Source organism: Gopherus flavomarginatus, chromosome 3 (assembly GCF_025201925.1).
Source record: "Gopherus flavomarginatus isolate rGopFla2 chromosome 3, rGopFla2.mat.asm, whole genome shotgun sequence".
NCBI classification, from domain to species: domain Eukaryota; kingdom Metazoa; phylum Chordata; order Testudines; family Testudinidae; genus Gopherus; species Gopherus flavomarginatus.
Genome location: NC_066619.1, coordinates 103836882 through 103908970, shown reverse-complemented (window position 1 = coordinate 103908970; position 72089 = coordinate 103836882).

The following is a 72089-nucleotide window of genomic DNA, read 5'->3' as shown; positions in this document are numbered from 1 at the left end:
AAAGGAGCTATGACCGCTACAAGCAATTTTAAGTCAGCCTTCAGATAGAGGGATGCACAGGCAGCACACTTCAGCCTGCTGCATTTCAATTCAAAGGTCAATTTTATATTGTTTTAGCTTTTGTGCAGCTTTTGAAAAATTTTGTTCAGTGTTAGAATGGGCAGTGGTCAGGGAATCTGAACTTTGCAGAGTTACCTGCTTTCTTGTTAGCTTTCTTTTTGTAGAGCTATCAGGGACAGACAAATGCCCACACTTCAGACTATGACCAGGAGCCTGGGAGTCCCATCAGGTGGGGGGACAGAAGACCTGAGTGACTGATTGGTATGTGTGGGGATTGAACTAGATACTCTGGTAGGTGTTTCTCGTCCCTCGTTTTAAAAATTAGTGAGTTTTCCACTGTAATGAAGGTCAAGAAAGTTTGTTTCAGACAGTGACCACTGGCCATCTGCATTTTGCTTGCAGGGTGGAGGCTTCTGGTTGTGCCTGTATTGCATGGTTGGCAGAAGTCAGGACTTGGCCTTACCACTGTTAGGGTGAGCAGCAAGATGAGAGAGGACCTAAAGGTTTGGGACATGTTATTGTCAGAATATAATGGGCTATCTCGTAGCATGAAGAGTGGTTGTGGTTGCTAGATGCCAATTTGCAGGTCCACTCAGACATGGCAGGTGGCTTGGAATTCGGAGTATACTTCCAAGGACAGTGGTGTGTGCTCAGGGCTGGAGGAATAGAACATGAAGGGCATTACCAGAGGCGTCACATTTCTGGAATTTTTCTGTGTTCTAATAGCTGACACTATTTGGGGTACAAGGTGCTAGGATAAGCAGGTTTGCTTCCGGAGTGACAGCACAATAGTGGTGCAGACTGTAAGTTATTCATACTGCAGAGCCTTCAGGTGGATCAATATCAGGAACCAGTATCACAAACCAAAAAAAGGATCCAACATTGATGCTTCAAGCCATGTGATCAAGATTTCCCACTTGGGCTGATGGAAAATTCTTTTGCACCACAGGTGTTCTGAACTAACACAGCAGGTATTCAGATATGTGTGTTTCCTTGCTTCCATGGCTGCATCAGTAAACATCAAACCATGCTGAATAGTGATGGGCTTAAGAGCTGGATCCTGGCCTTAAAAGAGTGTTTTTTGGATTGTAGACCAGGGACAATCACTTGTGCAGAGAGCCCTTCCTGGTGGTCTGCAGAATGTAATATTTGAGAATCAAGCAAGAATGGGAGATAGGAGCCAAGGAAAGTCCATGAGAAGATTTTTCTTTTATGAAGCAGTTAAAGGAATTAATCCTCTTCTCTAGTACATTTCCTCATCCAATCAACTTCAGGGAGTCTTAATAACAGTTGTCAGTTAATTAACTTATACATTTTTGTTTATAAACTGGTGTGTGGGGTGTGTGTGTTTCTGTTTATATCTATGTTCATTCTATACAAAGTATATAAGTGTGTGTGTGCAGGGAATATTTGGCATACTTATGATCTAGTTACTGTACCTAAATGACCTTGCTTTGAATATGCCATGAATGTGTTCCAATCCCAGGTTAATTTAAATAATACCATAGTTTTGGAAAAGGAATTGAGTTCCATGAGATTTTCTTTATCAGTGTTTCCCATCTGGCTTGCTGTTACAAGCATTTAATCCTGTGTTTGCTGCCAATGTTTCCCAGAAAGCATGATAATTGCTTGGAATTTGTATGAACAGTTCCAGTCTGGTGCACAATTAGGGATGCACTATAAAATTTTCATTGCTCAATTTAGGTGAAGTTGTAAGATGGATGGGGAACAATAATGACCATAGTTGTAGCCTATAAAAATGACTACTAGAAATTTGTGAGAGAAAGAGAACTTAATGTTAGCTATTTTTTTTTACCCCAAAATACCCCCATAGTAAGAGATTTTTTTAAACTGTGGCTGGCATTTTTTGACTTTCATGCCCCTTTTTCCTCCTCTGGAGTTTGTACATCTGAATCTGGATGCTTGTGTGTGTGTCTATCCACTGGAGGAAAGGGAATGGTGTTTTGAGCCTCTGAAAACATGGAATATCTCTTTTCCCCCTTTCAAAAAAAATGGTTCATGGTCTCATTCTGTCGACCCATGCACCAGTGGCCCAGGGAGGGCATATGTCCATTAATGATTGGCATCTAGCATAAATATCCTATTAAGACTGGCAGATTAATCAATGGGAAATCGCTTGCACATGAGTGGCAGATCTGTCTTTCTAATGAACCACATATGTTTCTTGCCACAGAGAGGACTGGTACTCCTGCTTCTTCTCTTATTTGCTTGTTTGGCCTCTATGGTTTAACAAAATTGAATGGGATTAACACACATTTGCCACTAAAGTGAAAAGGAATTGTAATAGTAAATACTATAGAACTTGGAGAATTTACAGCTTTCTAATGAACTTACTTATTTTTAATTTATAGGCAAAATTACTACCTTGCTGGAGGACTTGAGTATGCACAGAGCTTTAATGGTTGAGCAAAAGTGTGTTGAAAATTTCACCTGCCTTTTGGAAGGAGTAGTGTGTGCTTCCCCTAGCAGCTGCTGACATATGAATAGGGATGCTGAAGTATGGAAGACATTTCGGATATGGCATTTGGTTTGTGGAGTGCTGTGTGGCACCCTAGATAACCCCATAGTCTAACAATTAAGGGAGCTCTATGCTGGTATTGTGTTTGACTCGTGTATGGGAGTGCATGTGGCTTGAGATGGGGAAGGCTCCCTGTACCCATTCCCTCGCAGAACGCAGTCCAGTATAGCCATGCAGGAGCAACCCAAATCGGTCCTGTATATCTGAAACCACTCTGGCATCTGCGAGTGTGAACAAAACTTCAGGGCCAGAAAGTAGATGCAAACATGTGATCAATACAGACAAGTGAAAGTAAGTCAGCCTGCTGTTGCAGCTGCAGTCGTGATAAGAGTTGGGATTCCTGTTGCAGCCTGTGCCAGTGTTAGGCCTTTTATGCCTCTTGCTCTGTAATGTAGAAAAGTGAGGTCTCTTTTCATGTAGTTACATACAAGATACAGATTTGGTGCTCGTTATGTAAATAATTTACCCATTAAACTATAGTAATAAAGATCTGTCTTTTGGGCAATAAGGGGTGTATATTTTACATTTCTTCTGAGTGCTAAATGAGTGTGCAATATGCTCCTAAGGAAGTTATTAAACTTAAATAATTGAATAAAACTGGTGCTCTTTTACAGTCAACAAAAGTTAATGTTTGTTACCTAATGCATATTTCCATTGACAACATTCTCTCCTAACATGAATAAACGCTATCAAAGGATCCTTCCTTATTCAAATAATTTTGAAAATATGTGTCCATTAAGTGTAACCTTTCCCTTGAAAGAATAATAAATAAATCAGCTCTTTGTCTGGACACCTGCACATTCACTTTCTCTGAAGAATCAGTTTGTGCTGATGATTTTCAACTGGGCTAAGTAGCAGGGAGAGGTTGAGACTTGGGAAATGCAGGGCTAAATTCTTGTATTATTGGTCATCCTAGACATTCAGTTTATATTTTCCCCAGTTTATATTCTGGGTCTGGGTCCATTCCTTTGTGCCTCTCTGTGGGAATCTTCAGATTGAGGGAAATACTGTACAGCCTAGAGCTGGCTCTATAACCCCCTCCATTTCTCCCAGCAGGCACAAGGCGCATTCCTGAGCTGTCCAGGAGATATGGGATAGAGCTGGAGTGTGCTGGAGTCATCTTTTGTTGTATTTTAGCAATTGTGGCTCATCCAGACCCAGAAACCTAGCTCTGAATTCCTTTATCCACACAACCAGTAGAGCAGGGCAAACTTCATCACAAGGCCCCATCAGTGGACCCAAAATACGATCTAAATTGCCTTATAGCATTCGGCCAGTAGGTGGCATTGTGTGTAACATACCTTTTTTAAGCTAACCTTACTCATACCTGGCAAAGTATTAAAGAATATTACGGAAGATGCATCTCTGCTATATCATTCTGAGAAGGAAGCTCTGCAGACAGTCCTTATCTAATACAGAAGCCTGACTTGCTTGTAGGAGCCCTGCAACCTACTATGTTCAAAGGAGTATATGACAATGGATGACGTCTAGGGGTCAGAGAGTAGGTCTTACTCTATGCCTGGAGTTTATGGCCTTTTCCTTAGGGTTGCTAGTGACAATATCAAGCAGTGCCAATTCTGTAGGAAGTTTTCTGTCTTTAGTGAAAGTTTTGCCTGAGTAAAGAGTGCAGGACACACTCTGAAAGGATTTGGATGGTTTTAATAACCAAAAAGACTTAAGAATGTAATTCTATATTAACGTATGCACTTATAGTAAAGAGTATCACAGGGCATGGCAAAGGAGTGTTCACACTTGGCAAGTAACATAATTAAGGACAAATTCAACTTGGAATTAGAAAACATGTGATGGTTAGGATAACAGGGAGTGGGAGAGTTTGGCTATTGAAATAGTTAAGGCATTCCACTCCACAGATTTGGCATTGATAATGATCTTACATTTACATGAGCTTTTCATCATAAAGGATCCCAAAGCATTTTGCAGACTTTATAAACTGATACACAGAGTGTGTGCAGAGATAGTCCCATCCACCACTGAAAGGCAATGAATTGTAATATGGAGGGAAATGTGGTAAATCTTTAACAGCACACAGCAACACCACACTGTGTTTTAGAACAGGATGTAAATAATCTCTTTTCCAAGTTGAGTTGTAGTTAAAGAGAATGTAATTCATTTACAAGTAATTTAATGACCCTTCCTTCTTGGAAAAGCACCATGAGAAATTTAATGCCCTGCAGAGCAAGTGAGACCTCAGTGTTTAAGTTCTCTTCCAAGGCCAACACAGAGAGAACTTCCTAGAATCAAATTCATCATCTGTCAGAAGATAAAGGGCTGATTGGATGCTACTGGATTTGAAACTTTGGTACCAGAGGGGCAGAGGTGGGAGGAAGAGGAGAAGCTGCAGAGCTGGGCAAGGTGAGAGGGGCTTTTAAGTGATGCAGTGTGGTGGGATTTGCTCCATCTGACCCACTTACAATGTGCTAGAAACTGAATCTAAGCATGGGACGTTGAATATATAGCGTTATGGCTGAATTCTCTGGTTTCTAAGGGCACTTTGTGTCACATAAGCAGTGCAAAGGGACTTGAAAATAGCTGGAGATAGCCAGTGGAAAGGGGCATTCTATGAGTAGAAGGGAATGTGGTGAAATAAGCCTGATTCTCCATTAACATAAAGTCTGTGATGTATATTACTCCAAAGGTACAGGTTGGAGTTAGCTTCTGCTGCTTTAACTTCCACTGGGGACAGTTGACTTAGGATGGGGAGCAGCAGTTGGCCATCTGCAGCTGCCTCTCTGCTATGTCTGGTCATTGTTTGAAGGTAGTGGCAAATTGGCTTCTTAATCTGAACAGGGTTTGGGGCCATTCAGTGTATTGATCCAACTCTGATGGTAGTTAAAACTGAATGGCAGAGTAGTTTACTAAATAAAATCATGTTACAAAGCTTCAGTAAGATATGCCCAGCACCCTAGGATCTTGTTATTAAAGTTGTTTGTTATGGAAAGTTGTCTCTTCTGCCAATCATATATGGGGTATGTTCATGCAGCTCACTTGAATATTGCTGGGGAATTACCTACTCCCGTTCCAGAAGCTGGAATAAGGAAGACCAATTTTTGTAAATTGGACTTTGCAGTAGACATTAGAGAATAAACTGTCTTTCTAGTTTGTGTTCAATCACTTCCCATTTTTTAAATGACAATTTATCCACTCTCAATTTGCAGAGAGAAGACCCTAGTACTCTTTTCATTTTGTAATTGTCCAGGAAGCCCATAGTATTGTATGAATATGTGGGACATTGAATATACTGGCTATTTAGAGCAATACAAAAAGTTGGTACCGATGTAGCTCCTTCAAACATATATATGTGTACCCAAGTAAGTGCACATGCAAAATGTTCAGTTAGGTGCACAATGCCAGTAGCTGCATGTACAAATAGCTATTTGTGCATGTTATTAGCTGGATGATTAATGCAAGGGGATATATTGTGCTGGCTCATTACTGCATTTGTTGCAGTTCTGTGTTAGTGCAATACCATTGAAATCAACAACATTACATTGGGGCAAAACTAGAGTAATGCAATGATCATTCAGGCCCTTTGCACACTTAGATGTGGGTGCAGTTTAATGTGTATTTTCACAGAAACATTTCTGGATGCAGATGTTTTCCCTTTATCCCCTGTAGAAACAGCTACAAGTAAAGAATTTTTTTTAAATGTTTTTTCTTTAGCCGATGGCTTATTGCATGTTATTTCATTTTCCCCCGGGGTATTCAAAATGAAGAATAGAAATGGGTTTAAATACAGGCATATTTTATGTTGTTTTATATGTAAACTCCTTAATGTGTATGAGGAAAATCAAATGGATAAAGAAGTATTAGAGGTCAGTGTTATTTAACCCACTTTAAATTAGTTCGATCCTTTGGAGAAATGTTGATGACAAGCATCAGATTAACTTAGGCAGTTCTTTTGATGTTGAAGCCTCCTTATGGGCTTTTAGGATAAAGGGAAATTCACTGGTTTCCTACTTTGGTGTAATCCTGAGCTAGTCATACTTGAACTTTTGTGTTACAAGAGAATGTAATCATGAATTTAAAGCAAGAGCCTTATTCTGAAATTCATGGATACTTCACTTATAAGTACATGGACACAATATTCCATCATTGTGTTATGGACATTTAGGACTAAAACGTCAGTTCTTGAAACGTGGATGTATAGGATGGCATTAAGGAAGATGGGATTTATCGAAATGTGTGGGGCAAACAGTGCAGCCTTCATATTAGCGAAGGCTATAAATCTTTGCAAGCCATATTCTAAAGTTAGCCCAGTTCTACACTAGAAACCTGTGCTGGTATAGCAATAATAATTAGGGTTGTTACAAACGCTGTTACACTGGCATTAAAGTACTGTTGCTTGCAGAGCTTATTTTGTTCACCCAGCTGGTATAAGCCAACAAAAGCACACTTTTGCCAGCATAACCTGCCTTTATGGTGGGAGGATTTGCCACCATATCTGCTATAGAAGAAGAGTAGTCCAGTGGTTAAGGGCTAGCCTAGGATTTGGGAGACCCCGATTCAATTCTCTGCTCTGCCACAGACTTCTTGTGTCACCCTGGACAAGTCATTTAGCCTTTTTTGTGCCTCAGTTGCCCATCTATGAAATGGGGATAATAGTATTGTCTACCTTACAGGGGCATTGAGGATAAATACATGAGAGATTGAGAACTATGGAAGAAAAGCACTATAGAAGAGCTAGCTATGATTATACAGGTATAACTTTATCAGCAAACCTTTTATAGTGTAAACTGGGCCTTAATCAACTTCAGCTGTCTCTGCTATGTAGTAGCCCAGCAGAGTGTAGTTCTCAGTAGTGCTCCGTACACAATACCACTTGCAATCATACTGCATATTCTGTTAGTGTTTTTCCATCATCTAACAATATCAGTCCCTCAAAATAATTAAATACTAGACAATAATTAGGAGTAGCGAAAGGGCCATATTAACGAATGGACAGTAAGGATTAGGGTATCACAGTTTGGGGAAGGTGATAACATAGTTTTAGCATAAAAATAATAGAAAGGTGAGCTGTTTCTTCAATGATTTGTTTAAAAAATGCAGGGAGGGAGGGTGGAGGTTGCTGGGAATTTTCTTCAAAGAGGAAGGGTGTTGAGGCATGCATAAGTAGCTGCACGAGCCAGTCTAGTGAAAGAGCTATAGTTAACCATTCATAATGGAAGATTAGCATGCCAAGGGCACAGAGCAGGGTTCTGGGTGGGAGAAGGAACTGCAGAGCCAATAGGGTGACCAGGTGTTCAGTTTTCGACCGGAACACCCGGTTGAAAAGGGACCCTGGCAGCTCTGGTCAGCACTGCTAACTAGGTCGTTTAAAGTCTGGTTGGTGGTGCTGTGGCACTAAGGCAGGCTAATCTCTACCTGCCCTGGCTCACACCATGCTGCACCTTGGAAGTGGCCAGCAGGTCCGGCTCCTAAACGGGGGGAGTGGGAGCCTGCCCCAAGCACCGGCTCTGCACTCTCATTGGCCAGGAACTGGCCAATGGAAACTGGGGGGTGGGGGCGATGCCTGTGGGCAAGAGTGGACCGTGGAGTCCCCTGGTCCCCCGGCCTAGGACCTGGTCCTGCTGGCTATTACCGGGGCGTGAACAGCACAATGCCAGGACCCGCAGGCAGCCTGCCTGAGCCCCACTGCACTACTGACCAGGAGCTACCCAAGGTAAGCCCACACCCCAGCCCTGAGCACCCTCAAAACCCAGAGCAACCTCTCACACCCCAACCCCCTGCCTCAATCCGCAGCTTTGTCCTGCACTCCAAATCCCTTGGCCCCTTCCCCCAGCCCGGAGCCCCCTCCTGCACCCCAAGCCTCTCCCCCCAGCTGGAGCCTTCACCACCTCCCACACCCCAACTCCCTGCCCCAGTCCAGTGAACGTGAGTGAGGGTGAGGGAGAGTGAGCCACCAAGGGAGGGGGAATGTAGTGAGCAGGAGGTGGGGCTAGGGTGTTTGGTTTTGTGGGACTAGAAAGTTGGCAATCCTAAGAATCAAGTGAGTAAAGACAGATTTGCAGTCCAGTGGGCGTGCTGCTGGAGCCCTTTGATCTTTGAGCTATTCATGAGGTGTGCAACTTTAATATCATGTCGGGACTTATGGTTTAAGAATCTATGGGAGGTGTAGGCTCACCGTTTTGAGGGCCTATGGGAGCTTGCTGGTATGGTATGACCCTGTTAATGATTGATAGTACTAAGTAACACACAGAATGTTGACACAGATAATACAAATAAAAAATCTTTACCATCAACCTGATATTTCTAAGATTCTTATCACTTTGGTAAATAAGTATAATATTAATCCTACTAAATTCTCTTTATGTTTAGGATTTCCAATTGAGTTTAAAATTAGAGACACTTTCCAGGATACTGAAATAAAGTCAGTTTATTGCAGCACTTTCTGGAACTTTGTTCCCCAGTAGTCATGTGAACCATGAGCCCACTTCTGCCCTCTTTTTTGCATGCAGCTCTCATTAAATTCACTCGGAGTTGCATGTGTGTATCTGTGCACAGAGGTGCCCCATCTCTTCTAACAACCTCTAATTTTAGACATACTGTTTTCAAAACTTTAGTCTTTCGGGGAGGGTGAAAGAAAAGCCAGGACCATAATGATACCAGAATTTAGTGTATCTATATCTGCAAAGAAAAGGTCACTAGCAGTTTTGTATGGTAATTGCAATTTTATTCAATTGCCTCCTTACTCTCATGTTTGGTTTAAAATGTCTCTGGAATAGTCATCTCTAGATTTTTAGTTGATTAATTCATGGGAAATCATGATGATGACGATGATTTTTTTTGAGGAGGAAGTCTTTTAATTTTTGTAAAGAAACATTTTATTATTAGCCTTTCATAATTTAAACAGAAAGGCAAAAGCCACAAAGCTAGGCTGAAGCATCTTCTAGCACTAGGATTATTGTTAGATAGTCTCTGATATGTGTGTCTTACAGTAAATTATGCAATTGAGAATTCATGGAAATATGAGAGGACATGAACATTAGGAAATGCTGGTCTGACCAAATGAATAATTTTCCCTCTCTAATTTCCTTCAAATTTAAGGATACTGTAATTCATTCTTACCCAACACTTAGCAAAAAGCAGTGCCCATTTAATCTTTGTAATCCTGGCTTTGAAGCTGCTGCAGCTTTATAATTTTCTGTACAAGTAGCAATCACAGCCGTGGTTTTGATTGAATGATTACCCATAGGCCTGCTCTTGAGTGAAATGACAGATGTACTCTGAGAGAGAAGGTGGGTGAGGTGATATTTTTTTATTGGACCAGCTTCAGTTGGTAAAAGAGACTAGCTTACACAGAGCTCTTCTCCGCTAAGATTCAGGAAGACACTGTGAACTTGGTAACTTTTGGGGGTGTGAGTTCCAGATAGCATTATGTACTATTACTAGGAATTATCTGCATCACAAAATATAATGCAATACTTGCTCTGACTAGCTTTTATTGAAAGGGAGGTGGGGGGGAGGGTGATGAAGGTCAAACATCTCTTGAGTGGTTATAGCAAGTAGGTGTGTGAAATTGTGCGCCCATGTCGGCAAGCGCTGCCCCAGAAAAATCTTGAAGAGTCTGAAGACTTTTCTGCCTTTCTCTGTTGTGATTTAAAGTACTCATCCCACTCTTTGACAATTTGCCACAATTATGTGAATCATATTGACCCTTCTTTTAATAAGAGGCTGACAGCCTGGTGTCTGAAAGGAAATTCTAAGACTACCAGCCTGGGGAATCTCTTTAAATGGTATTCTTGTTCATGTTTTTTTCCATTTATCTTCAAGTATCATTGTGGACTTTGGTATTGTGTGCAGCAACACCCACAATGATATCAATGTAAAGTGAAACATTTGCACTGCATAGCAAAATTGGTGTGAAAAGTTAAGAGAGATGCAGGCTTTATGGAGAGGGTAACATTTTGCATTGTTGCCTTGAATTTGTCTCCATTTTCCATGAATACAAAAGGCAGTCTTTGTAGGACAAAAACCAAAAACCTATTTTAACAGCACGTTTCTTGTGTGTGTGTTCCTTTTTTGTGGAAAGCACTAATTTAATAAATTCCCACAGATGTACATAATACCCAGAAGTGCTGTCATAACCATGCCGCTGCATCCTGGAATTGTGTTGCATGGGAACTTTACAGTTTCAGTAGAAATTATTGCACAACAAAAAGTCATTACAATTGAACTTAGGCAGAATATTCTTGATAGATAGATAGATAGAGGAAAAGTTTTGACCCATACTCTGTTTGTTAAAAATTCACTTCTCAGAGGATTGCCAACTGCAGTCAATTTTCTGTGTGCTGTATTGTATTTCTTCTTCTGGTAATTAATATAAGTGCAATTGTGGTACATATTTCATATCAAACTCCCTTATGGCAATGGCCTCTGCTGCTGTACATTAGCTTGTTCACCTCATGGCTCCATGCCATGGAGTGCGAAGTTATTGGTCTATGTCAGTAGCTGCAACTTTTGAAAATGGGAAACAGAATGGGGACACAGAAAAGGCAGAGAATAAGAAAATAGAACAGATCAGGGGAAAGATCAGAGGAGAAAAGAGATAATGGGGAGAGAGTAAGAATGGAAGGAAGAAAAAGTTGAGTAATGAGCAGGATAGAGAGAACAAGATACCAAGAGGGGCCACCTGTCTCTTAGTAATAGTAGTAGTAATAAATATTTATGTTGTGATAGTACCTAAAGACTGCATCTGCAGTCAGGACTGGGCCCCAAATTGTTCTAGGCACTATATCTAGAAGAGAGACGGAACTAGTCCCTTTCCTCTCCAGGCTGGTCTTCTCCCATTGTCTGTCTGTCTGCTTCTCTCTCTCTCTCTGTGTTCAGTTTTTTTTGGAAGATGTCACCTTCACAGAACTTTGACAGAAGGGTGAATTCTCCACCTCACCACCAGCCCCCCGCACCCACAGCAAATCTGTGTTGTCCTTGAAATGAGCAGGCGTGCTATTTGGAAGAAGAGGATGAAAGAAAGAAGGGATGCAACAGAAATGAAGACGCTGATAGCAAAAGAGTTGCTTCCTTCCCTATTCATTTTCTCTGACTTTCTTTCTAGTTCCTCTCCCTCTTTGTTTGTTTTATTATCCCTGACATAGTCTCTCCTTCTCTTCCCCACTGTTCAAAACACAGTTCTTTTCTTGTGATTTGAAGTTGTAAGCCCATTGTCCGTTCAGATAATTTCTTAAATCCTTCAAGGGGACAACCAAAGTTGTCTAGTTTGGCTCCACGCCTCAGCATCAGTTTTGATCTTCCCCACCTTAAAGTCTGTCATCATTCCCCTTCTCCCTTATGCCATATGTATTTTAAAAACAACCACAGCTGTCTGTCGTAACATCTTCTCCTTTGAAAAAAATCTCTTTCACACACTGTCCAGGGTATTAGCTGTTCATAACACTATTAGTAAAACTCCCAGCAATGTGATAGGTGCTTTACAAGACACCCAAACAGATGGTCTCTGGCTTGTAGAGCTTGCAGTTGAAAAAAGAGAGACAAAGAATAGACCAAGTGTACTTGCAGGCATACAGCAGGAAAAGTCTCGGATTTCATATATACGTGGTTGTTAGTATTGCTCTTATTGTTGACTAGTTACTTGTGGGCATTGTGAAAAGTGTGACTCTTCAGTGGAATTTAGCTGGACAGAGAGAGGGATTGGCTTCTGGACCAAAGGTACAATCTGGGTGGATGGTCTGCTAACTGCAGCCATTGGTAATCCTAACTGTCTGCAGGCAAACCTCATACTCAGCCTGTTCTAAAGCCCATTGAAGTGGATGGAAAGACTCCCATTGAATTCAATGGGTTTCCATCGTGACTTACGTCTTTTCACAAGATCATTTTATTGCTATTTTTTGCCATTAGGTGCTAGCAACACTTACTGTTTCTTGAAATTTCTCCTTTTTTGTCTGGATGGCCCCTATTCTTTCTGAAATCACTTATTTAGCTGAAAACACTGTAAAACTAACACCCTATTTTTGCACAAGAGAGAGGGAGGGAATATATGTATCTTTATTAACAGTTTTTGTGAGGGTCAGCCAAATATGGAGATGTGGGGGCCTGGGTGGTTCTGAGCTGCACGCATTTATTGAACAACAGGTTTTTAACCATAAGTAGGCTATTCCCCTGAACTGTAATTGTGTGTGAAAGAAACTAAATCACAGGACCTTTCCCCTGTAAAACACGGTGGAACATAAACTCTTCATCATTAAGGGTTAAACAACAGACCCGAAACCACACCTGTTCTACAGCTGTTACTACAGACAGTTACATAGTTAGTCAAGTCCATGATAAAAATATTGCTGCCGAACAGTCTAGGTGCCTTGTCTTGGAATGCATTTTTTCCTGTCAATTGCCACTGAAATTACCATTCACATCACTATAAAAATTGGTCCTAATGCAGGAATTGAAAGGCAGAAAGGAACTATGAAACTTTATGGAGTAAATCACCTGTCACAATTAACGGGCAAAGACATTATCAAGTGAGTGTGCGCCTATGCCAGAGCATTCAGAATTATATTTTACTTATTGATATGTTTTACTCAATGAACTCATTTTCATCCACACTAGTAACTAAGATTATGTCTATCCTATAATGCTGATTACTGGAGACCTGCTAATCAAGATGTACAACATCTTGGAGCAACTGGGTTTTCTTTAGAGCTGCCATGGTGGGGCCTAATGCCTGCTACGTGGCCTATAAAATTATTTCTCCTGGGATTAATGTGTTAACTTAACAAAAAGAGCTTTATTTAATTGTGAGTTTTAAGTGAGATGCAGAGACCCTGGGTTTTTTGTTTTTTGGGGGTTTTTTGCCTTCCTTGGCAGCTTGGGGGTCAGGTGAGTTGCTGGTTTAAACTAGAGTAAATGGTGGATTCTCTGTAACTTTAAGTCTTTAAATCATGATTTGAGGACTTCAGTAACTAAACTAGAGACTATGGGTCTATCACAGGAGTGGGTGGATGAGGTTCTGTGGCCTGCAGTGTGCAGGAGGTCAGACTAGATGATCATAATGGTCTGTTCTGGCCTTAAATCTCTGAGTCTAATGTAGATATAATATTATACTATTTTCAAAGCTTCCTGGAATCATATTGCAAAGTCATAAATTTGCTCTGTAAAATTAAGGGTAAGCACACTGAGCTGTGGTGAGTTGGTGTGGTGAGAGAGGGTAGGCAGTGTGATGGTGTTTGTTTTTCTTTTTTAACAGAAAACCAAAGCCAAATCTAAGCCACTGGGAACATCTTTTATGCAGCTATGTTTCTGGACTGATCTCCCTATCCCATAATTACCACTCCTTGTCCAATAAGCCAAGTCATAAGACTGGCACATGTTGTCTATAATACACGTTTTTGAGAGTTCACACACAACCACAAGCTCAGATAAATCTCATTTTGTCCAAATATCATTGTATGGAAATAGCTCAAATAATTCAGCGGGGACACTAAAATGCCAAAAATATCCAAGGAGATCCTACTTGGTTATTCTCTCTCATGCTGTTTTCAGCATTCTTCCCATATTCTCTTCAGCTGCAGCAGCCACAGCTTCAGATCCAGCCTGTTTAAAACCCTATTACCTTGGCACCACTGCCCATCCTAGTGGTGCATGATGGAAATTAGGAATATTGTTCGCAGTGGTTTTTTGGTTGTGACTGAGAATAGCCAAAATAGCAATGGTATGTCACTGCTCTAATGTACTGCTTTTCCAGTATGTTGTAGATATTTATTCTTATTGACTGAGGAAAAGTTTAACAGTTTAAAACATTGATTTTCATTATATCTTTAAAATCTCCTTTTAGTATTTAAAAAAATACTCTCATTTTTATCTTGACAGATCTTCTCCTTCCAAGTCCAGTTATGTACATTCCTCATTAAATATGCATCTTCTTGGGATTCTACGAACAATTAGCTGCAAGATATGGATTTTATCTGGAAATGTAAATTATATAGTGCATAATGGGAAAACACTAGCGTTAGCAAATCCAACTCCAGTGGATTTCAGATCAATCTTTCCATTTAAATATCTTGACCCAAACCAAAAGACGCCCAAAATCCCACAGGGTGATCAGATCTCAAATTAATAAAATACCCCAGTTTGGTGATTTTTATGCAAAATAGGGGGGAAAAACTATTTCCACTGAAATACAGCAATAGGCAACCCAGAAAGATTTCGTGAAAACCAACGACTTCCTGTTTGCGTATTGGCCTGGGATTTGTGGCAATGAACGATCTACCTGTCACAAGTTTCAGTGATGGGGAGGAAGTTTACTCATGCCACAGCTTTACATACCACATCGTCTGATACATTAAGTATTTCAACTGGTTCCAGTAAATAAATAAATCATCTTCACTATGCATTAAATTGACCAACCCAAAATCAAATTATGAACCACAAATGAGGGATGTTAAATCCCAATTATGAGCTGCATCTCTTCATGGAAAGGAGTAACTCCTTTCGGTCATGTTTTCATTTCAGAGGATAATTCAGACGTGAAGCATCAAATAGCCTATCCTCAGGGTGTTCTGTTTTGTTTGATTTAAACATAGTTGTAGAATTACATTGTTATAACTTTCCCTCTAGAAAAACAGGTTCTTTATGCCACTGTTTTAGTCCAAGGAGCCAAATAATACCTTTTTTACTGCAGTATTTTTAGACATTGAATACATCTGGAAAAATATTCAAGCAGATAATTAGATTGTATTAGCAATGTGTCTGTTGTGGTTTCCCTGATCCCAAAGAAGGCAGCTCTTTATGAAGCACTTGGCCACAGTCTCTGCAAAATCTGCTGTGTAAATTGGCCCACACTAAAGCATGTGGAAAACATTTTTTTGGTTGAAATTTGAAACCATTCATGTGGCTTTGAGACAGGGAAGCTCAGCCTGCCAACATCAATAGAACTTTGTACTACAAACCAAAATGGTCATTTAGACATGTGTACTTTCATGCTTGCAAATGCACTGAGGTCAAATATTTTTTAATCTTGGGAATTTTTCCTCTTTATACAGCCTTGTATTTCATGCAGGAAATGAGGCTGAGTACAACAAACACAAATCATTGAGACTGACAGAGCATATTGGGTTCAAAACCCAAGCTTTGACTCTAATTGCTCTCCAAAGGCCTCTGGCTCAAGGTAACTGTTGATTTAGTTCAGCTGTTTCAAATCAGCACTGTAAGGTCTTGCTAAGACAAACTAGTTAGGCCACATTACATTTGTACCATTGGATCCCTTGGGTATAAGTATAACACAGTTAGCATTTTAAAAGATTGCATTTGTCTGTACACTGCAGGCAGTAATTACAAGCAGGCAAATCTTTTGTGAAAGAAGGTATGACCCTCCTTTTGTTGAAAGAGTGATGATGGCTTCTAGTGAAGGAAAAAATAATGTTTCCATTCAGGGTTCAGAGAGGAGCCCCACCTAGTTTCAAATGCAAGCCAATGCTGACAGCCATTTGTTGTTGTTTGTTTTGGGGTTTTTAGTGGCGATATCAGGGCAAATTATAGTCTTAATTTCAAGTTTTTACTTTATTGGGGGGGTGGGGGGAATATACCACATTCTCAGAGAAGAAAGACTGTTAAACAAAATATACCCTTCCCCTGCATGAATTAAAATGGTTAACATCCACTCAATCCCAAGAATTTGTTTGCTATGTTTGTGACTGCTTCTGACATAGGGTGGGTCTGGCTTTTCAGCAAGGACAAGCCTGGAGGATTACCCAGGAGCGTATAAATCTGTTGTATGTTCTGTTATTTTTCTTAGCAGTTTAGGTGCTGAAGTGTGGTTTATATCAATGTATGCATCGGTCTACGGTCAAAATTTGCATACCAAAGATCAAATTCTACTGTAGTGGAGCATTAGAAATTAACATCAAGTTTGTTATTTGAGTGCAGCTTTATAATTTAACCCTCATTGGGCCAGATAGGATCTGCCTGCATCCAGAAGTGGTTCTACATATGTCACAGTTGTATTTACAAATTATGGACCAGATCAACTGGTCTGGTCAAGGTGCCCTTATTATTACGGGATCTTAGTGAGGAAGGAATGTGGCTCTAGACCACCTTTCTCCTCCGACAATACTGGGACCAGCTGATCCCTCAGTACTGGATCCTGCTTTTAAGTTACATTGACAGTTCAGGGAATGTGCAACGACTTCTGTTTTTGGCCTGCTTCCAACATGTCTCTATGCTGGAGGGGTGACATTAGCAGTGGGTGGTGCAGAATTAGCTATCTTGGCTTTCTGCCACCTAGGGTTTTCCTATGCCAATGGAATCCCCAGCTGCCCTCTTAAGGGAGTGTTCTCACTGCTTTGCCCTGCCTGAGCTGTGCTAAACAGCCAGATAGGGAGCCTAGGATCTGGCTGTATTAATTTAGATGTTATCAAGTATAAGCCAAAAACATAAATACGTGTAGGTGACAACGTCCATATTTAATATTACTGAAGGTTCTGTGGCCCCACAGTAGTGTGTAATAATTTTCTTGTGTTATGTATCTAATTAAAGATGTTTCTTGTTTCCCTTTTACACTACATTGCATGTGACAAGCCAGAAACCTGCAGCAATCTCCCTAATGTCCTTATATGCTGCAAGGACTTTGCCCATATTCACTTTCTCTGGTATCCCTCCTGGAAGCTGGATGCTCCCCAGAGGGATGTTAGCAGAAAATGAAGGCTGTATCACTATTGCTAGTACTACCTTCAGGACTGATAATTTGGGTAGCGGTGCCAAACTGGTTTGTGGCATGTCGATTGCTTACTCAATTACTCTAACTTTGGTAATCATAGATCATATCATAGATTATTAGGGTTGGAAGGGACCTCAAGGGATCATCTAGTCCAACCCCCTGTTCAAAGCAGAACCAATCTCCAAATGGCCCCCTCAAGGGTTGAACTCACAACCCTGGGTTTAGGAGGCCAATGCTCAAACCACTGAGCTATCCCTCCCGATAGTCTTCCACTTCTAAGGCACCAGTCTGAGTCCAGCTCAGGTTAGCCATGACCAGATGTTACTATTTTGCTGCCTATTTTGTTAAGTGAGCTGGTTAGATCCTATTTTTGACCATATTGTCAAAAACCACCATGGCAGCTGATGACACCCATGAGAACTCTTTATATGAGTGGGTCAGGAACTGCTCTCCGTCTTAGAGATGGTTTTCCAAGTCTCAGTGAAATATACGGACAGGGCAGTGAGAAGAAACGTGTGCTGAGTGCTTATTGTATATTGTTTGTGTCCTGTGAATAAACAGAAAGTGTGTTTCCACTAGTCTCAATATAGTAGGATGGGTTTTTTTTAAATTAAATTAGTTTTAAAATGTTACTTGCACATGCACTTTTTACTTACAGGTAGGCTATAATTACATTTGCCAAAACCCTGAAGCTTCCTGAATTAACCAAGTCCATTTTTAGTTTAATACCCTTTTTTTAAAGAGAGGATGCATCTACACTTAAAGTGTAGCAATTATAGAAACACTCCACAGAGCTGTTTAGACAAAAATGGTGTGAACTTACTGAATCTATAGTACCTACGATCCAAGATACTCAAGGTATTTTATAAACATTAATAACTCAGTCCCTCTATCAGATAGTTCAGAGTGGTTGCCAGTAGGAGTCAGTATTTGCCGGCTACTATTAGATAATGGTATCTGAGATTTCATTTTTTCTCCTCTGTTCTTAGAAAGGAAAGACTTGCAGTATCTGCTGGCAAAAGTTGACTTTTTTTTTAGTGGTGACAAATGGGAGTATTTTTAGTAGTCTTACTAAAGCAAACAAACCAAAAACATAACTAACCGAGGTCACAGCAGGTCTTCAGAGAGATACTGAGAATAAAGATAACACCAATGACATGTACAATAAGAAGATTATGATAATAGAGGTTCTGGAGCTGGGGAAAGATCTTGTGGTTTAGCACAATACACAGAATCACATCCACCACACTGAATATTATTTACCTATCTCTTATGCACCCTATCCCTATATATATATAATGGAATTATGTTGAGTCCAGTCTGTTTGTTTGAAATATCACATCAGCATTTATTAAGATAATGTTTTAAAGTGGTTGCCATTAAAAAGTCAGTGTTTGCAAACAGCATACAGTTGCATCTGAGATTACCAGAGTATGTTCTTGTAGGAGATAGGAGATCTGTACTGAGTCGTAACACTGGACAAATGTTGACTTTTTAATTACTTGTATTCTACAATGCTTGCCCTTAAAAACCTGTCTGTTTGTCTTTAGTTAAATTAATAAGATTCTCAATATTTGCAGTATTTCCTGTACAATCCCTATATGTTTTTTTAGAAATCAAAAGAATACTACAAATACAGAGTAACTGTATTCTTTATATCAGCGTATTTTTGAACTGACCACTGTACATGGCAAGTTATCCTAAATAAGTCTCTAAATGGTTTGGCAAAACGTTGTCAAGTCATGGTTTTTCCCTTTTCTGTCCAGTTTTAAATATTAATGGTGAGAAGTCTTGATTTCATGGGCATTTAGGGTGACCAGATGTCCCGATATTAGGGACTTTGTTTTATATAGACAACCTATTTCACCCCCCACTCCCTGCCCATCTCAATTTTTTACACTTGCTATCTGGTCACTCGATGGGCATTTCTCTTATTTATTTATTTATTTATTTATTGTTCATCTTATTACTTTACCTTCTGTAGTTAGGAAGGCAACTGCCACTAGAAAGAAAGTGAATCACTGTGGTGCCTCTGCGAACAGTAATTTATAAAGCCAGAAGTTCTCTCTTGTAACCATTATAACTTCAGAAGAAGGCGATTTCTTTCCATTTTGTTCTATGATGTTTGGTATTCAGATTATTTTTCTCCCTGCCCCAATCTGCGTCAGCAGCCAGTCTGTCTCCATCTGCAGAGCAAAATAGGTGAAGTGATACAACCCTCATATTCCTTTCATTTGAGAGGTGATTTTATCCCCCTTTTGAAGAACTAGATTTCTTTCCTGCCTATTCTTCATTCTTCATCCTCCACCTCCCACACACGTTTTACGTTATGTTTCTCTTCCACCTCATTTATTGTTCTTCCCTGGGCCTCTGAACAGAAAAGCAATTCTGTCTGAACCACAGTATAGTAATTTTACCTATAGAGGGCGCTAACACTAGACAGCGAGGCGCTGGGAGGGGAGCGAAAGGAGAAGGAGGGAGGAACTTTTTCTTCAAGGGGCAAGTACGACAACTTGTCTCGAGTAAGAGCAGCCCCTACTAGCCTGTAAATTCCGAGAGGTCACATCTTTTTTCCAGCACTGGGTCCTTTGCATGACTGTCCAGTTTATATGCCATCTTGCCATAAGTTTTATTTTTTTAGAAAACTGCTTTAATTCTGGGATTCCTGCCTAAACTGGGCAAATCTAATTTTCTTACGTTGCCATGGGAAATAATGCTTTTACCCTTTCTCAGAAAGGGAAAGAAAATGAATGAAAGAATGAATGACTGCACTACTGGGCTGCTTTCTAATTATTTAAAAGACCTCACACATCCATGTCTTGACCACAATGTGGGACTCTGCTCTGTGAAATGATACATCTACTGTATCAATAGAAAGACTCAACCTATAGCTAACAATAAATCTTAATAAATTGTGTATTTTTAATTGATAACCCTCTTTCAGAGTGTAAGTTTCATTCTGTCAAAGGCATATAAAATAAAGGGTTTATACATTCATGTCTTATAATTGGCTAGATATGCTCTCGTTAAAGTGGATCATGGTTAGTGCCCCTTGAAAGAGCAGTTCTAAATTATACAAGCTGCTTTTCATTATGAAGGAAAGTATTTTAGTTGACCCAGGTTTCTGATGACTATAAAAATTTGATCTTAAAGGGACTTTACTGAAGGAGAAAATAATCTGATACATAAAATTGTAAAACACTATTGACAATCAAAGCATTTCTCTCTTCCCTCTCACCCCACCTTATTATTCCATTGTGTATTTTAGGGTTATCTGAGAAGTGCAGTTATGATTGTTAAGATCTTTTTAGTCATCATTTTCCTCTATGTGAGTTTTATGTTACAGTTTATAAAATGCTGAACGTTTGCTGAGAGATCAAAGTACTTATCATAATGAGAAAAATGTACATAACAACAATTGTATAGCAAGGGTAAGAATTGCCTGAAGCAGAACAAATTTCTGCAGATTGTCTGACAACGTAAGAATAATAGAGAACTACAATCATGCGAATAATATTACTTAATAAATGTCAACTCTTATGTGTCTTATACAGTAAGCTACCTTTTTCTAAATTGCTAAATGCATTTCCCACTTGATTAGATAGTTTTATATCTGGAGAACTTACAATAATATCCATCTTTCTAATAGAACATAGCAATTTAATGTTAAAATACAGAGATCAATGGATGCAATGCTAGACTGATAGCAGATCTGATGCCTTTTTTAGAATTAACTATGTAGCCCTAAGGTCCTGTCCCTGCTGTGTGGTCACAATGGGAGTTTAACAGATAGGCTTCTGCTGTGCACTGGGAAAGGGCAAAGAGTCCTTGCCAGGAGGATTTGTAACTGCCTGCACTGTTGAGCAGTGGCCTTTGGGACTCCATTCTCACTACCATGGGGATAGGAATAGGCCTATAAATCCAGAAGTCTTCCAAACCGATCTCAGGAGCTGCAGTACTTGACTGGGTTTTGCTTAATGGGATGGCTATGCTGGCATTCTGTTCTCGGTGAAAGGGAGGATAATTCTGCTCTCCTACACAAGCACACCACTTCGCATGGAGAAAATAACATCGTCTATTTGCTCTGACTCTGCTCAGGAAAGAGAGGATATGGCTGAAATGGTCAAATCCTGTAGTCTTTACTCAGGCTCAGCTCTAATTAATTTCAGTGGTGTTTTGCCTGAATAAGGGCTACAGGATTTTGCCCATGAGTTAATAAAGTTTTTATTTGTTGGGAGGCAGGTTGGCCTAGGGAGATAAAGCACTGTCCTGGGAAACAGGAGACCCCAGTTCTATTCCTAGCTTCACTGTTGGCCTGCTTGGTGATCTTTGTGCCTCCCCATCTGTAAAGTGAAGATAAGGATAATGACTTCTCTTGTAAAGCACTTTGAGATCTACTGATAGAAAGTGCTATATAAGAACTAACTACAAGTATATAGATGGGGAATGAATAGTTAACAATGGGCTTTTCAGTCTAACAGAGAAAGGTATAACATGATTCAATGGCTGGAAGCTGAAGCCAGACAATTTCAGAATACAAATAAGGTATACATTTTTAATGGTGAGAGTAATTAATCATTGGAACAATTTTACCAAGAGTCCTGGTGGATTCTCCATCACTGGCAATTTTTAAATCAAGATTGGATGTTTTTCAAAAATATATGCTCTAGGAATTATTGTGGGGAAATTCTATGGGCTGTGTTCTAAAGAAAGTTGGACTAGATGATCACAATGGTCTCTTCTGGCCTTGGAATCTATTAATCTAATATTAGTAGATTCCAGAATTTAGGTGTGTTTTTTTTCATTACCTAAAGTATGCTGGTGCCAGGTGAAGCAGGGTAAATGTTCTTGATTAATAATACATTTTAAGTGTTGTGATAGCACTCAGCTTCTATTCTCATGCCCATCACATATACTGCACTGTTAACATATTTACTCTATTGTCTTATTGTTTACTGGTCAGAGCTCATCTCTGAGATAATCTAGTGATGGCTTTTGCCTGAGATCTGTGGACTTGTAATTTCTTTGTCTCCCTGTCCTTGCTTCTGTGAACAGAGGCCTGCTAAACCGAGCTGTTCTAAATAGTGCCATGTTAAGGAGACTTTCAATAAGAGATTGTATTCTTTGGAATTCCGTCAGCCTTGTGGCTCATTTATGTAGTAACAAGCGAGGCATGTTCTGACCTATCAATCAAGCTTTAAAAGAGCCATTCATAACAGTGCATATTGCACACAAAGAAAGCAATGCACAGAAATGTCTATTATTGTATCAGGTTTGGGCCCTATCCTGTTCCCAATGGGCCCAACAACAAAACTCCCCATGATTTCCATGGGAGTAGGATCAGGCTTTTAGTTTAAAATGTTTTATGGTAATCCAATAGCTGGGAGGCCTTATTTCATAGGGTTTAGTAATAGATTGTTAATACCAACATGAAATTTGGCATAAATATTCATAACTCGTGAGTAAGGTTTCTATGCAAAATTTGGGTTAAACTGGGTGGAATACATTTGATTTGAATTTTCTTTCTCTGATTTTCAGGGTCCCCTCACCCCAGCAGAGAAGGGCTTTTTAAAAATAATAATAATTAATTTACAGGTACCTTGGGCTAAATTCTGCCCTTGGAGAGGAAATCACTGTCCCCATTGGCCCTGGTTTTTACTTTTGGGTGGTTAGAGCACACGTGTGTGTAAATGGCAAAAAAGAAAAACAATCAAAAGGCAATGGAAGAGACGGCCGAAGGGAGGGTTGGAGTGAGTTCAGTTATTTGTGTCTCTCTATTGCAGTAACTGTGCACGCATCTTGTGTTCAGAGCTTAGGCTTCCTTTAAGCATTTGACCTTTTGCCATATTTCAGTCTAGATCAAGATGTTGTGGTTGATGTATAAACTATGAACACAGGAATTTGGAAGACTGGGTGGCCTAGGGGCTGATAATAAGACACAAGCTCTTTCATTTTTAGGTCACCCACTCTGTGTGCCAGTTTGGTGGTAGACCAAATGTTGTCATTATCTGATGGCTCCTGGGTGGCTTGTAGTGGCCTTAGTTCAGTTTGTAGTGGATCATTATCAACCTCATCTCAGCTGGCATGCTGGTCGACAATCTTAAAAGAGAAAACAAGGGCTGAATCAGCCTAGAAACTAATTATTTTGTTGGGGGTTGGTGTGAGGGGGACTGGAATAAGCTACGCTGGCAAAAAAGTACAGTTTGCTGGTATAAATTGTGTGTGCAATAGGAACATTTTGCTGGCATAATATACAGGTATAGCTATACCGGCAAATCTCTCTTGGTGTAGACCTGGCCTAAACTAATCCTCTAACTCCTAAAAGTTGTTTCTCTAGTTTAAGGCTAAGGTACATTATTAAGACAAGTGTTTAGGGACATTCATTCTGCAATTTCCTTTGCTATGTACCTGTAGATAAAGACTGGGATTTTCAAAGAAGCCATTCAATAGGAAATCCAATGGGAATTGGGCACCCTTAGAATCCTTTGAATATTCCAACCAAACTGAGGATTTATGCCAATTAGTATATCTCTTTTGCACCAATAGTGGAACTGATTATGTGCTTTAACTATGAGGAATATGATGCCAATATAATTTAAAGGCATTATTTAGAAAGATATCATTCAAATAATATTTTCCTTAACATTACCAATTGGCTGAAAGGGTAGATAATTTTTGTTTGCTTGACTGTAGCAGTATGCTTGACCTAAACCTAATGACCTAGTTAAAATAGACACCAGAAACACATATTCTGTTATCCTCATTAAAAATACTCTTGAAATAAGGTGTAACAATTATACATTTCAGACATATACCAAATATTTATCAGATCCATTCCAGTCCATGGGGGTAGTCCTACAAAAAAATACAGATTCAAGGTTAGAGCCAAGAAATAACTCAGTAGAATTTGCAGAATGAGTTGGGAATGTTTGTATTATAACTGTAAATTAGAGAGGAGGGGACAGTGCAATTAGAGTAGATGGAATACAGCACACAAGACATGCAAAACAATGTCTCTCTCACCAACAGAAGTTGATCCAATAAAAGATATTACTTCACCCACCTTCTCTCTCTTGTATCCTGGGACTGACATGGCTACAACTACACTGTGTCCGAGACCAATGCAGGTTCGAGTAAGTTTTTGATCAAGTGAGGAAAATCAAAACGTGACTGATTGAAAGTTCAAAACCACATGGTCGTTTATTGATGGGGAATGAGTTGCAACTTGGGCTGGGGAGAAGCGCTTTTACCAACTAACAATGCTATTAGAATGAGAATATTTACACAACTTGAAACAATCTATTTACATCCAACAACAGGAAATCAAACAATCTATAATTAACTGCTTACTAAAATCCAGAACAGATACACAAAAACTAAATAAACTGTGCGCACATTAACCAAATACTGTAAAATACAACAATTAACCACAATAGCAATTAATACAACAGTTTAACTCTCATATACTATATACACAACTTTACACCAAATAACAACAATATATACAGTTCTGTACCAAATAAGGGAGGGAAAAAGAGAAGAGGCTAAACAAACAGAATATTCACAGAAATTAGAATACAAATACCACACTCCAGGCGCCACTGACCAGCAGTACAGACACCAAGGGCATGACGAATTGGCGGGAAACACGGCACGACACGAGCCGGCAAAATACGCAGGAGACCCTTCTAGCTGGAAGGAGGATCCAAGTCTTCCAGCTAACATGTGGATACTCCTGCGGATCTTGGCGCGAGACATGGTTTTATTCGAAAGCTCTCTTACTCGTGTCAGCATCTGATTGGTCCCTAGCTCCTTCACCAACCAGGTTCCAAGCTGGTGCCCTCTATGTCAATGGGAGCTGCACCCAGCACACTACTTTTGCACACAGCCCTATGCTTCTGCACACAGCACCAACTTGATCTTTTGACTGACAGAAGGTTCAAGAACAGGCACACTAGTATTTTTGCACAAGGCACTAGCCTGACCCCTAGGTGACCAGGCAAAAAGAGCTGGAGAATGCACACAGCACTATAATGTTGCACACCGCATTAGCCTGACCCTTAGATTACCAGGGAAAAAGAGCAGGAAAATGCACACGGCACTATAATGTTGCACACTGCACTACGGTGTTGCACACGGTACCAGTGTGACCTTTTGACCGACAATTGGCCATACCGACGCCATGTTTGAACATAGGCCTAGGGCTGCGACACACTGCATGTAAAACAGTGTCCTTATTTATTTTCCACGTCCCTTGCCAGCTAATATTTTACCTGCTAGATAGTTAAAATTAGTTTTTGGCATGGGATTAGTTAGCAAAAAATACCTATGAGAAACAGTCAATTTAACAGTACTTGAGTAGTTCTGAACAGCAGGTGCTGCCACACTCCTGTAGTCGCCAGTGTCAAACAGTGCGTTCCATTGTATGCCTCATATTAGAAGGGCTGGTTGAAGCTTTTATTTTTCAGTGTTACAACATCTTGTGAGAACAGGGGTAGCAGTTTAATCTGTCATTTTGTGTTAAATTTTATGCTTTAGTTTTACCACATGGGATTCCTAATAGCATTGATTGTGTGTCCTGTCACAGTTCTATGCACCCCTAAATCCTGTGCAACAATGAAACCAGTACTCTAAAGCCAATCCTTTTTGTGGCATTTACCATAAAGAGAAGTTTGGGGGTCATCAAAGTAGCATATGGGTGGCTCTTTGTGTTCACTACAAATATGATGCAGTGCCTTCAGGACTGTACAAACCTGGTGTGAAATCAGACACCCACACTACCCTCAACACTCAACAGCTCAGATACTATGGTGATGACCGATGTGTAAGAACCTAAATGGAACAGAAGAGAATAGAACACTCTTGAATTCTGCCTATTGCAGTACAGTTGCAAAACGTGGACCATATATTTACATTTTGTACTGCCAGGAAACCTGAAACGTGTCGACTCTTGTTTTCCACATAGTATTCCAGCAAGCTCTGGTTGTATCTATTACAGTCTAAGCCCCATCCACCGATGTAAATTCTATGGTGAGAATCCTGGGTTCCAGGGCATTTTGGTGTGCTGGCTTCCTTTAAATGACAGAATTGAATATTTCATTATTTATTTGGATTACACTATTACCTGGAGGCCCCCACAGAAATCATGGACCCACTGTGCTAGGTACTATACAAATACATAGCATGAGACTGTCCCTGCCACCATAAAGTGTACAACTTAGACAACACAGACCAATGGTGGGAGAGAAAACAGAAGCAGAGAGATGAAATGACTTGCTCAAGGTCATGCGATTGGTCAGTGAGGGAGCTGGGAATAGAACATAGGTAACGTGACTTCTAGTCCAGTGCCCTATCCATTAGACCATGCTGCCTCATTTATTTTAATGAATTAAATATTAAAATAAATCCTGTGATCATTATAGCAGTTCCTGTTTATTTTGATAGGAAATTCAATTTATTTTACAATGTCCCCACCCTCCTTTTCAGTTTTTAATACTCTGTAGATTTTTAAGCTGACAGCACGAAATTACATCACAGAAGTTGTTGGGGGAAGCTGGCAGTTTTGACAGCTTGCTAGAAGATAGCTGAGGTTTTTGGAAGCTGGGGAGTTGTGGGAGGCACTTTGGGATTGTAAAATAAGCACATTAGTTAGATTAGTTGACAATTAAACTGATACCTTTCACAGTTGCTACCCGTTGATACCAGTCAGCTCTGTGTTTTTGGGGAACCAGGGTGCAGTGTGTGGCCTGTCTGACTCATGAGGGACCTCCCTCCGCCCCCCACTGGTCTCTGCTTGAACCAAGACTGATCAGAGAAAAGACTTCCAGAGAGCAGTGAAGGGCACTGAGAGACTCACCTAGACTGCTCCTGACAAAGGTGGCAAGATTAAGACATCTCTATTAGCATACAGAATGGAGAGCAGAGACAACTCCCTTAGCCTCATCTGCATGAAAGATGGGACAGGGATTAGCATACAGAATAAAGAACAGAGAACTGCACTGAACTCTGGGACCAGAAAAGCAGGGAAGCACTGCATCATGGGAATCTCTGCTCCAGATGTTAATGAACCTATGCCTGCCCACACCCAGCTCAGCAGTTATCAGACCAATAATAGTAATGAATCCTTGATTGATATGCAAAATACTGAAGCAACCTAGTTGCATTGTGAGCTCCCTGGAAGAAAACACCACCCATAGCCAAGAGGGATCAGCACCTACTGTCTAGCCTAAAGAAAACTCTTGAGTCATCAGTTCACCGATTAAACAAATCTACTGTTCTCCCTTGAACCATGGTTGTTTCTCTGCAAAAACCCCATACCTATGTTCAAGTAAGTGTTCTGATGCTTAGATCCAAACTATGCATCAGTTCCACTGGGACTCCATCTTCTCCTGACTGATCATGCTGGGGGCTCTGCCTGTTTCCAGCACTCAGGACTCTGAGCTACCACCATCACCTGGGAACTCCAACCAGTTCAAGCCTCATGGAGTGGGTGAGATCCCCCTCTTTCTCTCTCTCTGTTTTCCTTTCTACCTTAGGCTTTAACCTTTAATAATGTATGTTATGTTGGTTTAGCCCTCCTTGTGTAGTCATCTCTATTATTCAATAAATAACTTCTATGGTTAAGCTGGTTGCTTCTCTCTCTCTTGCTGAACTTTATTCTTTTGTGTTTTTAGCTTCCCCCATTTACTCTGCAGCAACACTTCTTTTACCTAAGCTAAAGACCCTGCAGCACCCAAAATACTGTGGGGTTTTCTCATCAAGTAGGTTACTACCAGTACAATTGTGATGTGAAGGTGGGGATAGGGACGTGCTGATTCTGGGACACATAAGGGTGGCAGCTTAAAAGTGCTGCTTGACTAAGTCCATTGAGCCCAGGGGCACATAAAGGGGGTAGCTTGAAAGTGCTGCTTGACTCAGTCCATTGAGCCCAGGGGCACATAAAGGGGGTAGCTTGAAAGTGCTGCTTGATCTGGTCTGCTCAGACTTGCTCTGTTTGTGTGTGTGTGTGTGTGTGTGTGTGTGTGTGTGTGTGTGTGTGTGTGTGTGTGTGTGTGTGTGTGTGTGTGTTCATCTGGTTCTGGGACTGGAGGAACCCAGCCCTAGGGAACCTAGGTCCTGCAGGATAGCTCCATTGGGAGGGGACTTGCAGAAGGGAGAAGTGGAGCTCCATATGAAAACACAGGTGACACAGGCAGTACATTGATAGAATTACAGAACCCCTCCCCCCCCGAAGAGTAACCCGAATAAATGAGCTTACCCCAAAGTAACGGGCAAATCTGGTCACACCGTTGACACGAATGGAGCTGTTCATACCTCTTAGATCTATTGTTTTAGGCTGCCTCCAGACTCAGGCCTGACCTACACTCAAAATTTAGGTTGACATAGCTACAGTGCTCAGGAAAAAATCCACACTACTGAGCATCGTAGCTATGCTGACGTAACCCCCGATGTAGGGAAAATGCTTCCATCAATCTAGCTACCATTGCTCGGGGTGGGGGGAAGAGATGGTGTTTCTCCAGTGACAGAAAAAACCCTTTTGTCTCTGTAGGCCGCATATACACTATGGGTTTAGGCTAACGTAACTATAGCACTGTAGCTATGCCCCTACAATCCCTGTAGTGTACACATAGCCTCAGGAAAACATCTGCATCAATGAGATAGTGGCAAGAAACTGAGGGTGAAATGGTGGCCCCACTGAAGACAATGGGATTCACATCAATGGGGTCAGAATTTCATCCTTAGTTTTTATAAGAATGATTAATTTCAAATTAATTAATGGTCTAGTAGAGAATCCATTAAATAGAATGTCCTGAGCTGATTTATGCAGTGTTGCTGTAGCTGTGTCAGTCCCAGGATATCACAAAGAAAAGTTCTGTGAGGTAATATTTTTTACAGGACCAACTTCTGCTGATGAGAGAGACAAGCTTTTGAGCTACACAGAGCTCTTCCATAGGTCTGGGAAAGGTACTCGGTGTCACCTTGCTTCAGTAGGAGTTGCAGTTATATCTTGGCAAGAGATTTAAAGCTAGAAGGAAAAAAGCATTAGTTGTACAAAGGTGAGTCACTTAGTAGGAGACTTTCACCTGATCAGCCAAGTTGCAAAAAATAATAAGCCTGAAAGAATTTAACCAGTTCATTAATTATGAACTGGCTGCAAACTTCTCATCAGACACACACGTCTGTAACTTTATTTGAATTTACCTTTTTATTTGCTTTATTTCAAAATAATGTTTCCAGTGACAACCAAGATTTTTTTTTAAACACAAAGACACAGCTTCCTTATGCCAGTATCCCAAATCTGAACATACAGTAAAATTCATGTTACCTACAACTGCCAAATTCAAAGGGGCCAGATTCTCTGCTGATATAAATCAATATAATGCCATTTAAGTCAATAGAGTTATGTGGATTTACATCAGCTGAAAATCTGCCTCAAAGTCTTTTTTCTCCCCCTCCCCTTAAGAGGCTTGGTCCCAGAGAAGTTACTGTTGAAAACAGCACTTTTTGGAGGCTTGTCAGTAAGTCTGACATCTATTTCTGGGCATATAATTAGCCCCTGCTACCCTACCCCACAGTACCCACTCATCCTACTCTCATGCTGCTTGGAATTTCCTCGGGAAAGGCAGATGTATTTGGGAAACAGTGGGGTGTCCTGAGTTCAACTGATCTCTAGTTCATGCACAAATAATTCTTTACTGGTGTTTTCCCTAAAAGAGTAAAGAGCTCATTTACAGTTGATAAAGGTGATAGTGTTGATGTAATATACTTAGACTTCTGTAAGGCATTTGACCCAGTACTGCACAACATTTAGATTAAAAACCTAGAATGATATAAAATTAATATAGCACACATGAAATGGATTATACAGTTGATAACTGGTGGGCCTCAAAATGCAGTGGTAAATGGGGAATCATTATTGAACAGGTGTGTTTCTAGTGGAGCCTCACAGGGATTGGTTCTTTTGGTTAATATCCATGACTTGGCCTAAAATGATCACCGATAAAGTTGGGAAATGACAGAAAAATTGGAGGCATGGTAAATAATGAAGTGGACAAGTAATGAGTACAGAGTGATCTGGATCACTTGGTAAGCTGCGTGCAAGCCAACAATATGCATCACAGTATGGCTAAATGTAAAATGTCTGCAACTAGGAACAAATAATGTAGGTGATACAGGATTGGGATTATTGCTGGGAAGCAGTGACTCCAAAAAGGATTTGGGGGGATCATGGGAGATAATCAGCTGAACATGAGTTCCCAGTGTAATGCTGCATCAAAAAGGCTAATGAAATTCTGGGATGCATAAACAGGGAACTCTGAAGCAGGAGTAGAAAGGTTATGTTACCTCTGTATTTGGTACTGCTCAACTGCTGCTGAAATATTGTTTTCAGTTCTGGGATCACAATTCAAGAAGGATGTTAGTAAATTAGAGAGGGTTCAGAGAAGAGCTACAAGGATTAGAAAACGTACATTATAGTGGTAGACTTGAGGAGCTCTTTTCTTTAGGCAAAAATAACCTTATCTTAACTTGATCTCTTTTTGTAAGTCATGACTTTATCACCGTCTATAAGTACCTACATGGGGAACAAATATTTGATAATGGACTTTTCAATCTGGCAGAGAAAGGTATAACATGATCCAAGTTGGAAGTTAAAGGTATAACATGATCCAAGCTGGAAGTTAAAGCTAGACTTCAGACTGGAAATAAGGCATATATTTATAATGGTGAGAGTAATTAACCATTAGAACAATTTACCAAGGATCTTGGTGGATTCTCTATCACTGACCATTTTTGAATCAAGTTTGGATGTTGTTCAAAAAGATCTGCCCTAAGAATTATTTTGGGGGAAGTTCTATGACCTGTGTTATACAGGAGGTCAGACTGGATGATCACAATGCTCCCTGCTGGCCTTGAAATCTAAAAATCTATAAATTATTTCTGAATGAATTTTCCTTTTAATAATAATTAAATGTGGTGTTGTTAATTTTGTACAAGGGAGCAAACCCCTTAGTTATTTAACAGTTCTATTACGTTTACCCTCATTCAGGTCTTCTCTTATTTTACAATGAATCATCTATTTTTTAAATCACATTAAAAGAAAAAAAATAAAAAATCAAGATTTGAGTGAAATTTTGCTCATAGTTACACTACTGTAGATGCAGAAAAGGTCAATTAAAATCAACAGGTTTTCTCTGAATTTTCAGTGGTGTAAATGAGCAAATAACCTGGGCCTGTTTTTAGTATTTCTAATCTTTTCATTATTAATCAGTTTTTTCAACCTAAAATATTTGTATTTTTTAAAAATTGCCTAACTAGAACTGGAGACTTTTCCTGTTGTCATAGGTTTTTGTGCATCATACAGGGCAGTCAGAAAGACAGCTGATGAAATTGTCATATGGAAGGGCCAAAAGGAAAAAGACTCAGTCAGTCATGTTGATGTCATGTTGTACCTAGATTTATGAACTGCCTCGGCACTAGGCTCATAACAAATCCCTGGATGTTGCAATTTCCTCTAGAGAGCTGCAATACCGCTACCAAAGCCCTTTAGGGTTCGGTGGACAGGAATATCATGCTAACGCTTTAATTCTAATACACAGTAAATCACAGTTTGACCTGACATGGAGTCTAGCAGATTGTCACCACCCGGCAACTGAACCAGCAAAGATAAGAATGATATAGGTCAGAGTCTATGAGTCTATGAGATTTCATCACCTGAGAGGTCATAAAGTAAATTGTAGGTGGGAACTTTACACCACGGATCATGTGGATACATAGTAGAAAAGTAGGTCTGTGGCCTTGTCTCTGACATCAGGTAAAACCATGTTTGTACTGAAAGGTATCCTATCACACCCAATACAATTAAACTAGCTGGAAATGTCAGGGTTTATTACCCCACCTGTTGGATTCAGCTACTGCATGCATGGCGATGACATTTGCAGTTTAAACCTGGCAGGCTGCAAAGGGATTAAAGAAAAAACCCACCCTCTATAATAGTACATTTAACACTTTTTCCAGTTTGCACAGGAAGCCAGCACAACCAGCTGTGAACTAACTTACATATTCAATGGCACTCAATTCACTGAGTCCTGCCGCTGCTGAGTCCAAATAATCAGAACAGATGACAATTTTTTTAAAAAAAAGGTAACAAAAGATGCAGGTACAGTGCTTTTCTGGTTGATTAGGCAGGGTCAAGGAGACAGAAAGAAGGGAAATAAGCCTCTGAGATCCCCATGTTTTTTAGAAATGTCCATGTATCTTACATATGTTGCAACAAACTATACAATGATTAGTAAGGACCTTCCTTCATAACAGTACATGGAGTGACTTCATTTAAGTTCTGTGGACATGCTGTAACAAGTTGTAACAAATCTGAACCAATGTGTCACATGCTGAAATACAGAGCAGTGCCCAACTGAAAAACGGGTAAAGGTATGAGTGAGTCAGAAACCAAAGAAGAGGGAGAGGCCCGGAGCTTTGAATGTGGCTAAGGAGTGCACTATGAAATTTAGGAGGGAAAATGGATTGTTATAAAGGTGACCATAAGCCATCTTATTGCTTCATCTGTGTACGGGGCCAATTTTCAAGCACATGTCAGAGCAGCCTTCAAGCTGTTCTGACATTCACCAGCTGCCAACTGTTCCAGAGACCCAAAGTGGCAGCTTGGAATCACTGATGCACAGGGAAGCCCTGACTACATCTCCCTTTTTACCCCAGCATGTCCCTTTTTACCCTTTTTACCCCAGGGAAGCCCTGACTACATCTCCCTTTTTACCCCTTTTTACCCCAACTCTGAAGTTGCTTTGATGTAGTTCCCTCTGAATTGTTCCTGTGGAGTTGCCTCTGTGGAACAAACAGGTTGCTCAGACACCCAACCCTGAGGATCCCACAATACCTACCAAACACAAGGACATTCACACAGACAGTCCCCACACAAAGCATCTTGACTTCCCCACTCCTCCATGGCAGCCTCTCCAGGCCAGCTGCTTCCCTGGAATCCTCATCCTGGGAGGACAGTGGCTATGTTAATATACTGACTCTGTGATGATTCAAATGGGCTATTGATATGTAAATGCATGTTTAGTGCAACGTATAATGTATACTGTATAATGTATCCCCATCTCTAACCCTTCCCAACAATTGCTCTCCCCTTCTCTATCCTTGAATACCAGCCCTGCAGAGGGGCTACTGCAAAATCTGGAGGAAGGGTAAAATGAGACTGAAATTATGCACCCCACTTATCCCAAGGAGCTGTTTCACAAACTTCCCAGCCCACCTTACAACTCCACAGGAAACAATGATAACTGCACAACTTCCACTATTGCTTCTGCACGAGCTCCTTCTGAGCCTGCAGTCATGTCGAGCCACCACTATCATCTGGGTATTAGGGAAGGTTTCCCATATTTATTTTGTTAGAGTCTGGGCCAATGAAAACCAGTTTTTGTTTTCTTTTTATTTTGAGATGGGGAGGGAAATGAAAAATCTGATACTATTTAAATACAAGGATAAAAAGAGAATTTTAGTCTGATCAAACTTCCAGATAAGTGATTTCCCTTTCTGGCACAGAGGAACATATGGTGTAGAATAGAATATGCCTGGCATATGCTCTCAGCTGTTTCCTTAGTCAAGTTTTCTCTAGAAAGGAAGTGGTAATGGTTGTAGTTTACTGTTACAGTACTAGAGAGGGAGGATAAGCATAACCATGTTCCCTTTTATCACTGTGTCTTTAACAGAGACCCCCAATTGGTCCCATAGCTGGCAGAATTCAAATATATTACGCAGAAACAAACCTACATAATAGCAGGTGGGAGGCAATAGACCAATTATGACTGATGGTATTCCATTGCCTTTATGCTTATTTTTAAAGTCCCTAGGACACAGATTGATTACAGGCAAGGGCCTATATCAGCCTATGAAAAATGTATGGATTTTGAAAGAGCTTTAACATGTACCATTTGAGCACAAATAATTTCTTGGTTGTCATTGTCCTCTCTTGCCACCCTCCAAAAAAAAAAATCTCACTTAAGTTGGTAATATATGTTTAATAATCAGAAACTGGTGCTACGGATTAAAGACTCAAGATGTTAAAGAATAAAGTAAAAAGAAAGAAAATAGATTTGTATGATTTTAACTATTTTTTAATCTGCTTCTGGGCAACAAAAGTGATTTCTGTCAGCCGTTATTGCATTAAACTTTAATTTTCTTCCACGAGTACAGAATTATATACAGGAGTATTGAATTGCACTCAGCATGGATTAGTTGAGCGGTGTCTTTTCAGCCAAGGACCAAATGGATTTCCTTCCTTTTGTGATTTATATTTTTATTGCTGTTTTTTCTCTCCTTCTAATTCCCATTACCCTTCTGTTTGCCAGCACTGAGATACCCCAAAAGCAGCAGAAAGGCAGGCAGAATTATTGGCTTATTGCATATATTTATGTTCCAAGGATCCTCACTAGCCAATGTCAAAGGAATAAAGTAGCCTCTAGCCTTGGAAACTGCTAGCTAGTTTAAAACTAGAAAATTAAAAACTTTTAATTGTAAAAGAAGCATATTCTGCTCATTCTAAATTGAAAAATAAAATCCAGAGTAACTGGTTTGATGTCCTTTAGAACCGGATAAAACATCCATGGTTTCGCCTTAACCTGGTCAGCAAAGGCCCATTGGAAATATAAAATGACAAATGGTATGAACAGAGATCTTGGCAGAGTGAATGGGAGAGAATAAGATACGCTCAGTTTAAAAAGGGAGACCATCCAGGGTTTGTAGATTGGGATCAAAGGAGGAAATAAAAACTAGTCACCAATAACAGCCTGAATATTATTCATTACAGTTTGATTTTTGCAGCCAGTTTGAAGAATGACTAATGAGTTTCCTGTTCTTAACATGGCAAACAGTGAGGAGTGGTTCCAACAATTGAAGAGAAGGTATTTAAGGAAAAGTATTTAAGCTATTAAATTACAGAATATGATCTGGAGTTACTTTTATCAGTAATCTCAACTGGGTAGATATGTCAACACCAAAGAACCTTCAAATTGTATAAAAGACAAAATTAAGGGAACATAGCACAAGATAGAAAATCAGTTAAAAGATGAAAGGTCTGATTCTGCACCATGGGAGTCAATGGAAGCAGGATCAGGTGCCAAGAGTTCATTAAGACAGCAAGACATTCTGGTTGATGATAAAGTACAGAGCATATTTTCCAAGCATCGGTCATAAAAATATATTGTAGGTGACAAACAACCCAGAAACTTGAAACTGAGATGTGTGACTAGTGAATAAGCTACCTACAGTCATGTGCTTAAATACCTTCTTCAGTATATATTGCCATTCACTTTGTGGTAAATAGCTCAATCGATAGACATCATACCCAAACCTTTCATTTTTTCCAGAGACCAAAATTGCTGTGAAGTAACTCTAAGCTGCAGGAGCATTCTGGCTATTGATATGTAAAGAGGCACATACAAGAAGCCTCCCTCTTCTGGCAGGGCCATAGTATGTTTCACTCATGGCCACTGTACAATGAAAGGATGCATGTAGTTGGAATGTATGGTTACCTGATGTTTATCATGTAGCATCTGCTAAGGGATAATATCATATCCAATAACTAAACAAATTATTTTGTTTACTTAAATAATAGCTTAGGTTCATGTCATGCAAGAGCAAACCTATTAACTAAATTAAGGGCAACATTGTACACTCCTACTGAAACCCGTATGAGGGGATAGAGGCCTAACACACTCTGTGAGGTGGATCTTGCTGAGTTTCCAAAGGATCCATCCCTCAGATGGGAGAAGTTTGCCTTAAGAGGTAGAGCATGTGGCCTCCCAATTCTGAGGAAGTCCAGTCATGAGTATGCCAGAGCATCAGACCAGAAGGTGGACTTATTCATAATACTCTTCTGGGCCTTCTCGCTGCACAACTCTGACAGGAGCCATTCTCTTATTGGTTACCAGGCTAGCGCAAAACCCTTTTCAGATGAGTAGTGCAGTGGTGGAATATAAAATAAAATTGCTTTTAGCAGCATTAATTTTGCCAATCACTTTTGGGGTGGGGGGAGGAGTTCTGCAAAGTGTGACACAAAAGGCTTGTCATCGAAAGAGAAAGAGACTTGTAGGATCAAAAGTTCCAAGGCAAGGTTATGCATGGTCTCCTCTTTGCACTGCCCCTCGAGTGGTCATTTAGAAAGAATGTAAAGATAGGGGAATGCAACAGTGTTTGTTTGTGTGTGTATATTTTTTTTCTTATAACCACAATATTGACTTAGGTCCTGATCCACAAAGAGACTTAGATATTGTGATGATGAACATTACAGTGCCTAACTAATGGGAGATGATGAGGACGGGGATTTCTTAAGCCCTGCCTCTCTCACAGAGAGAGAAATGCCTAAAACCAGGCTACAGGGAGGCACCTAGCTTTGCTTGTCATTCACAGCTGGGAACCCCTCTCCTGGAATCAGGTGGCTTAGGTGCCTAAGTCATGTCTTGTGAGAATGAGTTAGGTACTTGCCTCATTTCATACAAAACAGCTGTAGGAGGAGGTGGTGCCACCTGCCTAATATAATTTAATCTAGTGGTTAGAACACTCTCTGGGATGTGGAAACCCAGGTTCAAATCTGTTCTCTGCATGAGGAGGAAAGAGGTTTTTAACAGACATGTCCCACACCACTGAGGAGACTCTCTGACCATTGAGCTATGGGATATTCTGATTTGTGGTTCCCCCAACCTCTCCTGTTGAAGCATTTCCATTGTGTAAAAATATTTAGGGTCTTTGGGCCAGAGAGAGAATGAGTGGGGGAATGACTCTGTAGCCTGGTGGTTAGGCCACCTGGGAGGTGAGAGACCAGGGTCCAGATCCCCTACTCCAATTACTCTTTACCACTACCATCTTCTACTCCTTCTCCAGAGAGATTTTGAATGGGACCTGAGAGGGTAGGTAGCCTCTAAGCACACCTACATGATTGGGGCCCCATACACAAGGTAGGTGGACAAAGCTTTATCTTCCCCTAGTTTGTGGATTGCTCTGGGATTTAGGTAGGAGACAGGTTCCCAGAGTGGGACAGCAGTGTACCTGTCCAGTGGCTGAAAGTTAAACGCCTAGAGAATTTTTACTGCAAAAACGTAGGTGCCTACAGAGTTAGACTGCACCTGAATGAGAGTTTTGTGGGTTGCAGTGATGCCTAAAACTGGGTCTTAGAAGCCTGAGTACCTTTGTACTCTGGGCCTTTATGCCTGGAGTATTTGGCCTTTACTTTCTGCCAGTTCTAATAAAGATTTCTTTTTTTACTGTAGCTGTCAGTGTTAAAGGATGCTAAAGTACGAGGGCCCATTCATCCTAGCAAATGAAGCACCTATATTGTTTGGATGTTCGCCTACTGTGTGGGGTATCCAAAAGGAATTTAGATTACCACTCCTACATTCATGGCACCAAAAAAGGAATAGTTATCGAAATTCAGCCTCAGAGTTATTACCCTGTTATTTTCTGAATCAATTGCAGAATTGGACCCAGCTTATATTGTCTATTTTTAAATAAACCTTAGGTTTTTCAGAAATATTTTTCAGTTCATTGGTAAATAGAACCCTTAAGTAATTATAAACTTTCCGGTCAAGCATTTAGTGCCTTGGATCCATTGACAGAGACACCAAACTGTCAAACTCTAAATCAGAGAAGCTATTTCCTGCTGCTTCCATCTCATCAGAAAGACACAGAGAGTCAGAGAGACTCCCCATGGTGACTTTCAGACATGACGTTTCCCCATCATTTCTGTCTCAGTTGAGGCAACTATTTGTGATGTTTAAATACTGCGCTATACAATCACATTCTTGCTATCTTCCCCCAAGCCCTTTTTAAAGCTCATTTTGGCAAATTCACCGCATAAAGTCAAAATCAGTGGTTCTGCTTTCAATAAGCTCTCTGTGAAATGGAACACAAGGAATCGTGGGTAGCTAATTACCAGTCTGCATGTGTCACTTTCTGACCCATGCCAGTTGGAAAACATTTTTATTTCAGTAGGTCCTGTAACATTTAGGACTTGGTTGTTCTAGATAGAGCACTGATCACCTTTCCCTCTTTTAGTCACCTGTTTACATTAAGATGAAGACTTGAAATATAATGCACCACACTGATGTCAGTGGAGTTATACCAGGGATTAACTGGGCCCAATAGATTTCATTTCAGTCCCTTCTAAAAATCAGATTAGGTGTATGTAATTTTTGGCTGAAACTTTTTTCAAAGAAAAAGGCAGATTTGGTCCAACTGAAATGTTTCATGATTTTGCTTAATTGTTTTGCTCCATGGGAAAAAAGCCTATATATTTTTAAATGTAAATGGTTTTTGAAACAATAATTTAATTTGAAATAGCTGCTTTGTTTCAAAATTTCCTTCAATTTTATTTAAAAAGTAAATGTTAAACACTCAAAACTGAAACAAAACATTTCAGGTCAAAGGAAATGTTTCAGTTGACCCCAAATTAATTTTTGACTTTTTGATTCAGTAAAAAAAATTTTTTTTTTAAATGTGGAATTCCTAGTGAACCAAAAAATCAGTTATTCAAATAGCTCTAGTAATGACTGAGCAATAGCATGTAGACTTCACTTACCTAAGAATCAGAGACTCAGTTAAAATAAGCAGCTCAAAGTCTTGATACGTCTCTGAACTAGGGGTAAGCTAACCAGTTTGGATCAATAAGTAAAAGACTCGGACTTTCATCCCAAATCTAAAACCAGACCTTTTAGCAAGTTTGAAAATTTGTAAACAACTTTTTATTTAGGCCTGGTCCACACTACAGCGTTAAATCAATTTAAACAGCGTTAAATCGATTTAACGCTGTACCCGTCCACAATACAAGGCACTTTAAATTGATTTTAATCTTAAAATCGATTTCTGTACTCCTCCCCAACAAGACGAGTAACCCTAAAATCGATATTACTATATCGATTTAGGGTTAGTGTGGACGGAAATCGAAGTTATTAGTCTCATTCTTTTACTGAGCTACCCAGAGTGCACCGCTCCGGAAATCGATGGTAGCCTAGGACCATGGACACACACCACTGAATTAATGTGCCCTAGTGTGGACACGTAAAATCGATTTTATAAAACCAGTTTTATAAAACCGGTTTTAATAATTTCGATTTTATTCTGTAGTGTAGATGTGGCCTTAGAGACAGATGGCAGCCAGTCTGTTTTCATATGTGTCTGGGGTGGAGCTATTGTGTATAAGCAACAGCCTCTCCTGTCATCTTATTCTTCCTGTTCAGGGTTTCTGACAACAACTGTGGTTTTTTTTGTTTCCCTTGCGGTTGTTGCAGGCTCCCATAACTGCAGTCTTTAAATGTGTGAAGGGGAGAAGATGTGAAGCCAGTGGAAAATGTGTGGTTGCAGAATGTAGTATGCTGTATGGGCATGCTCTCCCTGTATGCACAGGCTCTCCAGAGGTCAATGGGTATGTCTACACAGCAATAAAAGACCTGCAGCTGGCTTGAGTCAGTTGACTCGGACTTGTGGGATTCGGGCTGTTGGGCTAACAATTCTACTGTAGATGTTCAGGTCTCGGGCTGGAGTCCAAGCTTTGAAATCCTGTGAGAGTGTGTCTCAGAGCCAGCCTGAGCCCAGATGTCTACACTGCAATTTTTAGCTCTGCATCCCAAACCCTGAGAGCCCAAGTCAATTGAACTGAGCTCTGAGACTCAGTGCCATGGATTCTCAATACAGTGTAGACATACCCATTGTGACTTCCTGAGGTGGTGCAGTTCCTTACAAAAAGACACAGTTGAGTTCATCATTACTATCTTTCAGTTTTGCCTGCTGCTTCTCTTCCTGGTTCCAGCTGCAAGTGGGAATCCATCAGTGAGGTTGTTCTCTCACATTTTCCAGCTTAATTGTGCAAACACAAGAGATTCACACAGTTGGGCTCCAAACTTATGGGTACTTACCAAACCTCAAACCATTAGGTGATAGCCCATCACTAGACTGAACTATTTATTCAGAGTTGGAAATAGCCTGATGATCGTCCTCTTCATAATATTTCAGTCCTGGTTTTGGCTGGAAAGTGGTGATGTAAACACAAATGAAAAAAAGGGTTAATGAAACATTTTGAACTTCAAAAAAAGTTCATCTTGGCTTCAATGTCAGTGAAGTTTGGGAAGAAAATTCTAGTTGTTTCATATTTTAACCAGTACTGGAATTTAGTCACAACATACCACGCAGGTCATAATGGGACAAATAAATTCTTGGTGTAATTTTGTTTGTTTCAATAAAGTTATAGCAGTATAACATTGGCCCATAATCTTTAAAAAATACAATTTGCCCACAACACAGTAAAATAAAAGAATGTACACAGCAAAATGCAGATACACATGTCTAGCAATCTCAACCCTACCTTCTGCTGGAATATAATGTTGCAAAGACACATTGTGGTATCTAATTAGTTGGTATTATGCTTCTTGTGAGTCAGTCCAAACATTTAGTATGCTGGAAAATCAGACATTTTCTGATCCATCACTTGAAGTTAAGACTGGATATCTTTCTAGACGGTGTGTTGTTCTGCCACAAGTTATTGGGCTTGATGGAGGAATTACTGGGTGACATTTTGTGGCTTCTGTTTTGCAGGAGGTCATACGAGATAATAGTGATCCCTTCTGTCTTTGAAATCTATGGATCTATTAATTATAGTCTCTTGAGCATCTAGATGAATTATCTTTAACTGGTCTGTTTAAGGACAGTTCTTTGAAGCATGAGATGCTGTTTGGGCACTTTTTTCCACAAAATGTTAGTCCCATTATTTGTGCTGTATGGGCCAATTCTTTTGGTTCAATGTGGATGCTTTGTGATGCCCTGCAGATGTATTCTGTCTGAAAATCTGGATTAACCCTCTCATTCCTCCTGTGCCATCAAGATCATGTAGGTGTAAGAGGGAAAATGGGTATGGGTGGAGGGAAGGGGGGTCTGGCCAAAATGTTCTGCTCTGTGCTCTGCCAATCCTTGGCTGTGTTTTTGGCTCCCTGTGCCTTTTGCTATCTGCCGTAAATGTTTCAGCTGCCCCTTGACTGTTGTAATTCAATGCAAAGGTCTAGCTTGCACAGAACAGCACTATGATCAGAGCACAAAGGTGAGCTTTAAACTACCTTTGCTCCACATCCCAAACCCCTTGAATTGTGCATTGTGTAGTTTGCCTGCACTAGAGGATATGCATCTATCATTGCTTTGACCAAATCTCCATGAAATAAGCATAAACAATTACAGATCAGACATCTGGGCACGAGAGTGGCCCATTGAATTTTCAGCCTCCTTGGAAATGTATTTTTGTTTGTTAGAAGCTACGTACTATGTGTAAATCAAGGCTCACAGATGTTCAGTTCAGGTTTCCCAGTGACCTGATGCCTATCTCACTCTGTATAAAAAATACAATCCAGATTTTATTGACAACTGTTTATGACAAGTATGAGAATATTCAATACCAATGTGACAATACCCAGCTAATTCACCACTAGAAAATCAAATTTTACTCTCCCTTGCTCCCATAGTATTTCCAGTTTCAAATATTTTTCTTTATGAAATAGTAATAATTTTTACTATATTTATATAGTTGTAGTGTACAGTGGTACACAGAAGCACAGGATATCAAGCATAACTTACTTCTGGATCCCCTTTAAAATAGGACAAGACTGGGATTTGATATGTTGTAGGGATTGTCAACACAGACACAAAGGTTCTTTCACCAAAATATAATGTGCATCCAAGAAGTTAATTTTGAGTTCTAGCTCTTGTGACAGACCCAGGCCAGTGGGGTGCAGGAGTCTGGTAGAGGGCAAATATACTGATCACTGGGTGAGTAGTTTTCTGTTCCCTGAGTGACCAGAGCAGGGTCTGCACTAGAGTAGTCAGGAACTTGCTAGAACTAATTCAGGCAGACAGGCTAATTAGAACACCTTCAGCCAATCAAGGCAGGCTAATCAGGGCACCTGGGTTTTGAAAGGAGCTCTCTCCAGTCAGATGAGGAGGAGCCAGAGGAGACGAAGTGCGTGTGAGGAGCTGGGAATAAGAGACACAAGGAGCTGAGACTGAGAGAGTGTGCTGCTAGAGGACTAAGCGTTATCAGACACCAGGAGGAAGGTCCTGTGGTGAGGATAAAGAAGGTGTTTGGAGGAGGCCTTGGGGAAGTAGCCCAGGGAGGTGTAGCTGTCACACAGCTGTTACAAGAGGCACTATAGACAGCTGCAAATCCATAGGGCCCTGGGCTGGAACCTGGAGTAGAGGGCGGGCCCAGGTTCCCCCCAAACCTCCCAACTCCTGATCAGACACAGGAGGAGTTGATCCAGACGGTAGGGGAGATCACTGAGGTGAGCAAATCTGCCAATAAGCTCAGGACCCACCAAGGTAGACGAGGAACTTTGTCACACTCTTTAAAAATATGCCATAGACACCCCAGTTCTTAAAGGGATTTTAACAACACTAAAATAAAAAAGACTTTAATGTTAATGGCTTAATTGTTTTCATTCGTTAGTTATTAGTTTTGGAGAAAACTCCTCTATTTCTACTAGCTTCAAGAAAGCCAGAAAATAAATTTTTCTGCTGTCTGGGTCAATTTAAAACAAATGCAACAAAATTGGCCCTAATTGAAAATATATTGTACTGTGTGACTATATTATAAATAGTTGCAATTTTCCCACCCTGGAGGTCGAAAGAGAAATTTCAGTCCATCTTGATTTGTCATTTGTACCTCATGTTAATCAGCACTGGAAGAGAGACAGAGTCACCCAGTCTCTGACCTAATTTCACACAGTATCCCCCTGTGAAACTGCCATTTGGTGACCCGGAGGACAATGAATAAGATAGACAGAGGTACTGGAATTCTGCCATATGCTATAACATATGGACAGTCCGTTTACACTACAATGAATTTATGTGAAGGTAACGACCCTCCCATGCAAATATATTATTATCTTACCTTAAGTCCTTAGTAATCATACTTAGCACTTTAATGGCATCACACAAACGTTAACTAATCCTCACAAAATATTATTCCTATTTTAAAAATGGGGAAGCTGAGGCAGAGAGATTGAAAAACCCCAAAGCTCCACATGAAATCAGGATTAACACACAGGACTCCCAAACTTCTACTCAGTAATGCAAACAATGCTCCTACTCAACTGTTAGCTTTTACACTTAGAAGCCTTTGAATTCTGTACCTTTTTGTGAACTGCATCTGCAATGATCTTTATCATGCACTTTCAGTGAAAGAGACATGTAGCTGTCAACAGTTCCACAAATATGGGGAACATATATATTTAATATTACTATATACCTACAAATGCTGGGCCAAATTCAGTGGTAATATAAAGAGAGGTGTAAGTTATACTTTGATAAATCAGTGTGAGTTTATGCAACACAATGAGGACCAGATTTTGCTCTTAATTCTGAGGGTGCATATGTGGAGTAGAACTAGGATTTACTTCAGTGAAGTGATTACACATTTAAATTGGTGTAACTGAAAATAGAATCTATGTTTGGGGACTGGAAAGTGTGATGTTGGCAAGAAAAGCAACCAATAGGGGATGTATCAAAGGAGCCATCTCTTTTCCCCCACCCCACACAATCTCCATCTTACACCTTCATATTGGTTGTTTTTCTGCTACAAATGTTCCCCCTAAATATGGAAAATACACCCATTTAAATCCTCACTGAGCTGCACCGCTTTCTTGGAACATAATCTACACGACACCAGAGACTGGCCCACAGAATGGAATTCGGTGTTAGCGATCACTGTTTGGCTTTATAGATCAAAAATAAATTTCCAGAATCCATTTTCTATTGGTGTCATTCCTGATGGGTTTGCTCCTCACATAGTTCTGAGTATAACTCAGTTGAAGGCAAATGGAGGTTTTCCAAACTGTTCCTTTAAACAGGATTCCTATAAAATATGTAATTACTTTTGGGCACTACCATAATACAATGAATAAATCATAATAATTTGGATAATTAATGTTAAACATGCAAAGAAATATGCAAGGTACTTAATCTGGTTCATTTATAATATATATGTCATTAAAATAGGAAATGATCTAATTGTATATTCAAAATATACTATTTTTATTGGCACACCTGCTGCAGATTATACGTGAGATGATCATATGGGCAAATTCTTCCTGCAACTATGTGTATTTGAAGTGAATGAAGTTAGTGGGAGTGTAACCAAGGGCAGGATTTCTTGTGATATGTTTAAATTGGAGGACCCCACGTTGACATAAATTCAGTGCAATGTAAGCTGACTGTACATATGTTATAGCATATGGTAGAATTTCAGTTGTCATCCCTCTCTTATGCTTCATCCTCAGAGTCACTAAAAGGTTGTCTCATGGGACTACCCTTTGTTAAATTAGGTCAGAGGCTGGAGGATGCCATGTGTCAACTCCATTGCTGAATAATATGGAAGGGTTAAAACAGCTTGAAAGAGACCTTTTTCATTATTTTTCTTAAAGAGGGAAGAGTCAAGCTAGTGAGGATATGCTGGCTTTACTTTGGGTGGTCACACTGACTTTATATACCACTCTTCGGATATTTTTGAGCAATAGACTGGCTCTGGCTTGAATTTACCTTCAATAACTTTGTGTCCTGCACAGCTTTGGTTTAACCATATTTGTTTCACAACTGACTCAAAGCAGAGATCAGATTTCTATAGGTGGAAAATGCCTTTTACTACTTAGGGGTGAAATTCATTCCACCTGTATAAGGCCCAAGTATTCAGGGAGTGTGGTGGAGGGAGTAGGGAGCTGAAATCCAACCCCCAAACCAGGGCCAGGATACAGGCTTAACGTTTCATCTTATGGGCCAGTTGGACATAGTATTTGACTCGGGGTGGAGGGGTGGATTTCACTGGTTTTTCACAAGCCTGGTTCTGCAGAACGTCCTCCGCCCTCGTCTGCCCCAACATAGCCTTTTGCACCAGTCTGTATGGGAAGAGTGTGAAGCCCCTTCCTGCAGCGTGCTGGGGAATGTACCCCTATACAATTGGTCAGAAGGTAGAACTGCTGAGCAACCCCTTTGAGGGGGTTAAATTGCGCTGAAAGTCTTGCAGTAACCCTCCACGTGAAGCAAATTTCACCCAATGCTTTCCATTTTAAGCACCTTCTAGTGCTATTTTACAGTACAGATTAAAAAATTATTAACATTTTTGCATGCAGCATTAGTTACTTGTGCCATATTGAAGATACATCCTGAATTTCAATATTGGTAAATTGGTACTTTTGTTAAATTAATAACTACTTTTTAAACAAAATGTCACAAGCAGGAGGCTTAGAAAGCATTAGAAACCTATATTCAAATCTAAAATTAAGTTACCAAAGAAACTGGCCATGAGCTGAAATGAGTTTGGTGGTTTCATTTTAACTTCCATTTTTCTACAAAATCACAGCATCATTTGGCCTCATGGACAAGGACTCGGCCTACAGTTTAAAGTTATATTGACATAGCTATGTCAGTCATGGCTGGAAAAATTCCATACCCCTGAAAGGTGTAGCTTTGCCAGCAAAACCGTGAGTGTAGACATAGCTAGGTGGACACAAGAGTGCTTCTGTCGGTGCAGCTAATGTTGTTCAGGGAGGTGGTGTTCCTTCTGTTGGAATAGGCTGCATCCTCACAAGGAGGCTATGCAGGCACAGCTATGCCCCCATAGGCTCTGTGGTATAGACATAGCCAGGTTCTACTGAAGGACTGGAACAACAGAGGTGGTGCAAGGGGTGGTGTCATGACTGAAATGTATTTGTAGAACTGTGAGGCAGTAGGAGGAAGTAAAACAGCTGCCTGCAATGTGCTTAGCTTAAGCCTGTATGTTTTCTACATAATTTTGTAACATCTTCCATCTGAGGATGCCCAAACGCACCATGCAGTGATGTGAGGCCAAAGTTTTAATCTCAGACCCCATGTTTTTTCAATGGAAGAAAGACCAGGGAATGAGGTTATGTCCTAAAACTGTGCCTACAGACAAAGGAGAAACACACAAATAAGGGAATTTCCTGGGGAGGTGGTTAGTAAGACTGATAAATGTTTTTAAGATGTTGGCAAGATGGCACCTGTGATCCAGAAGGTTCCAGCATTGCTATCCTGAAATCCAGGAATCACTTGTTAAAGTTGCCTCTGATCAGGATGCATTTGCTGATTTCAGCCATTCTTAACCTTAAGCCTCAGGTAAAGGACGATTTTTCTTCAAACTTGGCTTTTTTATAGGTGTTAAGACTTAAAAATCAAAGAAAATTGATCCTGTAGTTTTAAAGTTTATGGGTGGTTAAGTTCAGCAAGTGCTTCCTGAGCTGGGATAACTCTGGCACAAGAGTCATTGGGACACTAGAAAAAAAAATCTGTAAAACAGGTGACTTTAAAACTTCTGAAATTTATTTTTCAAGCTAGGCTTGAAACTTGGATGAACAAAGCAAGAGAAGGGAGAAGTTTCTAACTTCAGTAGTTTTGCATTTGGATTTGTGTGTGTGTGTGTTTGTATCAGATTATTTGTGAAAAACAATGTTTTTCCCCTCAGGATTGAATAGTTCAAAAATGGCAGAACTAATTTTGCTCAAACTTTCCAGAAAGCTTTGGACTGAGACCGGTCATGGAACATTTCTGCCCACAAAGAATTTGCCTGAGAAAATTACATGGAATTGAAAAATGTGGTTCAACTTTAATTAAAATGTGCATTCTTCATGTCTGCTATAATATTGGTTTATTTTGTGACTAAATAACCTATACTCTTCTAAGGCAATATTTGTGAACAATTACCAAATATTAAACAGGCTTACAATTCAGTTATGATCCTGGAATCTTAACATGACATATTTGCAGTATTTTGGTTTTGACTGTCCTCCAAATCTGCATATTTCAGGTCTTTATCATTTCAGACTTACTCTGGGCCTGATCTCATCTCGGAGTAAAATCTATCTCAACAGAGGTAAGGAAAAGGAGAAGAGGAAAGTAAGATTTGTGCATTTTAAACTTCGTTTGAAATGGTGTAATGTACTCAAATGATTGAAGCGCAGAGTGCTGTATGTCTCTTGAATCAGGCTCTGGATGTAGAATATTGCTTATCTTCATTCTTGTCATACATAGCTCTCTTTCCCCTCCTCCACTCACTCTATTCTTTTGTGTGACAGTTGTGGCCGTTTCAAGTACATTTTCTTATCCATATTATATGTTATTCTAGCTCTTTTATTTAGGATTTTTCACACATCCTTCACATCTTCTTTACTGTCTCCAGTCAATAAGCACTAAGACCTAAATACTCCTTTGCGCTTCATGGCAATTCCCTTATCACATGCATTTTCTGTTGCCTCAAGGCAGATCTGTACAATTTTTGTTATTGAAATCTGGGAGTTTTTTTCCTCCCAAGCAGATGGAGAATGCGTAAGTGTGTCTAAAGACTGAGAATACCATTAACTTGTTTTTTACAGAGCCCTGGGAACCACAATGTTTCTCCAGCTCCTTTTAAACCTAGATGAAAAAAATAGCAATAACTCCACAATACAAGCAAAGCAACTTTAGCACATTATTGTGTCTTCCTTATGGCTCTGACTTCAGAAAAAAAAGATGCACTTCTGCTACTGCGCATCAATCTTTTCCTCTTTGCAAGAGAACACAATTCCAAGTCATACATGGGCTGGATTTACATTATTCCATTAAGTATTGATTGTAATGTTTGAAGCCTTTATTGTTGCTATTTATCAGAGCTTTTTGCACTAAGCTGGGTAGAAAATAACACTTCCCAGCTATCGCTTATTGTGGACTTCACAGCCAATCGGACATAAAGGGGTCAAAAATGGTAGATTTTTTTTCATTTTTTTTAATTCAGAAGATTCAGAAGGGACAGCTTCATTAACTCAATTTGCTCAACAACTGGTGTAAAACGAAGAGCACTCAATTTCTAATTGGCCAGGGGAGATCAGAATTAGAATTATTTTACAAAGGTTGGATGATCTTCTCTTACAGCAACTATAGAAAGTGAACTATATAAATTCAATAAATGAAAAAGATTAGGAAATGCTTTTTTGGCAGGAAGACTGGTTAAATCTTATTATTGTTATCAAAGCCCATCTAGGCTCCCTGCTTCACTTCAGCGTGGAGTTATAGCTTCAGTAAAACATCAGATTAAATTTTTTAAATAAAATTGAATATAATCAGCAATATTTTAAACAAGCAATTCTATGACTGAGTGAAAAAGTATAAAGATATAAAGTAGCAAAGAAATATGCTTTGGCCCCTTTATGAGACATTTCCTACAAGTTTTCAGCTCTCTTGCTACATTCTTGATGACCCAGAGGACTGCAATTTTAGATGACAGTTGAGTCAACTCATTGTCAAAAACCTTCCAAATTATATATATATATATATAAAAGGAGACTGAAAATTGTGACAGGTGAGATCAAAATCAACAGTGTAGGTTTAGCTGGGCCAGAACCTAAGTGGTATAAGTCAGCATAGCTCCATAGAAGTCAAATCTTATTTGCTGAAATTCTGGCCAATCTGACTGTATATGGTAATTTTAAACACAGTAGATACCATTCTCAGCCTGACCCTTTGACAGGTTTCTCTCACAGTTTGACTGCTACCTTCATTTTAATTTAGGAATTTTTCAGTCGGTGATCTTTCCTTAATTGCAAACATCACTGAAGTAAAAGCTAGGTTGAAAACTGCAAGATGTAATATTTGGGAGGTGAAAGATACCCTTCTATCATGTCCCTAAAAGAGAGCACAGTTCAGTGTAGGGATTTAAGCAATGCTGACAACAGCTATGAGGTCACCCAGTTCACACTCATGTTATGGATTCTCATGGTTTGATGAAGACTGTTTTGTTCAAAATCAAAGTGTTGACAGAATTTAGTCCTAGTGCAGAAATTTGCTTCATTCTTTGTATATAGCTCTGAAGATTACTATGCCTAAATAGGAAGTATATCCTTGACAAAGATCTCAGAAATATTTTTTTTCCATATTGGCAAAATATTTTGCTTTCTTATTTAAAATTTAAATCTTATTTCAAACTTACTTGAGATATTTAATATGTACCTATCTATATAAATCTGGATGCAAATCTCAACCAAACATATTTGATGACTCCCATTGTATCCAAGTGTAGTCAGTAGGCTTTCAGTACTCCTAGAGCCGATTCTCTGAGCACGTTGGGATCTTCTCAGTTTGTTATATTACTAAAATAATTTCTGTTTTTCTGCATGTGTTTCATATATACATACAATGAAATTATAATGTATAGTTGGCTGGGTGGGAAAAAATATCAAAGACAAATAATTAATTTAAACTTTTATTTCAATTTTGGTGTATTGAAATGAGTATTGGGTATTTATCATTTAGAAAATCTGATGATAAAGTCCCTACCAGAAGGAGTAATTGCAGGTAGGTGACTGTGGGTCTTTGGTAAATAATGCTAATTGATAAATCTTTCTAGAGGGGTGAACTGGTTGATAGTCCTCTCCCTCCCTGACACTAGGTCAGAACCTGTTAGCTAAATATATTTCAACTGTGACAGTCAAAAGTAAATCCTAGTCAAGAATTTTTTGCCTCAGCTACAATAAATTGTCTCTAGTTATGCCTCCTTAATACTCACTTCTTTAAGGAGGCTGGTCAGGGAACGTGAAGAAAGCAAGGATGTTTGTTATTTTTTAAATTTAAAAAATAAAAATTATTCATTTAGCTGTCCCTGGGTTCAGTTCTGTGTTGGAAACTCAGAACATACCTAACTCGTTACAGCCATTTTGAGACATGAAAGTGTGCAGTATGTAGCATTGCACATACTTGGACTGGGTTGCTGACAATTGCTTTTGGATGTAGAAACTTCTCTGAATAGATGATGAAAATGTAATATCTCTCTGTTGATGGATTTTTATGAGTATGTGGGTAATCATTCAGTTTGCTGAGTGTAATTCTAGCTCAACTCATTCACCATGTTGCATTTGGGATGCCTTTAAGGCATCTGCTTATGGATGGACGATAGGATATGCTGCAGGAATAGGAAATGTAACTTGAATAAAAGTGGATGGCCTTTTAAAGCATCAAAAACTGGCATTCAGCCTGGGTTTATATTGAAATTATCTGAAATAACTTATGAGATGCTGTCCAGTAAATAGAGTTTATCATCTAAGGAGCCACAAGGAAAAAATGATTTAAAAAACTATTGTAAAAATAAAGTGGATGTGAGGCTATAAATCTGGAGCTGATAGGGCTGTCTTTATAAAATTCATTGTCTCAGGCTTAGTGAAATACGATGGTGTTGGTTATTGGATGGATCCATATTGTCAACTGAGGTTCTAAAATTGTTTCTTTACTAAACAGAGACAAAGCCAATTCTCTCTCTCTCTCTCTCTCTCTCTCTCTCTCTCTCTTTTAAAGCCATCACTTCTGCTGCTGCTACTTGTGAAATCTGTTCTTTTCATCAAGAGAAACAGCCATTATCCCTGTGAGTGTTTAATGGTGGCCACCTTTACAGCTCTCTCTTCATTGTTTACTATCACATGGAACCACTGGATGAACATGCACTTATATGTTTTATGTTGCTTTGTATTTCAAGTCGCCACCCTCTGAGAGAAATTAAAAGTTTGGTGGTTAGCTTTCAGTAACAATGTACATATGTAAATAGAATCAGATGAGCAGTAGAAAGGGAAGAAGAAATAAGCTGGGATGAAAACAAAAAATGAAGACCAATCATGCAGAAAAGAGTAGTAAGGCAGTGAGTTAGGGGGAAAGGTTAAAGAGAACAGAAGTAGAGCATCTGTGGCTACATCAATGCTATGAACTAGGGGAGTGATTCCCCAGCTTGCATAGACATACTTCTCCTAGCTCTCATCTGAACGAGCATGCTAAGAATAGTAGTGTAGCTGTCGTAGCATGAGCAGTGGCTGTACATGCTAACCTCCCCAAATACATACCCCCCGCGATCAGGCGAGTTTGTATTTGGGTTGCCCAGCCCATGTGGCTATCCATGGAACCACAGCTACAGTACTATGCTTAGCATGCTAGCTCAATGAGAGTTAGCTTGAGAATGTCTACACAATACTAGCACCTAATGTAGACATATGTGTTTATGTAAGGAGAAAGAAAAAGTATGAGACAAATGAAGGTAACGAGCATGATCAGGAATGAATTTGCTGTTAACTTCTCTGTGATAAAAGAAACTGACATAAATATACTAAATGTTTATATTGTTAAACATATTTTTGAAAAAATGATCTAACATAACATGGGTAGATAAAATACAAAATGTACAGTGGGGAGTTACTTTTGTCTCTGATAAAAATGGTGTATGTGCTGAATGTGCTCCTGATATAACAGTGATCATTTTATTCTGATGGATGAAAAAATACCAGTGCAGGCCAGGGCAAGGAATACAGAATTATTGTATACATGAATTTTGCAGAATGCTCTGTAGTATAGATATGTAGATTGAGATATGTAATATGGCATATAGAGTTTGACAATTAAGGACAAATTGCTGTCTTCAGAGATGAGAGCCAGGCTCCCCTTGAAGACAACAGACGCTGCGTCCTTCATCCAAGATGAGAAACTGATGCTAAAAGTTTGCAGTGAGGTTTGCAGAAGATCTTTGGGCAGATAAATAGAATTTGAAATACAACAATGATAAAATTCTCACAACAGTCAGTGAATGCTGTGATAGGAAAACCTTGATCAGGTACTTCACTGAGGGTATGTCTACACTACGGGATTAGTCCAATTTTACATAAACCAGTTTTGTAAAACAGATTGTATAAAGTCGAGTGCACGTGGCCACAGTAAGCACATTAATTCGGCGGTGTGCGTCCATGGTCCGAGGCTAGCGTCGATTTCCGGAGCGTTGCACTGTGGGTAGCTATTCTGTAACTATCCCATAGTTCCTGCAGTCTCCCCCGCCCCTTGGAATTCTGGGTTGAGATCCCAGTGCCTGATGGGGCAAAAATCATTGTCGCGGGTGGTTCTGGGTAAATGTCATCACTCATTCCTTCCTTTGGGAAAACAACGGCAGACAATCATTTCGCGCCCTTTTTCCCTGGATTGCCCTGGCTGATGCCATAGCACGGCAACCATGGAGCCCGTTCAGTTTTTTTTTTTTTTACAGTCACCGTATGTGTACTGGATGCCGCGGACAAAGGCGATACTCCAGCGCTACACAGCAGCATTCATTTGCTTTTGCATGATAGCAGAGACGGTTATCAGTCGTTCTGTACCATCTGCTGCCATTGTAAATTGGCAATAAGATGACGGTTATCTGTCGTTCTGTACTGTCTGCTGCTATCATGGGTGCCCCTGGCTGAGATCAGCCGGGGGCGCAAAGGCAAAAATGGGAATGACTCCCCAAGTCAATCCCTCCTTTATAGTTTCTAAAAATAGAGTCAGTCCTGCCTAGAATATGGGGCAAGTGTACTAGAGAACCAGTGTATCATACAGCACAGCTGCTCGGTGTCAGATCCCGCAGAAATGATGAGCTGCATGCCATTCACGGGGGGTGCCCCTGCAACAACCCCACCCGTTGCTTCCCTCCTCCCCCAACCTTCCTGGGCTACCATGCCAGTGTCCCCCCCCATTTGTGTCATGAAGTTATAAAGAATGCAGGAATAAGAAACACTGACTTGTTAGTGAGATAAAATGAGGGGGAGGCAGCCTCCCGCTGCTATGACAGTCCAGGCAGGACATTAAGTGGTGTGCGGGAGAGCAGCCCAGCATCCCGCTGCTATGATAGTCCAGGCAGTACAGAATCTTTTCTTTACACATGAAAGGGAGGGGGCTGATGGAGCTCAGCCCCCAGTTGCTATGATGAGGACGGTTACCAGCCGTTCTGTACCATCTACTGGGAATGACCAGGAATCATTCCTATTTTTACCCAGGCGCCCCCCGGGCAGCCTCACCTGAGGCCAGCCAGGAGCACTCACGGGCTGATGGTGACGACGGATAGCAGTCATATTGTACCGTCTGCCACCGGGGAGGGGAGAAGAGCAGATACTGCTCTTCACTGCTGCAGCATCACGTCTACCACCAGCATTCCGTAGACATAGGGTGACATATAAAAAAGTCAAGAAACGATTTCTTTCCCTTTTCTTTCACTTGGTGGGGGGAGGGAGTAAATTGTCGAGCTATACAATGTGTTTGAACCTACAGGCACTGGGAGCTCAGCCAAGAATGCAAATACTTTTTGGAGACTGCTGTGGACTGTGGGATAGCTGGAGTCCTCAGTACCCCTCCCTCCCTCCCTCCCTCCATGAGCGTCCATTTGATTCTTTGGCTTTCCGTTACGCTTGTCACGCTGCACTGTGTAGCCTGGAGATTTTTTTCAAACACTTTGGCATTTCATCTTCTGTAACGGAGCTCTGATAGAACATATTTGTCTCCCCATACAGCGATCAGATCCAGTATCTCCCGTACGGTCCATACTGGAGCTCTTTTTTGATTTGGGACTGCATCGCCACCCGTGCTGATCAGAGCTCCACGCTGGGCAAACAGGAAATGTAATTCAAAAGTTCGCAGGGCTTTTCCTGTTTACCTGGCCGCTGCATCCGAGTTTAGATTGCTGTCCAGAGCGGTCACAGTGGTGCGCTGTGGGATACCGCCCGGAGGCCAATACCGTCGATTTGCGGCCACACTAACTCTAATCCGATATGGTAATACCGATTTTAGCGCTACTCCTCTCGTTGGGGAGGAGTACAGAAACCGATTTAAAGAGCCCTTTATAGCGATATAAAGGGCCTCGTAGTGTGGACGGGTGTGCCGTTAAATCGGTTTAACGCTGCTAAAATCAGTTTAAACGCGTAGTGTAGACCAGTCCTGAGACTGGCTTGAAAAAGCTGAAGTCTAGGCCAGAGTTCTTAAAATTATTCAGGCCATTTCAAAGAGATTTTTCCTATATGTACCAGTAGAATTCGAAAGTGTTTGAAAATGTCCCCCTCCCACCCACACAACTTTTGAAAATATTGTTTCTTAATTGAAAGGGGTGTGTAAACCCCAAAAATGGAAAAAGGAATCAGAGACTTGTTTAGCATATGTATATGTTTACTATGTACATCTTAGAATATTCATGTGTATACTATATATTAGTCCAAACAGTGGACCTGTCTGGATCAGAACTTCAGTCTCTAAGTGCTTGATACAAGGTTCACTATAGAGATAAGGACCTACTGTGAAACTTGAATCCCTATCCTGAACCTTATTGGGTGAAATTCTAAACCTAACTGAAATCAATGAAAAAACTGTATTGACTTCAGTAAGGCCAAGTTTGGTTCCTTTTCTCATGTTAGAAGACCTACTTTTGAAATAGGTTGTAGATGCTAAAATAAGTGGAATGTACTTAGAGGTATACCGGATGCACTGCCTTTCTAATTTACACCTCAGAGGCCTGAACAAGAAGGAAGTGAGAGATAATCTGAGACTCCTTTATCTCCACAAAAACTGTGATGATCTCTTGAAAACGGAGCATCTGTTTACAAGCTGAATAATACAAAGTACAATGAAACATATAACAACAAAATATTTTAAACTGCATGGGTGTGCTATTTCTGGCTCGTTTGCAAAACTCACTAGATACCAGTAGTTTAGGGAGGTGTGAGAGCAAGAGAGAGGGCAATTACAGAGGAGAAAGTACACAGCATCATTAAGTACCTCTTCCCTTCTTCTCACAGCTCTTCTTTTAATTCCTTTCCTTCTAATGTTTTCTTAATTCACTTCTTTATTTTCTGGCAGCCGTGCTAAATGTTGAAGAGACAATACTTGTTCTAATCTCAGTGAGTCATGTTCAGGTAATTAATTCAAGCTCCAAACATTTTGATGTGGATTTGTACAGTTAATTGCATGGTTGGGTAACCAACCCACCAGCACTGCTAGGAAGCAGCTGGAGGCATATAATTCAGTTTTGATCCATCTCAAATGTATAACTCTACTTTGGCCACACAACTGCTATAAAATGCTTTTATATAATTAATTTATATTAATATTTTTAAAATATACATTAGAACATAAGGACAGCCATACTGGGTCAGACCAGTGGTCCATCTAGTTCTGTATCCTGTCTTCGGACAGTGGCTGGTGCCATATGCTTCAGAAGGAGTGAACAGAATAGGGCAATTTATCGAATGATCCATCTCCTGTTGCCCAGTTCCAGCTTGTAGCAGTCAGAGAAACATCATAAAGTATATTACTCAACACTTAAATATATGTACATTTAATGCAAATAATAATTTAGAGCCCAATCTTGCTTTCCTTTTGCACACAGTGAAGTGGATTAAGGGAATCAGGGCTGAGCCATGAAGTTGATTTTTCTGATATATAACTAAATGTTGAAGGGCAGAATGCTACTTATCATATTCACGTAGTGAGTCTTGATTAAAATATTTTCTGCTCTACGTGCATTGACTTACACTGTGCAGACCTCAGAGCATAAGCCCTTGCACTGTTTTAAGCTGGCCATGACTTTTTAGATTTCCCAGATCAGTTAGGGCCTACTTGTGCCATTGTTGTTCATGGTGACTAGTACCTTTCTCTGTGTAGTTCCAGCATGAGTAAGTGTGGCAAGAATCAAGGCATTAGAGAACAGAAGTGTAGCATAAACACCTCCCACCAAAAATAAAACAAGTTATTATCAATATTGCAGATTCTTATACAATCACCTCAGAAAGAATAGCATCCTAATATGAAGTAACTAAAAATTACATAAGATACAGACTCTTAATCAAAACATATACTATCACTTTCCTTTGCTGATTTTTCCCTCCTTTTTCTTTATTAAATTCCATTTATTTGTTCATGTTAATCCTCATCAAACACTCTACAGTGACAATAAGATTAAAGATATAGAATATCAGGGTTGGAAGGGACCTCAGGAGGTCATCTAGTCCAACCCCCGGCTCAAAGCAGGACCAATCCCCAGACAGATTTTTGCCCCAGATCCCTGGGGATTCAAGGACTGACTTCACAACCCTAGGTTTAGCAGGCCAATGCTCAAACCACTGAGTTATCACTCTCCAGTCTCTCTATAGCACTGAGTACAGAGGCCTACAGAAGGGAGGAATGTAGTGAGAGGGGATAGCAAATAAGTTAAGAGAGCTAAAAAACAGTAAACATGCAAATGAAAGTTCTGATAGAAATGGTGCAGTGGTTGAAGGTTAATGACAGTCATATGATAAAGTGAATAGGAAGGTTTCATGGTAAGGTTTGGAAAAGGAAGTCAGGTGGTGGCTATGACTGATGAGATCAGAGAATGTCGGATGGGGCATCTCAAGAGATGTAGTGACACCCAAGTGCAGGCAATCAGTGGGAGAGGGCAGAGTGTAGTAATCTTATGCTTTCTTGTTGGAAAGCTGCAATGTGAATTATACATATGCGGAGACACTCTTCAACTAATTTCATTAACACCAAGCAGAAAGGACAATGCACACTAACATCTCATGTATATACTGTAAAGCGGTGAGTAGCAGAGCTTCCCCTTAAGGTGTTTCTGTAGCATTGGGGAACTCTTTTACTCATTCCAAAACATATACAGAGAAGAGGTCAAAAAGACTTGGAAAATGACCAGCAGAATAAGTGGCCACAGAAGCAGCAAGTCAGAGAGTTTAAATAGGAAGGTAACGTATATTGGATTCAGAAATGGAGAGAAGCTCACTGGAGGTGACAAATTATAGGCAAATATGGACAGATTTCCTGTATTACAGGTCCCTGAAAATTTAACCAAAATGCTGTCATCCTCCCGCTCCCCACCCCAAGTGTGGAAATCCTTAAACATAGCAGAACCCTGGAAGTTTTGCATAGCAACAAGGCAGGCAACGGAGAAGCCGCTTTGGGAAATTCTGCTTCCTGTGTACATTGTGGCTGGTTCTGTGGCAGTGTGAACCAGGGATTTGCGGAACATGAAAAAGTGTGGCTAATGGGACAATCTAGGAGGAGAATGGGGAAATTATATCTATTTGTAATGGTCGTACTGTTGCTCTGTGGCCTTGGGTTGAAGGTACTTTTTCTCCCATAGAGATCTCTTGAACAAAGCCCATTTACTCAGATTTTGTTCAAGTCCCTTCAGATAATAGACGTCTAGTCAGAAGACCATAAATGCGGGAACTGCAAAGTTAAAACAAGATGAGATTAAGGATTCTGCAAAGTTAAAACAAGATGGGATTAAGGATTCAGCAGAGACAGGATCAAGGCAAGGATGACTTCTGGCCATGTTCCAGAGGTGGGAATAGGCAGATTTACAGAGAGGAGTGACATACAGGCAAAATACAAGGGAAGAGTAGCTCAAGGTCAAACTAAATTAAATGTTTAAATGTGCTGCTTTCCTTTTGTTCTGGGATCAGAGTTATTCCTTCCAGCCAACTGATCTCACTTTAAGATAAAACCAAACACCTTCCTTCCCCCCAAAACAGCTTAAGTTAAAAGAAAAACACATGTGCTGCTGCCTTTCTTCCTCAAACCGATCTAAAAACAATGCAGTTTTATTTATAAAACCTTGGGAGTGGGGAGAAGACAGAGACAGAGATAGGAAGAAATGCTTCTGTTTTTATTCTGTCGGGGTATTTAGTTGAATTTTTTCCTTGTCTTGGAAGATACATATTTATAATTAATTCTATGTAAAAGTTGGACAAGGACTGCACAATAGGATATAGTATGATATTTTTTAACGTTTTGCTGATTAGAAAGGTAATTTAAATTAGCTATCTCTCAATCTGCGCACTCTGTCTCCTCCCTCTAGGCACACCAAGGAAATCATATACAGAACAACACTGGCACAATGATCTCATTCTGAACGCTATGTTATCTCATTTCAGCAATGGAGGGATTAGATCTGTTAGTTCCCATGCTGACAGTGCACTGGCTGGCTCAACGTAGTATGTTTCTCCGCAGCTTTCTGGCTTGCTTTTTATTTTAAGACTAATGGGCAAATGGCAGTGAGCTTTCAAGCTTTCTGAAGTAGGCCTGCAGGATCTTCACCGGTTGTGGGTAGTTTATTTTACTTATGCTCTGAAAGTTATATTTATGCTTTGTTTTGATAACTACATTTACAGGATAGGCTATGGGAAAACATGCTCAATTTTTATACAACTGCTCCATTAAAACCATAAAGAACTAGCAAAATGCAGAATGTTGTGTTTATGCAAACTGTGGTTTTGGTCTGAATTTGCCTGTTTGCATGTGTGTAGAAGACTTACAAATTTGGAGCAATCTTTCAAAATTTCCATGAAATAGTGTACAATAGTTTTCCCTGTTAGTCTGACAGCAAAACATTGGCTTCAAATTTTCACATTTCTTTTTATTATCAAGTTGGGCTGGTTATGATTGGTCAAATCAGTGAGATGGTATTATTTCTGACTCTCTGTTCGGAATTGTTTGTCATACGGTCAGGAGTGTGTGCAGAAGCCATTGTGACTCATTTTCTTACAAGCAGCGGCTGCTTTTTTTGGAGCACTCTTTAGCCCTTCACAAAATGTTGGCCTTCACCTCTCTCTGCCTGAGCTTCCTCATCATTATAAGTAGATTAATAGTATTTACTTCTCATGGGTATTGTGGGGATTAATTAGATAATGTTTTTACAGCACTTTGAGATCTTGGTAAGGAAGAGATGCTGCTGCAGCACAAAGTATTTGATTTTTCCTTCCTTGGGGCTGGATTAAGACATAGGCCTATAGTGCTTATGCCTAGGACTCTAATTCCTGGAATCACCTGATCAGATCAGAATTTCAGCTTTCACTTTTAAAAATTGTCTAATCTTTAAGATTGCAAAGAAAAGCTTGAAAATGTGATTCAAGTGAAACCCGTGATTACCTGAACCTGCAGGGAGCTTGAAAAATAGCTTCAGGTGCCAACTGCCCCATTCATCTTAACTCTGAAACCTGACACCTCTCCAAGGAGAGTAAGGGTAATAGCGTGGGGGGGCATGGTGGCTTTGGGAAAATGGTAGGCCCCACAGATTGCCTGATTTTGCCTAAAAAGCCTTTTCTTGAGATTACTAGCACACAATTCTTTCTGTGCCTAGACCCAAGCTCTGACACTTCCAAGAAGTATGAGATTGGAATTACAAATATTATTTGATATGAACAGTATGATAATTTATATGGGAATGGAGATTAGACATCTTGTCTATGTTGCAGTTAAGATGGCTGTTAATAGTCACAATTAAAAGGATGGAGAGTTAGAGAAGCAAATATTTATATAAACACTGTACATTTTTTAGTGTTTACAATGTATGCTGCTCATCTGCTCAGCTTTCATCTGTAATAACATTGTTATGAGGCAATAAATGTGGATGTAGTTTAATAACAGATGTTAAATGACATAATTTATTTAGACATGTTAATAATTACTGCAGTGGCAGCATATAAAAGTATTGCATCGTATGTTAGCTATTTCTTATGTGAAATCCAGCAGAGGGGGTGGGATTGTTACATTTTCAAATAAAAAGTCATCTGAATAAAGTTATGATAGCTCTAGAGAAAGACAAGTTACTATTAAAAAAGGGTTTAGCAATTTTAATGGCAAAGTTAAACAAGATGTAATTGTTTCTTCTCATTTCTTTAATTCGTCACAGTCCAGTCCTACATTCCTGTGCAGCAAAAATTGGAGTCAAGGAGAGCAGCTTAGCACCACTCAGGACCATGCCCTACTGGTAGTGGTATGAAACTATAGTATATAAAGCTCTGCTCATCTGCATAACTTTTAGCATGTCTGTATGTAAATACTCAATTTCTGAGCTGTGCTATTCTGTGGCTTCCATTTTTGCCTCCATAAATGGGCAGTGAATTTTCTAATGACTATTTGTGCCCGCATTATTGCTTATTTTCAAGCACAAAATCGAATCATTATAAAAGGAGTCCATCTCTAACAGTAAGGCCCAGAGTCTTTATTTATCCTTAGCTGAGTACACAGTATTGGTGATATATTGTGAGTGAAATAGTGATAAAATGTTAGTGATCTAGTGCAGGAGACTACTGTACTCCTTTCAGGAGTCTGATCTGTCTTGCATACCCCAAGTTTCACCTCACTTAAAATCTACTTGCTTACAAAATCAAAGATAGAAATACAAAAGTGTCACAGCACACTATTATTGAAAAATTGCTTACGTTCTCATTTTGTCTGTATGAAATTTTAGTTTGTCCTGCCTTTGCTAATGCTTTTTATGTAGCCTGTTGTAAAATTAGGCAAATATCTAGACAATTTAATGTACCCCCTGGAAGACATCAGCGTACTGCCAGTGTACTGCCAGGTGCACGTACCCCTGATAGAGAACCACTGATTTAGTGTTTCCTGATTTTTCAGACAGTAATGTTGCCTCAGCCTTTCACAATAAAGAATGAATGTATAATATATGGATACCATGGATCAGTAATATATATAAAATTGATTACCTACAAGAAGTTGTTATAGCAATAAATAATCCTCACGAAGGGCCTAGTCCTGCAAATTCTTACTGACACAAGTAGTTCTCAAGTCTGTTTATGGGAACAATGGTTAATGTGTCATTCCTGGTCTCATTGGATTTAAAGGAAGTTTTGCAATTGACGTCAGTAGGAGCAGGAGGATTTGGCCTAAAATTGTCATAGCTGTAACGCAGTTTCCAAAATGGGTGTAAGACTGCATAGGTCTGGAACACAGGCCTGCAGAGCTACCCAGCAGCTGGCATCTCCAAGCTGCCACCCAGCGGCAATTTCATCCAGCTTGTGCTCCACTTACCATAACCTGCTGTGGACACAGATCTTGGGAAACTCCTTCTCAAGGGATTGATAGACAGCAGCCTCCTGGCTGGCTCCATGCCATATATAAACCCAAGAGGTGCTCCAGGAAGTGTGTAGGCAACAGCATGTAGCAACCATGATTGCGCCTGAATTCCTGGCTTTGGTCTTAGCTTGATTTGAACTTCACCTCCTGAGTCAGACCCTGAAACACAGGTATTGACCCCGGCCTGAAACTTGACTATTAACTCCTTCTCTTCTCCCAGCTGCAGGTTTGCCCCTGCTCTGACCTTTGGCCCTGACTGCCGTTGTAGAGATCCTGACAATGGGAAATTATAGACAATTGCCGTGTTGTGCATCAGTTTCCCCCCACATTTTGGGCCTGATTCTGCTTCCATACTCCTACTGAATAGCAGCTTGCCCCACAGGTAATTCCTTTTACCGTGATCCAAATTCTTAGTCTTGTTCATTTTATCATGAGGCCAGATGCTCAGCTGGTGTAAATTGGAATACCCCAATTGTAGGTAATGGAGCTACTGATTTATACCAGCTAAGGATATAGGCCTAAATATCAATTTTTTTTCCTGAGCAACATCTCAACACTGGCTTGAGTTTCCCTGAAATATACAGTAAACTAGCAAGGTGTGGTTTCCCAGAAGACTTAAAGTATTGGTAGTAAAACACTGACAACAGCCTTTTTTTGACCCTCCGGAGAAGCCTGAGGTCTGCCTTCCCAGCAATTGTCAACCGTAGATTAAAGCAGTGGCAACTGTGTCTATCTGAGTGATGTGGGAGTTAGGAAGGAATCTAACTAGCCAGCATGTTTCATGTTCTGAAGGCTCTCCCTCCTGGTGCAAATCCATCATATTCCCTGCAAAGTTATATTTATGTCTTGAGGTCCCCCCACCCCCCAACCACAGTAAAAAATATACGATCAGGTCATGCAGTAGCACTATAGCTGAAACAGAGTTAAGATCATTGGTTTAATAGAAATGTGTTTTAGGTAATGGTTTGAAAATCAACAGTTATTTTACAGATTTAATTATCCATGGACTTTGTTCTAACTAGCATACTTAGCATGTATGCAGGACAGAGTGGGGAAGGGAATAAGATGACTTTCACTTTATGTGGCTCACATGTGAGGCAGATAGAATTGCAACCCCTGCACACAGTGAAACATGGGGACTATTTCTAAGTTACTCCTGCAGAAGCACACAGGACTCAAAAGGAGGTTTTGCCTTCCCCACACTGTGCAGGGAGAAATATGCTGCACCCCTTAAAGAGATACAACCATTTTCAGTGCTCCCCTAGGCACTGATTTTCTGCTTTTTTGCATAGTCCCTTTGAGACAATACAACTTGGTACTATCCCCAGTCCAGGACAGGGCCTCCGAAGCACACTCTAGCTCAAGACTGTAGATGACTCTTCAATATCTCCCCATCTGTTTTCTCTCAGAATAGGTATTTTTAAGTTAACCCCAGATGCCTGCCATATTTTCACTGGGTAACCAGAGGCTGCCCACAGCAGTTATCATTTTGTTACTTTACAGGGCTGAGGAGAGAGGTAATTTGTGGGGGTAGAATCCAGTTTTACTTGCTTCTCTTGCCTGATTTAAAAGATTAGCTGTGCTAGCTCGAGTCAGTGATCAGCAGAGACTTTCTTTCCCATTATTCCTCACAATAAATAAATTATAAAACACAAGCTATTTCAATGGTCAAAATCCTGGGTGGTGCTGAGCACCTGCTAATCCCATGCAAGGTCATGCATTGTATATGTTTTGTCATATGTAGAATCTCAGAATTGATATTTACATTCCATATATTTTATAGCAACCAAAATGCCACACATAGCTTACTGGGTACAATTTTCAGAAGCGCTTAATTATGTAGCAGTATAGGTCTCATTAGACATACCTGCACTAGTTATGTTTGAGATAACACCTAACAATAGCACTGTGTCCACGGGGATATGGGTGATAACTTGAGCTAGTCACCCCAAGTACAATCCCACCTGACCCCCCTGACCTCACCCAGGTGTGTACTCAGGAGGCTAGCCCAAGCCATGGTGTATGCAGTTGTGGACATGCTATTATCTTTAGGTGCTAGCTCAAGAAGAACTAGTACAGGTACATCTACACAAGCTGGGAATCACACCTTCCGAGTCAAATGTAGATATATTCTTAGTCATCTTCCTTTGGAACTCTGCCTCTGGTTTGTTCCAGGCAACTGGTATGTGTTTGTTTAGCAGATTGCCACTTCAGCCTTAGATGGCAGAGTGCCTATGGAACCCCTGGATTATCTAAAGCTGGCCTCTGAAGCATAAAACTGAGGGATGGTAGTGGTGGAAAAGTACCTGCCTTCCCCTTCGAGTACAGCTACCTTCCTGGCACAGGCAGTTACCCTCACTTCTTCAGCCGTGACTTTGGCCTCTAGTTTAAGTGTTATACATCAGAGAGAAGAGAGTTCAGAATTGACTTGTTGGTGAGTGGGAGGAAGCGCCCGGATTTTAATTTAATGAGATTGCACTTCAAAAAAGCTGCATATGTCCACTTTTGTTTCCTTTCTGTCTAAAACCTGGGAATACTTCCAACCTTGGATTTACAGAATTATTATATTCCTACCAAAAAAAAAAATTCAGAAATCCTTGGCTTACTGTAATATTAGAGCTTGCTTGAAGCAGCTTGGCTGTGATTGAAACAAAATTCCCTCTGCAGCTTCCAAGTGACCAGTTCTTTCTTATCAGTCTGACAAGCAGGGATTGGGGTAAAGGAGGTTGAGACTCAGGCAGAATTTGTGAGCAAAAGATAATACTGAACATGCCTGTCAACAGTTCCTTGTTGAGAAACCCGGCTTTGCTACTTCGATCCATTTTCCTGCCCGTGTTCCCCAAGTGGAAAATTATGTTGGCATCTGCTTGCTTCCAATTGGCATGTAGTATCACACACTTAGGAACCAGTTGCCTGTGATGTTTACAGTCCTCATCATGTAGTTTAAGACCAGTACAGAATTGAAGTTCACTCTTATGATATTAAAATGATGAGTGGAGATCACTAGATCACCTATCCACCTTACTTAGAGAATTATAAAAAGATAAACAAGGAAAAACCTCTCACCCAATCAGTATAGTAATATTACAAACTCTAAATACATCTCAGTCATGTGAATTATTAGACTAAGGCTAATGTGATACAGGATGCTGAAAAGGTCAAACTTCCACATTGTAATTACTACCACAACTCAGAGAATATATTCAGCTTTCAACGTCTCTAATTACTTGTATTTATGGAAAAAAAAATGCCAATGAGCATAAAAAGGGTCAGCTTGGACTGCTTTTGAGTCAAAGGTTAGTAATGAGACTTGGAAACTGTACAGTAAGTAGTAGTTTTTCAGATACAGTCTTTAAAGCATATATTTTATAGTCTCCTTTTAGGCATAGATGTGAATTTAAGGACCAACGTAAATTTTCAAGCTCCTTTGATCATTCCTGGGCTTAACCACAACCAGCTATGAGGTTTGTAGACATGACTGTCCTTACCTATAATAAGGGCAATATCATGTTTAACGTAGTGTTAGTTAATGTTTTCTAACATAATGCATTTTCTCAGTGCAGACTAAGCTAACAAAATTTTCTGGTCCACTATTTACACAAATTATTCATATTCTAAGTGCGGTCACCCTCAGCCCCAGCTGAAATTACTTGCTATGGAAACTGTTCTTAATCTAGACTGATGGTATATTTAGGGGACATTTTTGGATGCCTGTCTGCTGGTAGATGATCAAATGATGGTGGTGCCCTTTCTTTTAATCTCTTACTTACTGGATGTTTTTAACCATTTTTTTGCAGATGCGGACATCCCTACAATAGTCCATGCATTTGTCACTTCAGAAGTCGACTACAGTAATGAACTCTACATCTGAAATCAACCCAGAAGTCATAGATGCTCTGCAGGCTGCATTGGCTGTCTCTTGATTTTTGTGTGGATGTACATTTGATTTTGACCTATAAAGCCTGAAATGGTTGGGGACCTATTTATATAAGAGACTGCCCTTTTTCCAGTATAACACAGCCACTGCTGCCGTCAAAAAGGGTGCCCGAGGTGGAGTCTGGTCATTTTCCATAAGTGAATTTACTCCCCTACTTGGTGTGAATTAATTTAAATTTGTTGTGTTTCAGGGTATAAAAGGCCCATCTATGTAACCATGCTTCTGGGAGGTCAGGACACGATAATGGCTGGCGTCCTTGGATGAGAGATGTTACTGTCTGGCGTTGGTTATTTTCTGGTTTGGGGCTGAGTGGAAATGGCTGGCTTATTCTTTGTGATTGTATTTGTAACTTATGCCAAAGGTGCCTAGAGCCTGGATGCTTTTTCATATTTACTTAATCTTATTATGAATGAAAAGAGAGAAACTGAAATTAATAGTTCTCTGAAGGCAATTAATAAATCTACCTGAAGTGGACTAGAATTGGAGCAGTATACCATTCCTGCATGAATGGCAATCCTTCCATTAAACTGGTAATTCCATTGTTCTGTGTAACAAATGTGGTGGCCATCTTTATTTCCTAGGAACTAGACTGTTACCATAATATCACTTTACATTCCTGGGGAACAGCCATCAAAAGATTTCAGTGGTAGCCTGGGCCACAGTCAAACCAGTAATGGTGTATAGCAGTAACTGTCAGTTCTCTGACCAGCCAGTGCTTTCAACAAGAAACTTTTTAGGTGTCTACAGGCAGGATGTAAAATATAAAATAAATGTGTCACCCTCTGTAGTAGATATATGAATAGCAGTGTTTTACAGGGTCTTCTGAAAACTCCCAGTGTACTTACTGTGATTGGAAGTCCCCTGTCCCAAAGAAGCAGTGGGTGTGAGTATTAAATATTGTTTCATTTTCTTGGGCTCCTGTCATCTACATACATGGGAGAGACCTTAGGTGTACCTTGGGTCAATTTATTTTTTTTAAAATGAGCAGAAAAATAGTGCTGAGAAGTGCCAAACTGATCTAGCCAAAGAACCATTTCCCTTGTTTTATTTGGAACTTTTGGGATTTCTTGTATTCCCTAGTTTTGATTATTAATAGGCTTATCCTTGGGTAGTATTGTTACTTTTGCTGAGGTTCTATTCTAAGGCTGCAATACTTTTCAAATTTTGGTAAAACAGATTGGGTCAGAACTTATCCATTGTGAATGGTCCCAAACCACAAATTAAAGTAATTACATCAGTGCAATACCTTTGACTTTAACGAAGAGGAGAACATGGGCAATACTATGCAAAATAAGCTTTAGTATGTACACGTGTGTTCTGTCCGGCATAGAGTAGAAATAGACTGACTGAAAGAGGAAGGATAGCCTTGTGATTATGGCACTAGTCTGGATTCCTCAGGAGACCTTGGTTCAGTTTCTGATTCTGCAACGCTTCACTTCAATGCCTGTGCCTCAGCTCCCCATTTATAAAATGCATCCCTCTCTCACAGGGGAGTTGTGAAACTAAATCTATTCTATTAACGTGTATGAGAGTCCTAGATAAAATGCCATTCTAAGGAACCATAGAAGGGCAGAGATAGATATGTGAGTGCCATTGTATCTTATTGCTTCTGTGGCTTCGCTAATGGAAGGCCTGTAAAATAGTCTCTGTGTCAGTGTTGGGAGGAGCCAGGATGGGAGAGGAAAATTCCCACCCAGTTCTCTCCCCTGTTGAATACAGGCTTTCTTGCTGACAGAATTTGAGCTATGTTTTTTCTACCTAGGTAGCAACTAGAACTACACCGATAGCTATTTAGAAAATGCAAGGCTATTCTTATCAGCTCTGAGCTACGTGAAGAAAAATTTAATATTTGTAATGTTTATATAGAGATTTATCTCAGAGCCACTTCTCTCATATACATTATTTCCCGGTCTAATCTAATATTTGCTTGGAATCTTCCTTGTGTTCAATACTTTTTAGAACTGTAATAAATAATCCAATTCAATTTAAAAAATAATGTTTTCCTCCAAATTCTAATAATCCTGTGATACAATCTGTCCCCAGTTATAGTAACATGTAGTAATTTCCTTTCCTTTTCAATTTCTTTTAAAGTTCTTTTTTTTTTTTCAATTAATTTCTCTTTTATAAGAGGCTCTTTTGTTCAAAGGGTTTGGAATGGGATGGCAGGATCTTTTTGAATTCATAGTTTCGTATCTTTTTCAATTTCTTCATTTAATGTACTAAATATTACTCTTGTAAAATTATATGCAGTTATTAATGGATATTGTTGCTGGCCAGCACACACTTTTCATTCATACATATAAAGTTAAACATAATAAGTGTCCTGATTGTTTTTTCTGTTTCATCATCTTGTGCAGCACACAGCAGAGGACCATGTGGCATGGTTGGTTCCTGCATTGTTTTAGATAGTTGAAATAGACATCCTATGTTCTTTTTATTAATGCATTGATCTTAGAAGATAAGGGAATACATGTCATATTTGGGAACGTTATTATCACCAAGCAGCCTAATGTCACTCCAGGATGTAGTATTACTATATAGTACCCAGCTCTGTCTTAAGATATGTCTGTATTACAATTGGAGGTGTGACTGTAGCACATATAGACATACCTGAGCTAGCTTTAATCCAACTAGCTTGTGTACAAATAGCAATGAAGCCATGGCAGTATGGGCTAGCCACCACCATATATATCCAGGCTCCCTGGTGGACTTGTACTTGTACTTGACTGACTAGTTCATACTGCAGTCTTTGCTGTTGTGGCTTCACTGCTATTAGTATCCGAAGTAGCAAGAGTAAAGCTAGCTTGGGTATGTCTACATATGCTGCAATCACTCCTCTACCTGTTAGTACAACTCTTAGTGTTGTACTATTTGTACTACAGACTGCAATCCACCAGGGCTCCAATATGCCAGAATAAATGCCTAGCCTTATGTCACCTTACCCTTTTTTAAAAGTTATAATTTATTTTTATACAAGCTTTTAAACTTTATTGTTCATTACAAAAGTGAATGTTTTCAGTATAGCACCATGTAGAACAAATATTATCTTCTGTGACTAGCTAGTTATTTGTGCAAACCATTTTAATGGAGGTGGGATTGTGAGGAGGAGGAACTAAGTTGTGTTGGCAAGTGTGAATAATCAGAGGGACCAGTAAAATCATGCTCTTGTGTAATAAGGTGACTAGCCTCACAATCAACTAGTTCATGGTTTGAATGGAACCCCTTCTCCCATCTGAAGTCATCTCATTCCCTGAGGAGATGGCGCCAAGGGTAATATAAGGGCAGTTGATAATTAGAATTTTCTCAAGATTTGCTGTAGGCAGATCCCATCTCTGGGGAAGTTATTATATTAACTAACCCTCCTGTGAATGGCACATGGCACTTCCATGCAGGAGAAGTGGCAGGCTGGATTCTAATGCCTGTGATTTCTCCACATAGCTCTCTGGTAGGCACCTGTTGTGCCCACATTAACCATCACATGGCTCCTGTGTGTTTGGCTTTACAGATTGCTCCGTAGCTCCACAAATTGGTTCATGATTGCTTCTGTCACACCTGGACCTTTGCAAGAATTTCTTCTGTGATGTACAGAGAGCTACTCGGTAGGGTCCCAACACAGCCATTCTTTCAGACATTCTTTCCCCTTGTACCACATTTGCTTTGATACTCAGTTGTGGGCACAAACTCAGGCCATGTAACTGCATCCATAATGACCTAATGTAGGGGCATTCAGTGCTTTGAAATTTTGGTCTTAGGTGTCTCCGTTTTTTCCTGTGAATTAAAGGTGTCACTCTGTGGCACATATTCCCTGCTCAGCAGAGTTTGAGTACCAGGTAAACATTGACACAGGTTTAATTAGGGTGGCTTAGGGAAATATTCTTTATTCCGGTAATCATTTAAAGGATACTACTGATTCTTGCAATTTTAAAGAGAAAAGCACTGAGGATTTCTACGTGAATTTAAAAACTTACATACATTGAGCTCAGAGGGGGATCTGATGTCTTTTTTTGTGATTTTTTCTTTTATGACTGACACATTTCTTCTTAGTTTGAGACCAAATCATTTTCTACTAAATAACTAGCACAGCTACGAGATGTGATATTACCTAGTACAAAACATAGTCAGCAAAACAACTTCCCAGAACAGTCAGTCACATCTTAACTCCTTGGAACAATCTTACCCTACAAAGTCAAACAACATTTTTTTGTTTTTCTTAATGCCTCTAAGTCAAACCTTTTCTTTTTTGCTCCTGTGGGAGACAGCTAGAAGACCAGCAAACTGTTTTATGAAAATCCTTTTGTATCAAATTTTTTACTGGAATATTTTTCTCTCTGTAATTAGGATTATTATGTTGTAAACCTATTATTATGCCAAGCATGCTATTATTAAAGTATTATCATATTATTATTATGTGATGATCACTAGAACATGCTTTAGAACAGTTAAGCAATGTGGCAGACTAGTATGTCTGTTACTGTCATAAAAGCACACGCCCTCTCTAGATTGTATTACTGGGGATTAGGCCAAAGGATGCATGTCACCCTCAAACATCTGTGTTGTCATCATTATCGAAGAAATAGTTCAAAATGCAATTAAGAAACCAGATTGGCTAATGTAATAATGAGATATTTAACTCCTTTTACCATGGAAGCCACCATGTTGAAGCCTCCTGATCAGTGTGATTCTGGGTAAAGAAGACGGCTTTCTCATAACCTCTACAAACTTCAAGGTCCAGCATTCTCTCAGACCCTAAAACCTTTCTGTTCCATTTAAAAAAAAAAAAAGATTATGAATATTTTATTCATTACTTATTATTAGGGCTGTCGATTAATCACAGTTAACTCATGCAATTAACTAAAAAAAAATGAACTGTGATTAAAAAAAATCACAATGAATTGCACTGTTAAACAATAAAATACCAATTGAAATTTATTAAATATTTTTGGATGGTTTTTCTACATTTTAAATTATATTGATTTCTATTACAACACAGAATACAAAGTGTACAGCGCTCACTTTACATTATTATTTTTATTACAGATATTTGCACTGTAAAAATGATAAAAGAAATGGTATTTTTCAATTCACCTCATACAAGTACTGTAGTACTTTATCATGGAAGTGTAATTTACACACGTAGATTTTTTTTGTTACACAACTGCACTCAAAAACAAAACAATGTAAAATTTCAGAGCCTACAAGTCCACTCAGTTCTACTTCTTGTTCAGCCAATCGCTAAGACAAACAAGTTTGTTTACATTTAGGGGAGATACTGCTGATTGCTTCTAATTTACAATGGCACCTGAAAGTGAGAACAGGCGTTCACATGGCACTTTTATAGCCAGTGTTGCAAGGTATTTACATGCCAGATATGCTAAACATTCATATGCCCCTTCATGCTTCAGCCACCATTCCAGAGGACATGCTTCCATGCTAATAATGCTCCTTAAAAATATAATGCGTTAATTAAATTTGTGACTGAACTCTTTGGGGGAGAATTGTATGTCTCCTGTTCTGTTGTACCCACATTTTGCCATGTATTTCATGTTATAGCAGTCTCAGATGATGACCCAGCACATGTTCTTTTTAAGAACACTTTGACAGTAGATTTCACAAAACGCAAAGAAGGTACCGATGTGAGATTTCTAAGGCTAGATACAGCACTCAACCCAAGCTTTAAGAATCTGAAGTGCCTTCCAAAATCTGAGAGAGGCCAGGTGTGGAGCATGTTTTCAGATGTCTTAAAAGAGCAACACTCAGATGAGGAAACTACAGAACCTGAACCACCAAAAGAGAAAATCAACCTTCTGCTGGTGGCATCTGACTCATGATGATGAAAATGAACATGCATTGGTCCACTCAAGCAGAACCCGTCATCAGCATGGATGCATGTCCCCTAGAATGGTGGTTTAAGCATGAAGGGACATATGAATCTTTAGCACATCTGGCACATAAATATCTTGCTACGCCGGCTACAAAAGTGCCATGCAAACATCTGTTCTCACTTTCAGGTGGGACATTGAAAACAAGAAGCAGGCAGCATTGTCTCCTGCAAACTTGTTTGAGCGATTGGTGGAAATAGGACTGAATGGATTTACAGGCTCTAAAGTTTTACAAACTTTATTTTTGAATGCAGTCATTTTTTGTACATAATTCTACATTGTGTACGTTCAATTTTCATGATAAAGAGATTTCATGACAGTACTTGTATTAGGTGACTTGATGTACTATTTCTTTTGTTTTTTACAGTGCAAATATTTGTAATAAAAAATATAAAGTGAGCACTGTACACTTTGTATTCTGTGTTGTGATCGAAATCAATATATTTGAAACTGTAGAAAACAACCAAAAATATTTAAAGAAATGATATTCTATTATTGTTTAACAGTGCGATTAATTGCAATTATATTTTTAATCATGCAATTAATTGCAATTAATATTTTTAATCACTTGACAGCCCTACTTATTATTTCTATTGCACTACTACTGTGTATGTTAGTTTACTGACAAAGACTAGAACAATGGGTAACATTTTCCAAACACCTAGCAGCCAGATTTTTAAAGGTATTTAGATACCTTGTGGGATTTTCAAAAGCTTCTAGGCACCTAAAACTCATTGATTTTAATAGGTATTAAGCACTAGCTGCCACTGGATAATCCCATTTGCTGGCCCTAAGTGATTTAGATGCTTAAGTCTACTGACTTTTAGTGCAATTTAGGCTTCTGAGTGCTTAAGTTACTTTTGGGAATTAGACAGGCTCCTAAAGCGGGATTCACAAAGTTATTTAGGTGGAGTTCAGTGGGAGTTGGGCACCTAAATATCTGTGAATCCTACTCCTAGTCACTTGTCTGAGCTCCTAAGTGCTTTTGAAGATTTTACTCAAGATACCTGGCCTACAAGGGTTGGCTACTGTATTATAGGCACCTTATAAAATTTTAGGTTAAATGGTTTTATAGTCTAAGTCCCTGTTGCATCAAGGAGAGCATATTGATCAGAGTGTGTGTATAATACAAGCATTAAAACCCAGGTCATCTGCAGAAAGACTGGGAATGGTTCATGTTTAAGGTTTTCTATATTGATAAAGTTCTCTGGGTATACATTTGACATTTTCATGAAATAGCACTTGAATTTATTATGATCAGTACTTTCA